General features: G+C 38.4%; 4 protein-coding genes across 5 annotated transcripts in view; 2 read left to right on the top strand and 2 right to left on the bottom strand.

Moving 5' to 3' along the window:
• The first annotated feature begins 563 nt into the window (after positions 1-563).
• Positions 564-3,957, top strand: LOC126797719 (uncharacterized). Its single transcript, XM_050524463.1, has 7 exons — positions 564-1,035; positions 1,657-1,904; positions 2,220-2,378; positions 2,531-2,687; positions 2,829-2,971; positions 3,064-3,099; positions 3,227-3,957. The coding sequence occupies exons 1-7, from the start codon at positions 960-962 to the stop codon at positions 3,866-3,868; spliced, it is 1,461 nt and encodes a 486-aa protein (XP_050380420.1). The 5' UTR covers positions 564-959; the 3' UTR covers positions 3,869-3,957.
• Positions 3,958-8,084: 4,127 nt separating this feature from the next.
• On the top strand, positions 8,085-12,004 carry LOC126797635 (uncharacterized). The gene is made up of 7 exons (XM_050524346.1): positions 8,085-8,672; positions 9,254-9,501; positions 9,801-9,959; positions 10,140-10,296; positions 10,424-10,566; positions 10,674-10,709; positions 10,814-12,004. Exons 1-7 carry the CDS (start codon positions 8,597-8,599, stop codon positions 11,552-11,554), a joined length of 1,560 nt encoding a protein of 519 aa, XP_050380303.1. The 5' UTR covers positions 8,085-8,596; the 3' UTR covers positions 11,555-12,004.
• Positions 12,005-12,247: 243 nt separating this feature from the next.
• LOC126797811 (short-chain dehydrogenase RED1-like) lies at positions 12,248-14,400 on the bottom strand. The gene is given in 6 exon segments (XM_050524575.1): positions 12,248-12,686; positions 13,053-13,203; positions 14,009-14,053; positions 14,056-14,085; positions 14,088-14,267; positions 14,270-14,400. Coding segments are annotated over 6 exon segments (807 nt in total). The 5' UTR covers positions 14,334-14,400; the 3' UTR covers positions 12,248-12,349.
• Positions 14,401-67,106: 52,706 nt separating this feature from the next.
• Positions 67,107-72,089, bottom strand: part of LOC126782961 (uncharacterized) — a 6,587-nt gene continuing 1,604 nt past the window's right edge. For both annotated transcript variants that reach the window (XM_050508323.1, XM_050508331.1), the window contains 5 exons: positions 71,975-72,089; positions 71,773-71,881; positions 69,800-69,923; positions 68,511-68,781; positions 67,107-67,842 (listed from right to left, as the gene is read on the bottom strand). The exon at positions 71,975-72,089 is cut by the window's right edge and continues 32 nt beyond it. In XM_050508323.1, the coding sequence (XP_050364280.1) occupies positions 67,735-67,842; positions 68,511-68,781; positions 69,800-69,923; positions 71,773-71,881; positions 71,975-72,089 (727 nt within the window). In that variant the 3' untranslated portion in view covers positions 67,107-67,734. The remainder of the gene's footprint in view (positions 67,843-68,510; positions 68,782-69,799; positions 69,924-71,772; positions 71,882-71,974) is intronic.

Consider the following 72,089-nt stretch of genomic DNA (forward strand, 5'->3'; position numbering starts at 1 on the left):
TCTAAATTATCACTAAAAATTTGATAACTCATCCACTTAGTATATGTTATGATTTACGTATATAAGTTTTCATAATGTAGCTATCAATCTAAATTAATTTTAATTATAAGTAATTAAAAAAATATTAAAATAAAAAATTACAATTGCATAAAAGCAATTTATTTCCTTTGCATAAAATAATTAGGATACAATAAGCATATTAAGAAAAAAATTATTTTCAATATATGCGAAGTAGATGCTAAGTGGAGTAAATATATCAATTTAATTATCTCTAAAGAGAGGCGGTTATAGGAAGAAATGAAGAAAAATGTGAATTTAATGAGTTTAGAGGTAGAATGACGAAAATAACCATAAAAATATGATCAAAATTGATAGAGGTACCAAAATGGCTTACAAATGAGAACTTCAGGTAATAAATTGTCCGTTTTCATACATCTGGTACCAAATTGTCCAAGTAGTCATACTTTAGGTACCATAGGAGGAATTAACCCATCATTATTATACATGCTGACGTGGCAGAGCATTGTTACCGTGACTTTAGAGCATATGTTCGAAGAAAAAATAGCTCAAAACCTCACTTCGTTTTCTCTCCTTTTCTTTTGCCAAACCCCAGAAACCGTTTCTAGGGTTTCTCAAAACCCAAACCAAACTCTTCCAATTTCACTCACAGATTCCCCAAAGTTCTATAATTTGCACAACGACGTCGTTTTAGCGGTAAGTTACTTGCCAAAGTTTGATCCTTTTGTTCGATTGGGATTGTTTAGCCGGTGTAGCTGTAGCTAATTGGAGCTGTTGGGGGATTGGTTTTAGGGTTAAAACTTGGGGTTTGTTTGAATTGATGTAATGGGCTTTCGGATATTTCGATTTTGAAGGTGTGTAGTGTGAGTTTTAAGGGTATTTGGTGGTCTATTGATTGGTGGATTGGGTGGGGTGAATAGGCATTGGTAAGGTAGTAAGATATGAGTAGTGTATTTAGTGAACAGAAACTTGCAGATAAGCTCTCCAAGCTCAACAGCACCCAGCAGTGTATCGAAAGTATCCTTTTTTCGATGAATTGTGAAGTTGATTGTGTATGTCATTTGCTCATATTGGCACTTGCTTGTTATTTAATCTTGTTGGTGTTTCAAAATTGGGACTTTGACTCTGTATGTAGCCTTCTTGATTTCGCTAGAATGCCGGAGCCTGTCTCTTTTAATATAGGGTTTGATTTGGAATTGCTGATATGGTAGCTGAATAAAGGAAGTTATTGAAATTTGTTGTTAATATGCTTCAGATTGGTTTATCATTTTAGAATCTTCTAGTGGGACTTGGCTATACCCGTAGATAGGTACCTGTTGGTTTCACAGTATGAACATATTAGTTAATTTCTCAAGCTGGTTGGATTGTAGAGTTAAGTCTTTAGATGAAACGCATGTAACTAGTTAGGAAAATGTGGTGATGTTCCTCGGTATAAACATTAATTCTTTTTTTATTGTAGTCGTGTTCCTGGGTGTTTTTCTGGGTGCTTGATGTAGATTCTGCTCTGCGAGTAATTTGCTTGAAGTTTCATTGTAAATTGAGTTGTGTAAATACTCTTGTCCAGTAATATATGTGTATCCATTGTGAAGCAATGATGTCTATTTCGATTGAAAACATGTTACTTTGACTTTATAAAAGCTCTGTCAAACTGGTGTATATCTCATCGGAGCAAAGCAGAATTGGTTGTTACGGCATGGGAGAAACAGTTCCACAGTGCAAAGATGGTGCAAAGAGTCCCTCTTTTGTATCTTGCTAATGACATCTTACAGAACAGCAGGCGTAAGGGAAATGAATTTGTTACTGCGTTTTGGAAGGTTCTTCCAGGAGCGCTTAAAGTTATTAATGAAGAAGGTGATGACCAAGGAAAAAATGTCGTCTCTAGATTGGTAAGCTAATCCTCATCTTATGTGAGATGGACCACACAGCCATGGGTGACTTGACTAATTGAGTATGATGTTGTACTTCCGCACAATTTAGGTCCTAGTCTGTTTATCTCTTTCTATTTCCAAAAGTTGCTAACTAGATTTTGGTCATTTGACTCTCTTGAATATATTTATTATTAATCTTCTTGCCTGCTTTTCACTGGCCCAAGAAATGATATATAGTTCTGGTGCACCAAAATCTAAGAATCTATGACAGTGGTGTACGATTTCATTTGAAGATGGCTTAACATTGTTTGCTGTCGCTTACCAATTTCTTAGGTTGGGATATGGGAGGAAAGGAGAGTATTTGGGTCTCGCACAAAAAGCCTCAAAGAGCTAATGCTTGGGGACGAAGTGCCTCCACCATTGGAGTTAAGTGGTAAAAAGCGGTTGCGTACAGTCAAAGTTTTGAAAAGAGAATCACCCTCTATCAGAACGGTGAGTACAGGGGTCACCTTTGTATTTATTTTCTCATTGATTTATTTCTTATATATTTTTTGTTTTGGACTACCACAAATAAGTGTTTTGTTCAGCTTATGCATCCCCTACATTTTGAGAGATTTTTGAATGCTATGTTGTTTGGATATCAGAAACTGTCCACTGGAGTTGCAGCGGAGAAGATTGTATCGGCATTTAACTCGGTGATCAGTGAAAATCCAAATGAAGATGCTGAGATGAGTAAATGCAAGTCTGCGGTTCACCAAGTAAGGAAGTTGGAGAAAGATGTTGACAATGCCTGTACTACTGGTAAACTTCTGTGTAGTTGCATGTTTGTTACTGGAATAATTGATTGGAAATTGTTTTAGCTGTGTTGCATTGCAGAATGGCATTAAAGTCTATCAGTGATTTCCAACATACTTGTCGCTTAACCTATTATTTTTCCCTCAGCAAAGGATCCAAGACGGAAAAGTTTAGCTAAAGAACTCAAAGAGGAAGAAAATGTTTTGAAGCAGTGTTTTGAAAAACTTAAATCAGTTGAAGCCAGTAGAGTAGCACTTGTATCTCAACTAAGAGAAGCTTTGCATGAACAGGTACTTTTCCAATCGTTTCTTTGATGCTTCAATAAGGAAGTATGTATGCTTCTTGTTGCATTCTTTTTCTGATATCCTGGAATCTTTCCCAGGAATCTGAATTGGAGAAAGTTCGAACTCATATGCAGGTATGTTAATATCTTTGAAAACAGTTCTGAAGTGCTTGCATACACGAAACCATGGGTCTTTTCATCTAAGAATTGAGCAATGGATGATCTGAGCTGCTAGTTAAATTATATTTATAACTGAGTGTAGGAGGCACAAGCACAGGCAGAAGAAGCCAGCAACATGCGGAAACGCCTAAATGATGAAGATTATATATTTAAACCATCAAGTGCTGATATGAATTCCAAAGGAGGACAAACACCTGAGATGTCAGCTGCAGCCATCGCAGCTTTGGTTGCAGACAAGCTTGCTGCATCTAGTTCCTCTCAATTTATTATGACTTCTGTCCTTTCTAGTTTTGCTGCTGAAGAGGCAAAAAATGCCGGCCTGATCAAGCCCTCCACCTCTTCCACACCAAAGGGTTCTGGCACTGATTCAATGTCTAAACCTGAAAGGTCCACTCCAGCTTCAGATCCAGTTGTTTTCATGTCAACACAGCCAACTGCTGTGCCTCCAAATCACGCATACCAGTCAGCAATGGTTCCGCAACAGCAGAATCATGTCCCAACCTCACAACCTCAGTTTCATATGCTTCAACACCCCTCGCAACAATATTTACAGCCATCAGGTGGTGTCATGGGCCAATATGGTTACGGGAATATTCCACCTTTGCCTCAAGGACCCCCGCCACATATGGTAAATCCTATGGTGCATTTGTCTCAGCAGCCCTTGCAAATGAGCCAGCAACCATCACCAATCACGCAGCAGCAACAGATAAATTATGGTCGATAGTTTATTTTTATTTGTTAATTTGACTACTTAAACATTATGGTCGATAATGACATAGAGCGGGATGATATACCAGTATGACTGAATTTCTATGGTTTTGAGTTAGTCTAGAACCCATTAGGTTAAATGCTGTGCCATGATAGTCTTGGTTATTTTCTTGCAATCATCGTTACTTAAAATCGGCAACAATATCAAGACTCAAATAATTGACTTTGTTATTGGAGTAATCTAGTGGTATAACTGACAAACGATGGATCGTAAATAGTTGAAGTAACTAGCATAGAAAAAAGAATGAGAGAAAAGAGAATAGGGAGCCGCTAACACTATTGAAGATGATAAATAAGTAATAAGTAATTTAACTAGCAGATTGAGAATGAGAGAAAAGACCCTTTGTGCTTAAAAAAAAAAGGGGCAAATTATAAAAAAAGTAACATCTCTTAACTTATATTAGAAAAAAGTCACAACTTATGAATTAATTATTAAAAAGTCATCATATTTAAGTAGAAATTATAAAAATGTTAAATTAATTAGAAAAAAGTCACTTTAAAAATATTTTATAGACTATTTTGCCATTTCTTATTATTTTTCTTCTTTTTTTTCTTTTTTTTCTAATTTCGTCTATAACTTTCTCGTCCGGCGATAGATTTTAACAAAATTGGTACCGTTAGAAAGATCTCGCTCCCCTTTTTCATTTGATATACTACCCACTCTAAATCGATCAACCTTACAAGGCGCAACAACCATCACAAAGGGTTGCCGCCATCAATGGCGGTGCTTCAAGCAATTCCGGCGAAACCGAAGCTCAAGGTTCTCTAATTCCTGCTATTCTCTTCATTTGGAGCATACTTATACCAATCTCATTTGAATTTTAACAAAATTTCACATATTTCCGCATTTCCTCTCGGCATGTCACAGCTCTTCTCACAGATGCTGTCACAGACGCTGTCACACCTACTATCACACCTACTGTCACAACCGCTATCACATTATCTATTTACACCCAGTGTCACAACCTCTGTCACACTACTTGTCACAACCACTATCACACTACCTATTACACTAACTGTCACACCTCCTATCACACCCACTGTCACAGACGTTGTCACAGACGCTCTCACAACTGCTGTCACATTATCTCGGCATGTCACAGCTCCTGTCACAAACGCTGTCACAACTACTGTCACAACCGCTATCACACTATCTATTTACACTCATTGTCACAACCTCTGTCACACTACCTGTCACAACCACTATCACACTACCTATTACACTAACTGTCACACCTCCTGTCACACCTCCTATCACACCCACTGTCACAAAACCTGTCACACTATCTATTTACACTAACGGTCACACCCACTGTCATACCTACTGTCACAATCACTGTCACACACATTGCTCTCTCCAATCGACTCCGGCTGCTCTCTCCAAGAATCTCGAGGACCTCGTCCTCCGATGTTGAGCGCTTCCAACATGTATCAAATGTGATGTCACACTCCCAACTACACTACCTATCACACTAATTATATGTCTGTCACACGGCCTATCACACTACCTATCACACAAATATTGGTTTGTGACAGGTGGTGTGACAGGTAGTGTGATAGGTGGTGTGACTCTCATTGTGAAAATCGATGTGACTGCTATGTTGAATTTTTGTCAGTTTCTTTACATATGGCTATGGAGAGACGCTATTTTCGGAGCTTCGTGGAGAACAGAAGGGATGAAGTCAGATTTTGTACGCCAAAAGGCACGGACATGTGGATCCAAAGCCGTCGACGACGGTCTCCGCCTCTCCAAACGCCTATCCTTCGGGAAGGATCGAGTCGCCGTGTCGCCGCCGAAGCCGCAGCCGCTCATGGACAAGTCCGTCGTCGTGGCCACCGGCTTCGCCTACCTCCCGACGTCGCCGATGGTCTACGCCGTCATATCCGACCCGACAATCGTCGACAACCCGGATATCCCGAGCTACCAGCCCCACGTCCACGGCCGCTGCGACCCGCCGGCGCTCATTCCTCTTCCGATGAACAAGGTTGACCTGGAGGTCGACTGCCACCAGGACACCGCCTTTATTCGGGTCACCGGGTCGTGGCGGGTCCACTGCGTCAAAAGCTCCAGGAGCTGCGGCTGCCGCATTGCGATTCCGATGTTGATGAATAAGGAGGAGACGGTAGCGGATTAAAACTAGTGGCAAGTCTGTAAATATAATTAACTCTGAGGGCAACGGTTTAAGAGATTTGAAAGATTGACTTTTTTATAATTTGTAAATTGCCGGTGACTTTTTTATGATTACATCACTCAAATGTGACTTTTTTGTGAAAACCAAAAAAAAAAAAGTTATCCGAGTAGGAAGGTTCGTTCTTCTGTGCCGATCTGTTAGTGCAATGCAAGCGATACAACTTCGGCAATTGCTTGGCTCCAGCGTCAAACTCCTCTTCACCTAAAGGCTCGTTGCGAAACCTCTATACACTTCTACCTCGCATTCCAGGTTTGATTTCCTGGTACTAATTTATAATAAACCATCTATCATGAGACCATTGTTTATCTTGAAGAGAGTAGTAGCTATAATGTTAGGGAGGGCACTAGCAAGCCCCGTAAGCCGATTGTGATTAACAAAGCTCATCTCCAGCAAAAGGAAAACATCAACTTGCTTTGATTAGTATTATGTATGCACCATGAACTCTTGTCCTATTATAAAAAAAGCTTATGACAGGATATGTAATGATCATCTTATCTTATAATGTGTTTTTTTATGGCAAATATACTATGTTTTATAAAATTTATGTGACCCGATTAGCTATTACTCTGTTGTGATAAAGCACGGACAAGAGGTCATGAGTAAAAACTCAAAACTAGCATGCAGTATATAACTATTCTTTAAAATGAAGCTCAATTATTCAGAACTCTTGCCTATTCTACGACTTAATCGAGCATAGTAAAAGGCAACCAACTCTCTAAACTTTCTCTTCACCCTTCACACAAGGGCATGGATCAAGATCTTTAGCTTGGAGACTTGAATCATCTCTGATCTCAACTTCCATTACCAGCGGAATCCCCTGCAAAAAAACCCAAAAATACAACCAATTTATTGGAATGGATATTGGAGAATTCAAAATTCTCAAAAGACAGTGTTTCGATCCTTTGCAAGATTGAAACTAAAGACATAGTGCGACGGGCCTTGGGGCTGAACACTAGAGTTGCGGCGAAGCTTCCAAATCCAATGAAACTTACCTTGTAGATCCTTGATCTTCACCGACTTAGTGGTGAGGGTTTTGGCCAAGAGGAAGGGATTTATTTAGAGCAATAGATTATCTAAAAGATCCATGAACGATACATCAATTACGCCGCCACTAGCAAGTGCCCCAGATTGGACAAAACTAGCTGTTACCACCTCAAGGCTCGGCAAGACGATCAATGGAGGGGAATGGTGTTTGTGAAGAGGGAAGAGATGTTTGTGAGAGAGCATAATAGTATAACTAGCCACTAGGTTGAATAGAGCTAGGGTTTGCAAAACCCTAACATGGGAAGCGGCTACTAGGGTTTGCATAATAGTATTCATGTGCGTGTGTTTGAATGAATAAATAAATTCTTTTTTAAAAAAGAATGAGAGTGAAAAAAAAACGAGATTTATTATATTACTAAAACATTACAAACAGAGGCCAAAAGACTTGAAACTATAAAAGACCGCTACCATACCAACGTTGGGAGGCTCTTGACTAAAGAATTAACTTAGCTGCTTTATGAGTAACTAAAATTGGACTCTCGGAACACATGACTAAACAATGAAGTAGAACTTTGATATTTTGTAAAATAAGTTTTGATTTAAAAACTAAAAAAAAAAAATTCGATAACACAAATACTCGAGTGACAACCTTAATATCTCGGGTAACCTCATCCTCTTACTTTATGCAAGATTATCTTAATTGTATCATATATTTTATTTGTTACTATGATATGTTATGACACCTACGCTAATGTAAAGACCTAAAACTAATTCGTGATGAATTTATACCCGGCCAAAATGTTACATTTTGCGACTTTAAATATAACTTGTTGAAGAACTTAGCTCAATGTGAAAACGTTGACATACTCAATGGGTCTAATCCTAATTAGTACAGAACACGGGACATATATATTTCACAACATCTTGGAACTCATGATCATGAAAAACCAAAATTGAGGGTAAGAAAGAAAATAAAAACTGGAGATCTATTTCTGGCCATCCTTGTACTAAGTTTAATTTGAGACCGGACATCCAAACTCGGTTGTGTTTTTCTCTTTAACCGTTTTGCGCCAAATGGCCCCTACTTAACTCACAGCTCAAAAACCTCTTCTCTCTCTGTCTCTCTCTTCACAACGTTACTGCCAGAAACCGTTTCTAGGGTTTCTCAAAACCCACCAAACCCTTCCCTCTCTTCCAAATTCTTTCACAGATTGCCATAAAGTTCTGTAATTTGTGCCACGACGTCGTTTTAGTGGGAAGTAGCTGTCAAAGTTTGAACCTTTTGCTCAATTGGGATTGTCAATTGGTGTTGTTGTAGCTGCCCATGTGCTGATTGGAGCTGGGAGGGGCTTGGTTTTAGGGTTAAAGGTTGAAAGATTTGTGGGGATTGCTGTAAAGGGTTTTTGGAGTTCAGGGTTTTGAAGGCGTAGTGTGATTTTAAGGGTATTTGTTGGTGTATTGATTGGTGATTTGAGTGGGGGAAGAAGGCATTGGTAAGGTAATAGGATATGAGTAGTGTATTTAGTGAACAGATACTTGCAGATAAGCTCTCCAAGCTCAACAGCACCCAGCAGTGTATTGAAAGTATCCTTTTTTCGAGATGTTATTTTTCGATGAATTGTCAAGTTATTTCACTTGTTTGTGTTTGTGACTTATTCTCATTGTTACTTCACTTGGTACTTGCTCTTGTGGTGTTTTGAAATTGGTTACTTTGACTCGGTATGAAGCCTTCTTGCTTCGGCTAGAATGCCAGGGTCCTGTATCTTTTGAGATAGATTTCAATTCTGAATTGCTGTTAAAGTAAGTTACTGGAAGTTATTGTTGGTGTCCTACAGATTGGTTTATCATTTAGAATTGTCTAGTTAGTGGGACTTGGCTTTACCCGTAGATAGGTACCTGTTGGTTTTTCATAGTATGAGCATATTAGTTTCTATCTCAACCTGGTTGAATTAGTCTCTGGTGCAAGCATCATTTTTTTTGTAGTGAAGTTGTGTTGCTGTGTGTTTTGCTGAGTGCTTGATCTAGGTTCTGAATGAGTATTTTGTTTGACGTTTCTTTGCAGATTCATTTGTGTAAATTGTCTTTTTAGGAATAAACTCGTATCCATTCTGAAGCAATAATGTCCTTTTCTATATTGAAAACCTGTTACCTTGACTTTATAAAAGCTTTGTCACACTGGTGTATATTTAATCGGAGCAAAGCAGAACTAGTTGTTACGACATGGGAGAAACAGTTTCATAGTGCACAGATGGTGCAAAAAGTCCCTCTCTTGTATCTTGCTAATGACATCCTTCAGAATAGCAAGCGTAAAGGAAATGAGTTTGTTACTGAGTTTTGGAAGGTTCTCCCAAGAGCGCTTAAAGTTATTAATGAGGAAGGTGATGACCATGGAAAGAAAGTCGTCTCTAGATTGGTAAGTTTATCCTCATCTTACAGCCACTGGTGATTTAACTAATTTTGGTATTGTAATTTTGAACAGTTGAGGGTAGGGCATATTTCATCCAAGTCTGTTTTTCTTTCTTCCAGTAACTTGCCTGTAGATTTGGTAATCTGACCCTCTGTTGAGATATTTTGTTCTTACCTGCTTTTCACTGGCCCAAGAAATGATATATAAATGTTATGCACCAAAATCTAAGAATCTTGGACAGTCTGGTGTACGATTTCATATCAAGATGGCTTAACGTTGTTTCCTGTTGCTTACCAATTTTGTAGGTTGGGATATGGGAGGAGAGGAGAGTATTTGGGTCTCGCACAAAAAGCCTCAAAGAGCTAATGCTTGGGGAGGAAGTGCCTCCACCATTGGAATTAAGTGGCAAAAAGCGCTCACGTTCAGTCAGAGTTTTGAAAAGAGATTCGCGCTCTATCAGAACGGTGAGTACATGGGTCACCATTGTATTTTTTTTCTCATTGATTTATTTCTTATATATATTTTGTTTTGGACTACCACAAATAAGTGTTTTATTTAACTTAGGTGTATTTAGTCCTTTTTTCTTTCTTTCTTTTCCCCTACTTATTCGAAAGATTTTAAATGCTGTGTTGTTTGTATATCAGAAACTGTCCATTGGAGGTTCAGCTGAAAAAATTGTATCGGCGTTTCACTTGGTGATCAGTGAAAATTCAATTGAAGATGCTGAGATGAGTAAATGCAAGTCTGCAGTTCACCAAGTAAGGAAGTTGGAGAAAGATGTTGACAATGTCTGTACTACTGGTAAACTGTTGTGAACTTACATTCTTGTTGTGACTGGGTGTGATTAATTGGAATCTTTTGACAGAAGGGAGTTTAATCTTTCTGTATTTCCAACATATTTGTCTCTTACCCATTCTTTTGCCTTCAGCAAAGGATCCAAGACGGAAAAGTTTAGCAAAAGAACTCGAGGAGGAAGAAAGTGTGTTGAAGCAGTGTTTTGAAAAACTTAAATCAGTTGAAGCAAGTAGAGTAGCACTTGTATCTCAATTAAGAGAAGCTTTGCATGAACAGGTACTTTTTCATGTCATCTATGCTTTAATCCTTCAATAAGCAAGTATAAAACTATTAATGCTTATTCGGTTGTTGCATTCTTTTGGTGACATTGGAATCTTTTTCAGGAATCCGAATTGGAAAACGTTCGAACTCATATGCAGGTATGTCAATCATCGTTGGAAACGGTATTCAATTGTTTGCATATATGGTTTCATCCAATGGATGATTTGAATTGCTAAGTGAATTATATTTTGACCAAATATAGGTGGCAGAAGCACAGGCAGAAGAAGCCAGCAACATGCGGAAACGGTTAAATGATGACAATTATATATTTAATCCATCGAGTGCTGATGCGAATTCCAAAGGAGGACAAACACCTAAGAAGTCGGCTGCAGCCATTGCAGCTTTGGTTGCAGACAAGCTTACTGCATCGAGTTCCTCTCAATTGATTATGACTTCTGTTCTTTCTACTTTTGCTGCTGAAGAGGCAAAGAATGCTGGACTGACCAAGCCCTCCACCTCTTCCAATTCTTTCCCATCCACACCAAAGAGTTCTGGCACTGATTCATTGTCTAAACCTGAAAGGTCCATTTCAGCTTCAGATCCCGTTATTTATATGTCAACACAGCTGACTGCTGTGCTGCCAAACCACGCATACCAATCAGCAATGGTTCCGCAACTGCAGAATCATGTCCCAACCTCACAACCTCAGTTTCATATGCTTCAAAATCCCTCCTCACAACAGTATATACAACCATCAGGTAATGTCATGCCTCAATACGTTTACGGGAATGTTCCACCTTTGCCTCTAGGACTGCCACCACCCCCACAGCATATGGTAAGTCATGTGTTGCCTTTGTCTCAGCAGCCCTTGCAAATGAGCCAGCAACCATCACCAATCACGCAGCAGCAGCAACATATACCCTTAATTCAGCAACCTCCTAGTTTCCGGCCACTTCAGCCGCCCGGAATAGTGTATTATAGCCATCCTCATCATTCTCAATGAATTTGAGTACTTTAGGTAGGCAGTTTTAACCAATTTGAGCTTTGTTTTTGTTTTCAGGGAAAAATCATGAAAGTTTTGTTTAATTATGTTGGCTCCTTTTTCTGGGGTCAGCATTTAGGTCTCTTTCAAGCTTGCATCTGCTCCAAGATTATCTCTATGTTAATCATTGGATAATAACCATATAATTTTCTGAAACCAAGTTCTGGAGAATTAGTTTGAAGCCTTTTGGGGATTATCCAATATGTACTCAGAGAAATTATAAAACACATGTGAGTACTGCTTATTTTGGCTAGTTGCTGTAGGTCAGAATATGTTAGATATTTACCTCTTCCCAGGCCCTGAAGGTTACTGCTCTTCTCCAGGCATTGTACCATCCCAATATTCCCTCATTGTTTCAGCAATATTTACATTTGTTTTAACCTTTAACTATGTATGGCGACCCTAAAACTGCTGCAGGAATATGATTCTCTGGATATGACAAAGCTCTGTGGCATGCCACGCTCAAATCAATAAGAATCTCCTGATGACAAATTTTGCTGAATATGTTGTGCAATGGACTCAAGTCAAACCCTCAACTATCGCAAGTGCAAAGCTTGTTTAGCAGTTTTAAGTAATTCCAGATGCAGTTGTGAAGCACGCAGTTCTTTAGTATGGAACTACATTTCAGATTCGTAAAAGAAGATATTGATCAGGATACATAAAACTTGGTTTGTTTTTTTAACTTTACACTTAGTCAATTGACAAATGATGCTTCCTTGATAATGATAATCCAAGATATAAAACCCAAGTTAGAACTCAAAGTTTCTTTGCTTTCCTCAGGACAATATCCTGAACAAGGATGGGCATGTGATACAAGATTGCAAAAATGTTAGAGAGGTGACCAAAAGAGAACCAAACTGGTGGATTCTTCTTCAGAGTGGCAGATACCGTCTTCTTAGCAAACTCCTCCGAAGGGGTTGATATGGGTCCTTGTGACTGAGTCGGTCTAGCACGGATTGAAGCCTCAGAAGGTTTGTATAATTTCCCTTCAGGCATCTTGTTGTAGCCAGCTAAACCAGAATTTCCAATGTTTGACCTAATAGCTCCTGGTACAACAGTGATTACATCGATCCCAAAGGGCTTGAGTTCCAATCTAGAGACATTAAAGAATCGATAATAATTAGAACCCGAACGAGGAAAATGAAGACAAGGAGAGATGAAACAAACTTATGTTGCCAATTTCATGCACAAGAATTGGATAAAGATTCAAATAAATCTGAGTATCTAACATCATTTGCCCCAAAACAGAGTATATTAGCCTGGCATCAGTTTATAGATTCTGAAAAAGGAAAAACTTAAATACTCATGATCTCATAAACATACATTCAAGCATGTACTTAAATAGTATTCTAAGATGAAAACTGTAGCCTAATTAAATGATTCAAAAGAGTATAATCTTTAACATAGCACAGGTATGCGAGAAATAATAGCAACAGAAAAAGTGACACAAGGCACAAACCTTAAAGAATCACCAAGTGCTTGAAGAGCAGCTTTTGATGCTGTATACCATGGTCCAGGCGACAAAGTAGTAGCACTTCCAACATTTACAATCTTCCCTTTTCTCCTTGATGCCATGTGAGGTACAACAGCTTGTATCAACCTCATGGAACCTGCATAGGAGTGCAAATGCTTACAACAGATAATGTGTGGGTGGCAGACAGAAACAATTGGTTCTTATATACACGCACTCAACTTTCTATAGGGAAAGCATCTGCGTAAGAGGCATGAGCCTTTGAGGCCAACTTGTATGTCTAGTTTCATAGTCATACATAAACGTCTGCAATGCCATTGCTAAATGATATATGATGCACTTACAAAATAACTAAGAATATATTCTCTAAGCCGATGAACCAACAAATTATAGAACCCCAGTTGAATAGTGAAGAGAGTTTAGCTAAATTATCACTGGTTACGCACATAGACCGCATAGAAACTAACTAACTAAGTAGCAACAACATAAAGTCCACAAGGATTATCACCACTGCATGATATATCCCTCAAAGAACATGAATCTATTTCACATGAACCAGAGATGCTGACTGCTACGCTCACACAAGTGAAAGTATGACATGAAGCTCGAAATCAAACTATCAAAGAGCTACTGCACATTCTCAGTGTATAGCTCAAGACTTTATCCCACATGAAATTAACTTACTCCAATGTAAGACAGTGATGAATGTTTAATACCAACTCCTACCATCAATATCCATTTCAGCTCAACCAATTTTTAGTACTGTAGTCTTCCATCATCACTAACTATTGAAGGTAAAGAGAAAACAACCCCAAAAGAACAACACAGTAAGACAGATACATGACAAAGAACAAGTTTAATTACTTTAAAGTACAAGTAAAAAGGACAGTGAATCTAAACGAATGTACTGGAGTAGTTGATGTTCTGGGGAATGTTAGAAGTACCATAAACGTTGGTATCAACCGTGTGTTGCAGAGCAGAGAGTGGGATTCGGCGAGTGGACCCACGCACTGAACTCCGCGTTGTTCACTATAACGTCGATTTGGCCGTACGTCTCCACCACCGTGGACACTACTTGGTTCACGCTCTCTTCGGAAACCACGTCCAATTCTTGAAGGAAGATTCTTGGGTCGTCCTCTAAATCGGCCATGGAGTTCAGAGACCTGGTTGTGGCAACCACCAGGCAGCCCTCGTCGGCGAAGGCGCGTGGCCGATGCCTCCTTGGGAGCAGCCGGTGATGAGAACCACTGGTTGGCCGCAGAACTCCATTTGGGTTTTCTATGTGGGATTGAGGTTGTTTGAGAAAAGGTGGATAGACCCAGAAACAAGGTTTAGACTTTTTTATATGGGATTGTATCATTGAATTAGTTCCAATGGTGGCAGTGTGACACAAATTAGTTGCAGAGAAAATTCATTTTCATATGTCAAATTAGTTCCAATGAAAAATCCCATTTTTAGTTAGACCCGTCCATGCCTCTAGTTTAGAAATTTATTGTTTCAGAATTAGAAATTGATGAAATACTCGTGTAGAAATGATACTAACAACGTAAGAGCAGTCACTTTCTCTTTGGAGGTTGATACTTTCACTAACGTTGCATGCGCCCCACTGGTGGTGAAGGATAATGTTAAGATTGGAACCCGAATTGATTTGATCAAAAATATTTGGTCTTCTTTGTGCCATTGCTCTATTTTGGTATAGAATAAATGATTAAATGAACACCGCAGGTAATTAATATGTTGTTAATGTTATGTACATGACAGATGTGGTGTTCGCCTCACTAATCAAAATCACATCACATAATCATGATTGTGAAATGTTAGGCTGTTAGCTAAACAACATCTCATCCAAATTTAATTTCAATCGTCCAAACTAAAAATCATTCTGACCGAATTGAATCTCATTTCTGTCATATGTGAAAAACAAGTGTACAGTGAACTAATAAACAGTGTGTAATATTAGCTAGTTATTTAATCACTAATTATTCGCATGACACTAATATTTAAAGAACGGATAAAGATATAATTATAAAATTATAGTGGAAGAGAAAATAATATATTGGAGAGTTGCCAGAATCTCAATATAATCTGCAACTATAGAAATAGCAAGAAAACAACGTCCACAAAAACTAATATGCTAAAGCGTCAAGCAATGCTACGAAATTAAATAACTAACAACATATAAGTAGAAACACTAATGGTGCAAGAACACGTTAGTGTGTGAAAGTCACTCTCATCACATGAAACAATAGTGGGTATAATCCCTACATGCCTACCCCTTAATTTCTATCAAATTTTGCTGGTCTATATTAGGTAAATTATAAAAAAGTACTATTTCTCAACTTATAATAGAAAAAAGTAACTATTTATGAATTAATTATAAAAAAATCATCATATTTAACTGAAAATTATAAAAAATATTTAACAAAATTATAAAAAAGTCACTTTAAAAATATTTTCAGGAATGTTTTGCCCTTTTCAACTATTTTCTTCTTTTTTTTCTTCTTTTTCTAATTTCGGCCAAAACATTCTCGTCCGGCGATAGATTTTGACGAAATTGGTACCGTTAGAAAGATCTCACTCCCTTCTTTCATTTGATATACTACCCACTCCGAATCGACCAACCATACAAGACGCAACAACCATCGCAAAGGGTTGCCGCCATCGATGACAGTGTTCCAAACAATTCCGATGAAACCGAAGCTCAAGGTTCCCTAATTCTAGCTATTCTCTTCATTTTGAGCATACTTATACCAATCTCATTTGAATTTTAACAAAATTTCGCATATTTCCACATTTCCTCTCGTCATGTCACACCTCCTGTCACAACCACTGTCACAGACACTGTCACACTACCTGTCACACCCACTGTCACAACCTCTGTCACACTACATGTCACACCTCCTGTCACACTACCTGCCACACCCACTGTCACACTACCTGTCAGTCTGTCACATCTCCTGTCACACTACCTGTCACATCTCCTGTCACACTACCTGTCACAACCGATGTCACAACCATTATAACACAAACTGTCACACCTGCTGTTGTAACCGTTGTCACAACCCCTGTCACACCCACTGTCACACATTATGTCACAACCGCTGTCACACTAACTTTCTGATGTGACAGGTAGTGTGATAGCTAATGTGACAATGTGATAGCTATTGTGATAGCAGCAGCGGTACATTCGTTCAACATCAGCATATGTGCATCTTCCGCAGTGAACCTGCGCCTCCATCCCGCATCTCCACCCCGTGCCTCCATGGTCAAACCACGACTCAATCTCGCGTCTCAACCTCGGACCTCTACCCCGCGTCTCCACCCCGTACCTCCATTGTCAAACCACAACTCACCACTGTCACAACCCCTGTCACACCCACTGTCAAAACCGCTGTCACAACCACTGTCACACTAACTTTTTGCTATGACAAGTAGTGTGATAGCTAATGTGACACACAATGTGATAGCTACTGTGATAGCAACAGCGGTATATTCATTCAACATCAGCATATGTGCATCTTCTGCAGTGAACCTGCGCCTCCACCCCGCGCCTCTATTGTCAAACCACGACTCAATCTCACCTCCACCCCGCACCTCTATTGTCAAACCACAACTCACCGTTGTCACAACCTCTGTCACACCTTCTATCACAACTGCTGTCACACTAACTTTCTGTTGTGACAGGTAGTGTGATAGCTAATGTGACACATAATGTGATAGCGACTGTGATAGTAGCAGCGGTAAATTCACTCAACATCAGCATATCAGTTCCTCAGACTTCGAGATCCTACACGACGAGTGAGGCGGCGAAGAGGAAGTGAGGCGCACACGTCGGTGGCCATGTCGTCTCCTTGCCAAATCAAACCTATCGTTAGCATCGATCGGGACGACGTGACGCGGATGTGATGTACCTATCGCTGGAGATCCCTCTTGAGTGGAGATCCGGCTCTGACGTGCTACCTTCTCTGGTGGCATATCAGTTCCTCAGACTTTGAGATCCAATTAATTACGACGGCCTTTTTCTCCTGCTCCTTCGATTTCGAGTGGTTTGGCGCTAATAGCTCCGGCGAGTTATAAAAAAGTACTATCTCTCAACTTATATTAGAAAAAAGTCACTACTTATGAATTAATTAAAAAAAATCATCACATTTAAGTGAAAATTTTAAAAAAATTAACAAAATTAGAAAAAAAAGTCACTTTAAAAATATTTTCTGGACTTTTTTGCCCTTTCTCACTATTTTTCTTCTTTTTTCCGTCCTTTTCTAATTTCGGCCATAACATTCTCGTCCGCGCGATAGATTTTGACGAAATTGGTACCGTTAGAATGATCTCGCTCCCATCTTTCATTTGATATACTACCCACTCCGAATCGACCAACCATACAAGACGCAACAACCATCGCAAATGGTTGCCGCCATCGATGACACTGGTCCAAGCAATTCCGACGAAACCGAAGCTCAAGGCTCCCTAATTCTAGCTATTCTCTTCATTTTGAGCATACTTATACCAATCTCATTTGAATTTTAACAAAATTTCGCATATTTCCACATTTTCTCTCGGCATGTCACACCTCCTGTCACAACCACTATCACAGACACTGTCACATAACCTGTCACACTACATGTCACACCTCCTGTCACACTACTTGCCACACCCACTGTCACACTACCTGTCACATCTTCTGTCACACAACCGTTGTCACAACCATTATAACACAAACTGTCACACCTGCTGTTGTAACCCCTGTCACACCCACTGTCACACATTCTGTCACAACCGCTATGACACTAACTTTCTGCTGTGAAAGGTAGTGTGATAGCTAATGTGACAATGTGATAGCTATTGTGATAGCAGCAGCGGTAAATTCGTTCACAGCATATGTGCATCTTCCGCAGTGAACCTGCGCCTCCACCCCGCATCTCCACCCCGTGCCTCCATTGTCAAACCACGACTCAATCTCGCGTGTCAACCTCGGACCTCTACCCCGTGTCTCCACCCCGCACCTCCATTGTCAAACTACAGCTCACCGCTGTCACAACCCCTGTCACACCCACTGTCACACTCACTGTCACAACCGCTGTCACAACCTCTGTCACACTAACTTTTTGCTGTGACAAGTAGTGTGATAGCTAATGTGACACACAATGTGATAGCTACTGTGATAGCAGCAGCGGTATATTCGTTCAACATCAGCATATGTGCATCTTCCGCAGTGAACCTGCGCCTCCACCCCGCGCCTCTATTGTCAAACCACGACTCAATCTCACCTCCACCCTGCGTCTCCACCCCGCACCTCCATTGTCAAACCACAACTCACCGTTGTCACAACCTCTGTCACACCTGCTATCACAACTGCTGTCACACTAACTCTCTGTTGTGACAGGTAGTGTGATAGCTAATGTGACACACAATGTGATAGCTACTGTGATAGTAGCAGCGGTAAATTCACTCAACATCAGCATATCAGTTCCTCAGACTTCGAGATCCAACACGACGAGTGAGGCGGCTAAGACGAAGTGAGGCGCACACGTCGGTGGCCATGTCGTCTCCTTGCCAAATCAAACCTATCGTTAGCATCGATCGGGACGACGTGACGCAGATGTGATGTACCTATCGTCGGAGATCCCTCTTGAGTGGAGATCCGTCTCTGACGTGCTACCTTCTCTAGTGGTGTATCAGTTCCTCAGACTTTGAGATCCAATTAATTACGACGGCCTTTTCTCCTGCTCCTTCGATTTCGAGTGGTTTGGCGCTAATAGCTCCGGCGAGTTATGGCAAGGGTGGTGATGGGGGTTTGCCTGGAGAGATTGGACAGAACAAAACGACGATGGCAAATTGTAATTTGCCACAAGAATATGGGTAACGGTTTATGAATTTTGAATTAGTGACTTTTTTATGATTTTAGAAGATTATTTGACTATTTTCTAATTAATGGTGTCCAAATAGAGTTTTTTATAAGAAGCCCTTCTATATTCTGTGTATTCTCTATGATGTCCACTAACTTAAACATGCTATATATGACTATATGAGCCTATGAAACTTACGCTACATATAAATGGAAGAAGGGATAGCTAACTAGCCAGCTAAGGCATCGGCCGATAAGGCTGGGTTAGGTGGTTTAAATTGAATGAAGAAGACCATCATTGAGCTAACAAACACATACATCATCGTCATTTTACACCTAACTGAACAAATTACAATTCAATTAAACAAAATTGTCAATGTCGTAATTGTCTCAAAATCAGCGGAAAACCTATACTGCTTCAGTTTCTGTGGGCGTAAAGCATCTGCCGCAACAAATCCATGTATGATTTCGTCTGCTTCTTTACCTAAGTGCTCTGTATGGAAAATGCCAAAAGCAGTTCAGACTTTGAGGAAATCGACATGCTGGAGACAAAATGTATAACGATAAACGGGTCAGAAGAGCACTTCGTTTGCTGGTTTAGGATTTGATGCAATTGAAACCAAAGTGCCCGACCTCATCATATTACCACTTTGGTGTTGCCACTTTAGTGTTGATGGGTTTCATCTTTCAACTGTGCACATCATACTCCTGCACTTGTTCTTTCTCTTTTTATAATGACTTGGTATGTAGAGGTAATGGAGCTTAATGCGTAGAGCCAATGGAGCTTATACATGCTTTGTGTTTTTTCTCTTCTATAAAATTCAACTTATAATAGAAATCAACTTTAAACATTGAGGAAGGAAGTGAATTTGACGAAGGTTAATAACTCAACTGTACGAACAATCACATTTTGCGGACTTTAATTTCTATATTTTTGTGTGGTTTTCTTCTTGGTCTACGTCTTTTTAACTAAAAGGCCATGCAAGTGATAATTTTTCTAGTAATTTGAGCTAATCTTTTGACAAGATATCTGCACGACACAAATCTATTTTTGTCCTCTCAATTATCTATCAAAAGGAAAATCCTCTTTTGCGAGTGGAGTGACGGGGTTGACATGAATCTATCCATTGGATACGGTCGTCTAGTACCGATCTCATTGTTTTATTATGATATTGTTCCCAAATTAAGCTTAATTAAATGGATCATGTATTTTGTTCAAGCATATATGAGTATTATTTGTGCTGATAAATGCAATAAACACGGTTAATTGGTAGAGATTAACTTAACAACGTTCTTCAACTGAACTTGTAACAAGCCGGTAATGGAAATTTGATCTAACCATGCACAAGTCCACATTATAATCAGTGGAATGAAAACAACAAGAAACACATTTGAACCAACGCGTTCAACAATTTTTACAAGTTCGATCAGACTGGCCGCCACATTAATTCTGGTAAGCCCTTTGATCGTTGTTGTCCGAAGCCAAAAAATATCCGGGATGGACCTTCTTATAACTCCGGCCATATTGTGTAGCCCTGGTATCTGGATCATCTAAAGCATTATTGCCATCTCCTCTCCTGGCCCTCTCCTCTTGCTTCTTCTTCTCCAGTTTCTCCTTCTGCCTCTTCTGCATGACATAAACACCAGCATAGCTAGCACCAATGGAAGACATAGTTTGAAATCAAGGAATGAACTAAACCTCAGAGGGATATTGAAATGTAAGAAGTTGGATTTAGATATTGGTTTTGCTATGTTTTGGTGGAATTAGAAGAGAGGAAAGGAGGGCATTTATAGGAGACTGATATGGGGTTGGTCTGTTGGTCCTCTTGAGCGTGCTCATTATAAATTAATCCATCACTTTCTTTCAGCTTTCAAAAGCCAGCTTACTATTTTTTGGTATCATCTTAAGAAAATAGGCATTTATATGATCTTATCCCAATCATGCATAATTGTGGTGGTTTAAGAACACTGATCAATGGAACCGTACGCGTGTTGCGCCATCCTCATTAACAAAGAAAACCACTAGAAGGCCGAGTGGGGAAAAACATGTTTTAGCTAGATATACAATTGAATTTGATCGGTTCCATTTGGACGCCAGTACGTACTGTTGTGCTTTTGTGTCATAGCCGTTGATGTTAGTGCTACAAATTAAAGATGCCACATATAGTAAGAACTAATGTAGACAAGTGTAGACATTAAACAGAGTTATATTTGCCGCAATTTAAAGTCATTTTTAAGTATGTTTATCGCATCACATATTTAGTATAACACGCTTTAGTACGTATTTTCAAAAAAAAAAAACACGCTTTAGTACGTATGAGATATTTAATAAATTAAGAGTTTTCCAAGAAGGTGATGAAGTAGTAATAATAGTTTTTAATTAATGGACGACTGTATCACGTGCTACAACATCTCACTAGCTTGAAGCTAGCTGCTTTCACTTACCAACCATTACGAATTTAGGATCATGAAGGTGAAGGAATTCATAGCCTTCGATCGATGCAACTCCCATTTAGCAAAATTAACCATGTAGTTTGTTGCGAATGCATGCCAAAAAGAAAAGAAAAAAAACTTGTTTGTTAATGACTTTAACCACCTTTTCTTTACCCGCTAATTAGTCCACAAGTTAAGTATGTGGTCGGAAATGAAGAGCTACTTAATTTACTACATGTACGTACCACACTACTACGTAGTAGATATCCAGGATGACTCTTTACTTATATATTCAGAATCTCAAACGTTTAGGAAAAGCTAGGACAACAGTGTTAATGTCCAACTAGACAAACCCCAGTTCGATCAGTTTCATGGTGATGAGCATGGCTGAACTGGCATCTTTGTGGAACTAATGGAATTGCCACGAGAGTGCTATAATAGTGACTCAACTTCAATTATATGCAACTGCAACATATACACCCACTACTTTTCTTGTGGTTATCAGGTTATACATATAAAATTTGCTAATGAACCAATATCCCTTAATTTTATGTTTTCTAAACCATGTTTTCAATGATAAAAATATTTAATGCCGTTTTAGTAAACTGGACTTTTCTTTTAAGGAAAGCAAACGTCAGTGATTGCTTGCTCAAGACAAGTAACACAACCGTACCCCATATCCTCCTATAAATATCGAGCTCCCGGAGTCTAAAACCACAAGCTTCACTAAACAAAGAATCCAATATCGTTACAAGTATTAGTCTAAGTTGCAGTTGTTCGTAAGTTTCTTTCTTTGTGGAGCAAATGTCTTCGATTGGGGCTAGCTATGCAAGAGTCTATGTTCTGGAGAAGAGACAGAAGGAGAAAATGGAGAGGATTAAGGAGAAGAGAGGCAAACAGAGAGCAGTAGTTATAATGTAGATGACCGAGAGATCGAAGTCACTACTGCACAATCCGGAACGAATAAGAAAGTCCATCCCGGAAACTTTCCTTCTCACTACAAAAAACATGAGTATTAAGTACATTTATATGTGGCTCAAGTGTAGGTATTGATGGTGTGGCCAACTCCCAAAATCTCACAAATTCCATGCAAATGTAGCTTGTTAATTATAATATGGTTAATAAGCCACATTTGCATGAAATTTGTGAGATTTTGGGAGTTGGCTACACCACCAACACCCACACTTGAGCCACATATAAATGTGCTTAATACTCAAATTTTTTGTACTGTCTCCGGCCAATACTGCTACCGGTCCGGTGAAGGCAGGTCATAACTCATAACTAATGTGACTTCTCGATCAATATTGTACTTGTAAAAGTTCTCAAGTTTGCGTTACTGTCGAGTTGAATGACAGTAATTTGTAAACGTTTATTATGTTAAAATGTACGTACATTGTCATTTTGTTTTTGTTGATTTACAAGTTTGTAAGTTACAAGTTAATTTGTTCATGTGCCAACGAGGTTTGGCTCAGTTGGCAAGGGCGGACTTGAGGTGTATCACCCACACAGGTTCGATCCCCGCTGCCAGCAGGCTTCGTCGGCTCGCGATCTGTAAATTCTCATGTGAAAATCCATACATGAGGGTTGTGTGACAAGTACGTGTTCGTCGTAAGTTCTTCAGGGTTGAAGTTGTGGGTATACCATGGCGATGGTGGTGTAGGGTAACCAAGCTCTCACCAAAACTTTTTGTAACCCAAAAAAAAAAAAGAGGTTAATTTGTTTGTGTTAAAATGGACATTATCATTTTGTTTGTTGAATTACAAGTTTGAAAGTTCCAAGTTAACTTATTCAGTTTCACTTTTCGTAATGACCTTTAACTTTTATTCCGTTAATCATGATAAGTTGATAACTCAATCTAGTAATCCGAATCCCTTTTCCCTTAAACAAGTTGCATGTTGAAATGAAACATCTAAGCGCGTACCTTTTAATCATCTTAAAGATCCTCAAACCTTCAATATTCAATATATAGTCATTGAAAAATACACTAGAAACTATATGTTTGGGAAAATTTTGTTTTACCTATATGGCCTTTAAAGCTTAAATTATTTGTCCGCCTGCACATGTAGTTTCCAATTGAAATCAATCTTGTCCCAGGTGATGTATCTCCAAATTTTGGACACTTAATTACGATATAATTTGCATGACATTCATGCTAGTGATTCATCATCGTACAATGAAATTCATTAGTGTTACACTGGCAATTCATAAAGTATCTGATGAAAATGAACTAGAGAGAGCATATGGGTACATGTGCATGATGAAATTAAAAGAACAGAGCCAGAAACTATTTAAGGCCTGTGCAAGTGTTAGAAAAGCCGTAAAACGAAATTAATTGATCAATATTTGTTGTTCAATCGGAGAATACTTGTGTCCTGAATATAAGTGGGGTGGTGTTATCAATAGACGCTATATCTCTATCGACACACTACATATATTTTTCTTCATAATAGATGATGTTATTAACTATTTTTCTCTAACCAAATCTAAAGAATAGAACATATGAAATGGCGTGTGATAGAGATTGTAGGTGTGTTGTAACTTATAACAAAACCCTACAAGCAATACGGACTACAGTATAATTAATTCCCCTTTGGTTTTTGTGTATAAATCTATAATATATATTTGAATTTAGACATGTTTGCTGCAAGGAACGGGACTAGTTTTAAGAAAAGGTATTTCTGCTGTTATTCTACATGGTCATAAACATTTACATGTTGAAGGAGATTCGAAAATATTATTGGACTGCATTAATGGTGTTTTCAAGATACTTTGGAGAATTCAGTCTATTGTCCGTGCTCTTGATTTTAAGGTTCCAGTCAGTCCAATTTTGTCATATTTGGAGGGAAGCCAAATGCTATAGCTCATTTGGCTATCAAATGAAAATTGGAAGCTGACAAATACTTCTCCTCCCTCTGTAACTAAAGCTATGTATTTTTATGCATCTGGTTGTAATAGAGGTTTTTGATTCTAGTCTGTTTGTTTTCTTTTGCTTTATCGAAAGAAAAAAAAAGGAACGAGACTAGTTTACCATGTACTTTGGAGTATTACGTACCGCACGCTGATTATCCAGTAGGATATATAAAGTTTGGTGAAACTTCCCGACGAGTATATAAACCGTGATTAAGAAAGTATATCATATGTGCCGACTGTGCACTTAACGACTTCACTTGTCATGGAGCGAAGGTAAAACTAGGGTTCAGCCTTAGCTATTTGGTAATGTCGGAATTGGTTTTTCTTCTCTGAGCACCACATTGAAGGTGACGAAGTTGAAGCTTCTCTTCAGTGTCGCTCTCGGCATTCGCTCTCGGCATCGCATCGATCTGGTGGTTCGATATGTGTCACCAGTCTTTTCTTCTGGTCGGCAAGTAGTTCATGGTTGTAATATTGATAAATATCATAAATTCCAGAATGTTAGGTATCTCTTAGCTTCCTGCATGCTTAATGAAGAAAAGGTCTCATGATAGGTACCTTAGTGATAGCAATCATAGCATCATATATAGCATGTGGTCTGAAATGTATTTCCTCTTTAATTATTGTATTGCATGTACATAGAGTATAGCGAATTAAGCAGCATGGATCAATTAGTTTATACATAATCTCAAAGGTTTAGAAATGCAAGGATAACAGTACTGTTCTAATGTCCAACTAGGCAACCCCGATTTCATTTGCATAGTGCTGAATAGCTTATTTGGCATCTTTGTGGCACTAATGGAAATGCCACGAACGTTAATGACCCAATTCTAATTATGTGCAACAAATGCATCATGCATGCATCCACTATTCCCACTTAAACTTCTTGTGGTTATATAATGTTTGGTCAGTGCACCACTATTCCAGTAGTCTTGTGTTTTTCTAATCCGGGTTGTCAAAGATGGGATAATGCCAGATTTATTAAGAGAAGAAAACCGAGTTTAATGATTGCTTACAGGTACAGAACCCCATATTCTCCTATAAATACTAAGCTCTGGAGCGTCTAAAACCACCAGTTCAATATATAAGCTAAAATACTCCCATATCACTACAGTTCTACGTTAAAGTTGTACGTCAGTTAGTTTCTTTCTTTTTGACCCATGTCTTCCATTGGAGCTAGCTATGCAGGAGTTTATGTTCTGCAGAAGAGACAGGAGGAGAAAATGGAGAGGATTGAGAAGGAGAAAGGGAGGAGGGGAGAGAGCAACAGTAATGCAGATGCTCATGAAATCAAAATCACTACAATATCCGGAAGGAATAAGAAAGTTCATCCCGCACCAAGTACTACTGCTACTACTGGTCGGATGGAGGCAGATCAGAACTAATGTGACTCGATTAATCTGTTTGGGGAAGGGAGTTTTTGAACTTGTACAAACTGTTATGCTACTCGCCTACTCCTAATGGAATAAAAGTTTGAGCAGTGATATAGGACTTCACAAATTCTGGCCTAAAAAGCCTTAATTTTAAGCGTTAAGTCTAGTTACATAGACACATCATATCATTTCTAAAATTATGCAACATCATTGTTAAGTAAAAAGACTATCAAATTCTTTCAAATCTAATGGTTATTATTTATTTTGAAAATATCTAATAGTTATAATTTGTTTTTTACATTTGACTTAGTTATTTCCTTACTTAAATTTGATTACTTAATGATAATTTTTTATCTCTTTAGGTACAAGAATCTCATGAATATAATTAATATCTTAATATATTCTATTTCTATATTTAGATATTTGTTTCAGGATGAATTAATTGTGTATTATTGAATGATATGGGGGCCTATATATAGGCATTACAAAACCATAATCCCGTAGGATTCAGAGTCCTAATCTATTACGGAGATGCTAATCTATCTCCTAACATGAAACCTATTAGGCTAAGACACACACAAGGGTAGAATAGTAATTCTTCCGGAACACTCCCCCTTGTGTCGCATGCCTAGGTTGCATGGCGCACAAGGTTGCCTCGGTAAAAACCTTGTCAAGCAAAACAAAAACCTCTTGGGTAAAACAAAAGCTTGATCGAAGGGAAAAAGAGCACAACGCACCAACTACTTAAGGATCTTAACATGTGATGTAGACTCCCCCTGAAGTCTACCAAACTCTAGAGTTCTGATAAACGACGCATGCCAATGCTCTTCACATGTTTCACAAAAGTAGATTTAGGCAAAGACTTGGTGAATAAATCCGCAACACTGGATTCTGAACTCACTTGATTGATCTGAACATTCAAGAACTTCTGTTGTTGAACGTTGAGAAGAACTTGGGCGAAATATGCTTGATGTTGTCTCCCTTGATGAAACCTAACTTTGTCTGCTCTATGCAAGCAGCATTATCTTCATAAATACACGTAGGTTGATCAGTTGTAGAGAATAATCCACAAGAATCACGGATATGGCGAACGAGTGATCGTAGCCAAACACATTCTTTAACTGCTTCATGGAGAGCGATGATCTCCGCGTGATTCGAAGAAGTAGCAACAAGAGTTTGCTTCGTGGATCTCCAAGATATCACCATATTCCCAATGGTAAACACATAACCGGTTTGAGAACCAGCCTTGTGCGGGTCAGAGAGGTACCATGCGTTGGCATAACTAACTAACAAGTTGTTTGGAGTCTTTGCATCGGGAGAAGGAGCTGCACGAGACCGGTTGCTGCTCTCGGTACCATGCACGGTCTCCACGCCATGGCGGCCGGCGGTGTTGCTGCGGCGTACGGCGGCAAGGCCGGGGTCGGCGACGGCGGTGGTGTGGGGAGATACCGTGGCGGTGTTCTCTCTGCAATAGGGGTAAAACAATCCCATGTCAAGGGAACTTTTCAAGTACCGAAACAAATGCTTGATTCCATTCCAATGACGTAGCGTAGGCGCGGAGCTAAATCTAGCTAATAAGTTCACTGCGAAAGATATGTCCGGTCTAGTGCATTGAGCAAGATACAATAGTGCCCCAATTGCACTAAGGTATGAAACTTCAGGACCAAGAACTTCTTCATCATCCTCTTTAGGACGGAATGGATCCTTCTTGATATCTAGACTTCGGACGACCATGGGAGTAGACAATGGACTGCATAAATCCATATTGAAACGTCGAAGCATCTTCTGCGTGTAATTTGACTGATACACTAAGATGTCGTCGGCCCTATGCACAAGCTCAAGGCCGAGACAAAATTTCGTCCTCCCTAGGTCTTTCATCTCAAATTCCGAATTCGAATAAGACACGGTCTCTTCAATCTCATCAAGAGTACCGATTATGTTCATGTCATCAACGTAGACTGCAACGATGATGAATCCAGAATTTGGCTTTCGTATGAACACGCATGGGCATAGTTCATCATTCTTATATCCCCTTCTCACCAAGTATTGATGCAACCGATTGCACCACATTCTTCCGGATTGCTTCAACCCGTACAATGAACGACGTAATCTGACTGCATGAGCACTCCGTGGTCTGGAGGCACTTGATGGAGGTAAAGGTAGTCCCTCTGGAGCTTTCATGTATATCTCTGTGTCAAGATCCCCATAGAGATAAGTTGTGACCACATCCATAAGCTGCATGTTTAGTCTTTCGGACACTACCAGACTAATAAGGTAGCGGAAGGTAATGATGTCCATAACTGGAGAATAAGTCTCTTCATAGTCAATGCTAGGTCGTTGTGAGAATCCTTGCGCCACGAGTCTTGCCTTATAACGCACGATCTCATTCATCTCATTACGCTTACGAACGAAGACCCATTTATGTCCAACTGGTGTGACATCTCTTGGAGTCAATTCAACCTTTCCGAAGACTTCTCTCTTCGCTAATGAGTCAAGTTCTGCTTGGATTGCTTCCTTCCACTTCGGCCAATCTGCTATGCGTTCGCATTCAGCTACAGAGCGAGGTTCAACGTCGTCTTCAGATATGATCTCATGTGCGACGGAATAAACGAAAACGTCATCAATGTATGTAGTGGCTCGGTTTCGGACCGACTGCTCACTTGTGTAGTTCACTGAGATTTCGTTGTTCTCTGGCATCAAACAAGGTTCCATAGCGTCCCACGGTAACACTTGAGTTGATTCATGGACATAGCTGTAATCAGAGACAAGTTCATACGATGGTGATTCATCGTTGATGACGCACTGTGCCTTAGTCGTTCGTTTCTTTCTAGGTTTTGAATCCCTAGAGTTTATCGGTCTCCCCCTTTTCTTTTGAGGAGCCGAGGCCGAAGCTGCTCCATGCCGGGCCATCTCAGCATCGTCGCCACAAGGGGCGCCGGCAACACCACGGCGTACGGTGGTGCCGCCGCCGGTCTCCGTCCCACTGTCAGGGGCGGTGCCAACGTTGCTAGGTCCAGGAGCTTGTCTTCCACGCCCGTATTTCAGGACATCCAACTGTGCCGGTACATTTGAAGTGGGTATGTTCGATCTCGTCACTTTAGCAATATCTACAAAGCCGTCAGGCATCGAATCCGCGACTTTCTGGAGGTTGATAATGCGTTGCACTTCTAACTCGCTTTGAGCAGTGCGGGGATCATAATGAGACATAGTGGGGACACACCACGTCAATTCCTGACGTTCATTTGGAATGATAACATTCCCATCTCCCCCTAACGACGGGAAGCATGTCTCATCAAAGTGACAATCTGCAAATCTTGCAGTAAAGAGATCTACGATGGTTGGTTCTATGTAGCGGACAATCGTTGGGGAATTATAGCCAACATAGATACCTAATCGTCTCTGAGGACCCATCTTAGTACGCAGCGGAGGCGTAATAGGCACATAGACGGCGCAACCAAAGATGCGTATGTGTGAAATATTGGGTTCGTAACCAGTTACCATCTAGTACGCACTAAACGCTTGGTTATCCGCGGGTCGGAAACGAATAAGTGTCGCTGCATGCAACACTGCATAACCCCACGCAGAGACCGGTAGGTTAGTACCCATAACCATTGCCCGAGCAACAAGCTGAATACGCTTGATAGTAGCCTCTGCTAGACCGTTCAGTGAATGAACATGAGGAACGGGATGTTCAACTTCGATCCTAATAGACATGCAGTAATCATCAAAAGTTTTGGAGGTGAATTCTCCAGCATTATCCAAACGAATGGATTTGATAGAATAATCGGGGTGGTGAGCCCGAAGTTTGATGATCTCAGCTAATAACTTAGCAAATGCAGCATTCCTTGTGGATAGCAAAGCGACGTGTGACCAACGCGTCGATGCATCAACCAATGACATAAAATATCGAAAAGGTCCGCATTCTGGTTGAATAGGTCCACAAATGTCACCTTGGATACGTTATAAGAATGGAATGTTCTCGGTCGAAGCCTTAGCAAAAGAAGGACTTCCTTGAAATTTAGCAAGAGAACAAGCTTTGCAAAACGAGCGATGGGCATCAGAAATTGCCATGGAGGCATTAGAAAGCACGGGAGGCATCACAAGCTCCTGTGAAGGAGGGGATGCCGCCACCGATGGCATGAACGCCGTGGAGCTGCCGAGTGAGGCATGCTCGGCACACCGTGCGGTGCACGGGTAGGCACGGCCTCACCGTTCGGAGCACGGGTGAGGTGATCGTCCAATCGCTTCCGGGACTTGAAAATTGGATGACCATATGAATTCTTAAGAATTCTAATCATCATATCACGTCCAGGGTGCCCGAGACGGGCATGCCAAAGCATGTAAGAGTGAATCACAAAAGTTGCGTTCAACCACATATGATTCAAAGATCCGAATGGAAGTAAGATACAAACCATTTCCAAGACTCTTCATCTTCTCTAAGATGCGGCGCTGGCTTGCTTTCTCAGAGGTAACGCAAAGATATTCCTCTCCATTCTCAACATAAGTATCGAGGTGAAAACCATTGGCACGTATGTCCTTAAAATTTAGCAAGGTGCGGGAACACTTCGGCGCATAAAGAGCGTCTACGACATTAAGAGTCGTACCATTAGGCAACATGAAAGAAGCAGTGCCTCTTCCTTGAATGATGGATTTCGAGCCAATCATTGTAGTCATCGAAGAAATCGAAAACACTAGATCCGTGAACAACTGCCTTTGCCGTAGGACAGTGTGGGTGGTTCCGCAATTAGCTAGACATTCGATTTCACCGCGGGACATCTACAAAATGACAATTAAGAGAGTCAGCGACACAGGAACAATTCTATACAATACGCCGTAGGATATTGTAAGAAAGGAAATTGGACCAAAGCGCGATCCCATCGAATGTATCACATGGCAATAGTACTACATTCTTTAACTAAAGAGTTGGAAATCATGGTATTGAAGCAGTGAAATACCAAACAGTAAACTAGGGTGGTAGAAACCATCCAAAAATGGTGTGGATACACACATAAAGAGTGCCGGTGAGTGCATATAACAGACGTGGAGAAAACCGAAAAAACGAACCGGAAAACCATGTCAAAAGGACTCAAAACCGGGTGAATTTTGGACGAGGAAAACGTGGCAGCATGGACTACTGAAGTATGCCGGAAAAATGACGAGAAACGATGAAAAAATCGTCGGAAAACCGGCGGCACCGATTGCCGGAAAACCGGCCGGCGACTGCTAGAACTGGCCGGTATAGAGGCCAGAACTTCATGTCCGACAGGGGACGCCGGCAGGAACCGGGTGGTGGTGCCGGAAACGCCAGGATTTGGCCGGAAAGCGGCAAATACGCCGGCAAAACGTGCCGGAAACGTTGAACAGTAACCGGGTCCGGCCAAGGGCAAAACGACGTCGTTTTTTGACATTCCGAGGTTCGTTTTCCAAATTTTAAGTTCCAAATTCACAATGTAGTGCTATTAGGGTCCCATGTAACCCAAAAGTTTCCAATTTAAAAACCACGTGAGTTGCACACGTTGATCATCATGCTAAGTATAGGGTAAATAAAATTCTCAAAGAGATCGTCTTGTAAGCAAGAGAATGAGAAATTTTATTGAATGCCAATCTTTAATACATCACGCATGAACTTCTAATTCTAAAATCAAAAAACTATTACAAAGTCAATGAAAATAACAATGGCGGTCGGCCATAACAATACTTGAATCATAAAGTTAAAGAAGCTAAAACGACTAGTCAAAGTCAGGAGTGTCCATGGTAGCGGCCGGAGGCCTAGCCTTAGAGGCAAGGGGCTCGGACTTCATGGAGATATGGTGAGTCTTGATCTCATGGTCCTCATCCACATGATTCGATTCGGGTTGTAGAAACTTCTTGTAGGCGGAGTAAGCCTTGATCATCTCTTTGCTAGTACGACAATCGCGATTAAAGTGCTTAAAGGAGCCACATTTGAAGCATGGAGACTTGCCATTACCGGAAGTGGAGGCATGAGGAGGCGCACGACCTCCTTGAATTTTGGGACGGGGACGGCCTCCCCCGGAGGGTGCGGCGCCGCCACCATCACGGGTCTAAGTATTGGACCGAGGCCGAGACCGGCCTTGTTGCCTCCCACCACGAGAGTTGTTGTTTTGGTGCTGGTATGGAGCGTTCCTTGATTGATTCTTTTTCTTAGGAGCTTTCCCATAGTTAGACTGTGGCGTAGAAATTCTTTTAGTGCCAACATGTCTATTGTTGTTGTTGAGGAGGATCTCAGAATGTCTCATTTTTAGCTAAGAGCGCCATTAAGTCGGCGAAAGACCGGATCTTTCCTTCTTCTACATGAGTGCGGTATGTATGAGCTTGAACCTCATAGTTGATTGGAAATGTGTCCAATGTCTTATTGAAAAGATCTAGGTCGGTCTTGATGACACTAACAGTGCCAAGATCGGATTACAAGCATAGCATATCCTGATTGAAATCATCCACTCTCTTATAGTCCAATAGACGGATGTTATCCCATCTAACGGTCAATTCAGGAAGAAGCTTATCATGAACGTTGTTGTACCGCAAGTGTAGTTTGTCCCATAATTCTTTAGGATCTTTTACGTTCAAGTATTGCCTCTTGAGAGTTGCATGGATGTGACGTCTCATGAAGATGAGAGTCTGAGTCTTAGCCATGGGTGGGAAATCAGCAGGAGGGTCGGCAAACATGCCTTCGATCCGTCGGCTCTCGAAAGCGAGCTCCATGTCGGAAACCCAGCGGTGGTATTCCTTTCCTTCTAGATCAAGAAGGCCAAATTCCGGTCGAGATGGCGATGACATCTACAAAACGAATATGGAATCGATTAGATTCAAGTATAATAGGACGTATATGGTCACAAGAAAAATCAATGCAAACGGCGATACTCATGATCGCACCCAAAACAGCGGTGCACTCAGGCGGCCATACGAAAATCGATTAACTTCCCCTTCAAACAATCGTGACTCCCCCAGGACCGTCACACAGAAAACATCGACCAAGAGGGGAAATCCATCCCTCTATAGTCTCATCGGCGTTATAAGAAATGCCGGAATTAAGACAAGAAGAAGGCTAATAGCGCCCGATATAATATATCTATACGTTCAAAAGCGGGAACGTTTATGAAAAATTTACCTTTGAAGGTTTGTAGTATACGGGAGTAGCTTCTCTTGAGTGAAGTCGTTGTTTGTGAATTTCGTGTTTCTTGCGTGAATATGCGGGAGGAGCAATTTTGAATGTTTTGATTCGGGGACTAGCGGGGCAAAAAGATGTTTTTTGCGGAGCGAATGCGGAAGAGATCCTGCGGGGCTGCAGGACAGTAGGGCAGGATGCAGGGGCTGCAGGGGTCGCGAGCGGGGTTGTAGGTGTCGCGAGCGAGGCTACAGAGGTCGCGAGCGGGACTACAGAGGTCGCGAGCGGGGCTGCAGGGGTCGCGAGCAGGGGCTGCGGGGTAGGGCTGCGTGTGTGTGAGCAGGGACTGCGTGCGTGCAGGGGCTGCGATGCTGCAGAGAAGGCTGCGTGCGGGGCTGGGAGCAGGGGCTGCGATTCGGCGGCGAGCAGGAGGCGCGCCGGCGAGGAGATGCCGGAGGCCGGAATCGACGGCGGCCGGCGGAGGAAGAGAAGAAAAAAAAATTTCTAGGGCTTTAAAAGTTCAGGGTTTTAGGGCAACGTGCTGATAACGTGTTTCAGGATGAATTAATTGTGTATTATTGAATGATATGGGGGCCTATATATAGGCATTACAAAACCACAATCCCGTAGGATTCAGAGTTCTAATCTATACGGAGATGCTAATCTATCTCCTAACAGGAAACCTATTAGGCTAAGACACACACAAGGGTAGAATAGTAATTCTCCCGGAACAAGATTTTATATGTAATATATAATAATTTTATTTTTATTTAAAAAATAATAATAATTTTATGAAACGGGTTGAAGCGAATGCTTCGCATTCTGCAGTCTAGCTTTCACGCGAAAAAAAAACCTCTTCAGCTCTTCTTATTCCTTCTTCCATAATCTTCTCTAATTCCCCAAATTACATATCCGTTGCTCATTAATCATGAAGAAGAATTAGAAGACCCGTTGTCAATTGATCTTCTTCATATTTCTCTACATAAATTGCTCACAATCCTCCAATTTTTTTCATCATCTTCCAATTCGAATCTCTTTTGAGTTCTCTCTTGATTTCACATCCCCATCTATCCTTCATTCTTTCAATTCAATAATTTCAATCAAGTCCGAATTTGGGTTTTTTGAATTGGTGAAATTGACCGTGAATCGATGAATTGGGAATTTGGCATCTACAAATTTGGTTCTTTCGATTGAGGTCATTCTTTCTACCCATTATCAAATTACTGATTATATTTTTATGTATGGGGTTATTAGGTTTTGCCTATATTGTTTTCAATTGAGTTATATTCCTCTAATTTAATTTGAATACAAGTTTAATTTCTAGTTGTGTATGATGAATTGATGAATGATGCTACAATTAATCTGATTTGGGTTTTTTGCTATATCATATTCAGGTTGAAGAACAATTAATAGGAACACTGAAACTTAATCTTGTAAGTCTGTTCAAGCACTTTTTTATAAATTCTTTGGCTAAATTATCTACAAATGGAATCCCTTAATGATTAATCATTACTAATTGCAGGTTATATTGCTTTCAAATGACATTTTCGACAAGGTTATATACAAGCAGTGCAATACTTACTGTCCAGGTTTGATTGTTCTCTTATTTTATTTTAATTTTTAGATTACAATAATATTTTCTAAGAAACAACCTTTTGGTAGTGAAAATAGAAAAAAAGAAGAAGAAGGAAACAACAACAAAAAAAATCTTTACAAAGACTTTGGAAAAAACAAATTCTGAAAACCAAACTGAAAATGAAGTTAATGAAGAAATACAAGATTTTGTTGAAAATGAGGTGATCGAAGAAACAACAACTGTACTTGAAAATGAAGTGAACGAAAATACAACAAATGTGCTTGAAAATGAGGCTACTGAAAATAATGAAGAAATTAACTATATGCCTAAATGTCCTAATCCTTCTGTGAATATATATAATCCTAGAGTGTGAGATAATTTAGATGCAAAAAAGAGAGATATGTTTGTTGAAAAGGTCCGGTTAGAGAAACCAATATTAATTTTCACAAGGATAATCATAATAGAGGGTTTTCCACTTATTATTATGATAACAAATTACGAAATTGGGGACATCTGAGTGAAAAACTTAAACATCATGAATATAGTGTTGAACACCTCACTAATCTAAGAGCTTAGGTGGAACTCCGATTTAGATTGAGCACCAATCAAACAATTGATAGAGAATTACAAGAGTTGATTAAGAAAGATACATAACATTGGAAACAAGTCATGGTAAGAGTCATTTCTATTGTCAAATGTCTTGCTCTGAATAATTTGGCATTTCGTGGAACAAATGAAAAACTCTATGAAGACTCGAATGGAAATTTTTTAGGCTTTCTTGAATCAATAACAGAGTTTGATCCAATATGCAACATCATTTTCGACTTATACAAGATAAAAATATTCATTACCATTATATGGGTCATAAAATTCAAAATGAATTGATATCTTTGTTGGCATCACAATTAGAAGTGTAATTAAAAAAATTAAAGAAGATAAATATTTTTTTTGTGATTCTTGATTGTCCCCCTGATGCTAGTCACTAAGAGCAAATGACTTTGGTAATTAGATGTGTTGATGTTGCTAGCTGCCCAATAAATATGAAAGAGTATTTTTTGGAGTTTTTAAATGTGGAAGATACATCTAGATTAGGTCTGTTTGGTGAATTACAAGCTGCATTGAACTCATCTGATTTAAACATTAATGATGTGAGGGGGCAAGGTTATGATAATGGTTCTAATATGAGGGGAGAACACCAAGGTGTACAAAAAAGATTACTTGACATAAATCCTAAAGCTTTTTATATGCCTTGTGGTTATCATTCTCTTAATTTAGTTCTTTGTGATATGACAAACTCTTGTCAAAAAACTAAATCAATATTTGGAGCATGTCAAATCCTTTATAATGTGTTTGCGAATTCTACAAAACGATGGAACATTTTACTTCAATATGTAGATGAATTGACATTGAAGTCTTTGTCCACTACACGATAGGAAAGTTATATTGAAAGTGTTAAACCAATAAAAAGTCAATTTCCCAAAGTAAAACAAGTTTTAAAAAAACTAGTTGAAGTTTGTAATGATTCAAAATTGACTTGGGATGCTAAAAAACTTTTGTCAGTTGAGTTTTCAAGTTTTGAATTTATTTTGAGTTTGGTCATTTGGCATGAGATATTGTACAAGATAAACTTAGTGAGCAAAAATTTGCAATCTGATGATATGCTTCTTGATGTTTCTATTAAGAATTTGAAAGGGTTGGTTTCATTTTTTGAAAAATACAGAGAAAATGGATTTACTTCTACTTTGATTGATGCTAAAGAGATTGCTAATGAAATGGAGATTGAGCCAGAATTTCAAGTAAAGCGTAAGTCCATAAGAAAAAAAAACATTTTGATGAAATTCTTAATACTGAGAAAGAGCAACAATGTGCTCAAGAAAATTTTAGAACTTATTACTTTCTTGTTTTAGTTGATATAGCTCTTTCTCAATTGAGGGTTAGATTTGAACAAATATATTTTTTTGAGTCTATATTTGGTTTTTTATTTGATGCATCCCGACTGTTTTTTTTGTTCATGATGAATTGAAAAATTGTTGTGAGAACCTTGTAAATGCTTTGAAACATGGTGTTGATTGTGATATTGATGCAAAAGAGACTACTTTCAAAATTACAGATTTTGCAGGAAATGTTACCTAGTGAGTCTTACGATACTGCTAAACCATGGAGTTCCCCAACAATTATGGAGTTTGTGAAAAAATGGACATGGTTCCAAATGTTTTGGTTGCATATTGGATTTTATTGACTATACCCGTCACTATAGCATATGCGGAAAGAACTTTTTCAAAATTGAAGTTGATAAAGTCTTACTTGTGAACAATAATGACTCAAGATAGATTGAATGTATTGGTAATATTGAGTATTGAAAAGAATATGTTGACAAACCATTGACCTTAAGTATATAATTGAATATCTTGCTTCTAAAAACGCAAAAATAAGTCATTTCAGATGAGACCAGATCTCTTTTGAAACTATAGTTTTGTCATGCATTGTAATATTTCTTTTCTTTTGTTAGAGGTATTAGTTTTACGTCCCCCTTGTACCATGTTTTATCATATGAATAAAAATATTCAGGCGTGAGCCTCCTAGCATTACATTTAACTAGGTTCGAAACCAAAAAACAAGTCTTTTTTTTATTTTTTTATAATTCTTTTTAGATATATAACTTTTTACACTGGGATAATATTAGTCAAAACAGGCCTTGTTTGTGTTCATGGAAAGAACTACACGAAAGAAACTAATGTTATATAAAAATAAAAAAGAAGAAGAGAGAAAGAAAGGGAATGGGTGAAAAGAACAAGAGGATCGGTCAGTCAGTTGTGGCATCAGAGACCCACCAGACGAATGTGTATGGATTGATTACATGACAAACACAATAGATTAGTCTCAATCGCTTCTTCAATCTTCAACCACATGGACACCTAAGGCCAACTGCCCACTTCACCTGCCCTTCACCTTCATTTCTCACTTTACTCACAGAATCCCAGAACCCCGACTTGAACTTGTTTGAGTCTTCATCAGTCTCAGACCAAAAGACGAAGACGAAGACGAAAAAGTAGTGCGATTATATTAAAGCCCACCTCGGTTATTCTTTTCTTATCAGTATTAATTGAGCCAGTTATTCAGATTAAATTCCTTAAGAGCTGCCCAATACCATTTTGTTTAGCGGCATCAGTCTTCCCTCTATACGTGGGAGGTCGTGAGTTCACAACACAATCATTATAGTATTTGAGTTCTTTATTTGATAAAAAAAATTACTTAAGGGCTTAGTTATAATGTTTCAATCCACAGACATAGGTCATCGGGTGTGTTATAGATTGAGTTTCTTTATTCAGGTCAATAATGTATCATTTTCTCTATTACAAATTACCAAGGGTGGTAATTGGAAATTAAATTTTTATTCATTTCAAATGTAGAGGTTATGCTCAGATTCCACAATCATAGAAATTGTTTTAAACGTATGGTGTCTAAGAAATTACATTTCATAAACGGCACAAATTTGTACAATGTTTTTATGTTAAATATTAGGAATATATTTTTTCTTTTTTCAAATTTTCGCATTGCAGTCTTCCACTTCTCACGACGGGGGTTGCTAATAACAAATATTGAACGCGCCTCACGCGCGGAGAAAAAAGAGAGAAGTTGAAGTGCACCTCTCCCGGCCGAGCGCCGCTGGCACACCACCGCTGCGTTTTGGTCTGGGAGGGGATAGAAGGCTAAGTAGCAGATACGAGTTTAAGGCATAAGTGTGGGTCAAGGATGGAGGTTTCGAGTTGGATGGCATCTCCCTGATCTGATCTCTTCCGATCTAGATTTAGAGCGGGTAAGAAACAGCACTCGGGTAGATCTTCATGGCTTTGCCAATTTAGGTGTTGGGTTGTTGGTGGATCCCGCTTGCTATTTTCGCCATGGGATGCTGCATGGTGGTGACGGGGTGCTCTTCGGCGGCTTGGAGATGCTGTCGTGCACCAGGAGAAGGAGGAAGGATCGGGGGCGCTGAGGGTTTTCTAGGAAAGAGGAGGTTTTGGTTGGGTCTTTTGTTTTGGGCTTTGTGTTTGGGCTTTTGAGCCCAGTATGATAGTTGCTCAGTTTTTTGTTGTTTTTTTAGCTTCTGGTTAGTCCTTGCTCTCTGGATTTGGGTTGTTGTTGTGGATTCAGATAGGTGGCTGAGTTTAGGTAGTTGGTCCGTTGGCACAAGGACCCAGTCTTTTACCAGCGTTTGGTCGTACGGTTTATTATCAGCATGTGTTGAGGATTCCGGGAGATCATGTGATGACCCGCCTAATGATTGTTCATTGTGGTCAAATCCTGTCCCAGTAATTGTTATAAATTTTGGTTAAGTTTGCCCGATCGGCTACCCAACTCAGCTTCCATTGGATCCATTGACATGTTAGTCTCTCCTCTTCGGAGTGAGAATTAATAGTTTGATGTTAAAGTTGTTGGCTTGTAGTGTAATCCTTTGTTGGATAATCTCTTATTGAGTGCTTTAATTGCCTTGTAATTGAAGTTTATCGAATGAAATTTCTTTTAATAAAAAAAAACTATCAGGAATATCTAATGCCAAATTATTAGTTCTGTCAGCGATGCATATTAAATACCTATCAATCTCTGCCAATCACCACTTAAAGTCGTGCTGAAATTGAATTTATTGCCAATGAAACCTGATCCCTTTTATAAAACCTCGCTCTTGTAATCACATAATTCTTGAATTTTAACCATTAATGTCCTCTCTTCAATGTTTTATAATACTCCACACCAGCTCAATCAATAGCTAATCGATTCAAGAGATTGAGGTCATAAACAAATTCGTGATCCCACCCGACCCAATGTTTCTATCAGTCGGTACAACTTCATCTCAATTGGCTCTAAATTCAGAGAAATTATTATATATATTCATGACATATCTCACGTAGCATATTTATTTAATGTTATTGATTCATTTTTTATTGTAATGATTTATTATATGTAAATAAATTTTTACTATTTTTACCACGCGTGTTAATTATACCATGACATAATATGATTGGCTGAGTACACCACATGTGGCAGGTACACAAAATAATTACTCCTAATTTTAATACGATTGACACGTTCTTATAATTTTTGCTTTTATTATTCAATGCACCAAAGTGCAAGTGGACCATCAATATATAAACCATTGATATTTAATATTTTTTAATAATAAAATATATAATTAATAAAATCTAACCACTTATTTAAGTTGGTACAAGTGTAACTCAGTGCTCTGAATAAGCTCCATAGCTAGTATGAGTTATATCCTTAAATGAACGCCAAAACCAAACATTAGGGTTCAACGTGAATCAAAAGTACACAATACACTATTATATAGACCGCCGGAAAACAGTGGTGCCACCCTGAAAAACAGTAGGCATTAAACTCCACATGTCACACTCTGACTAGTGACTATGGTTGCACCAACATTCCATAAACTCGACCCAATAAAACAATCGATAATTCTATTATACAAATGGACAGGACTGCTCCTATACGGGACAGTTTTTACGGAATGGAAAGGGACAACTCAATAATAGTCATTGGATAATTAATGAATTGATCTGACGGGTATAATTGCATAATCACACAAACTCAATTATCAAAGACCCATACCCAATCACTTCTCTTGCTCCACTAAACCATGTGAGTCCCTCTTCTCAGACTCTCTCTTCTTCTTCCCTCTTCTCAGACTCTCTCTTGTTCTTCCCTCTTCTCAGACTCTCAATCTACTAGTACTACCATCCTTGGGAAAATTTTCACCGATTTGGAGAGGAACCAGCTGCTCTATAATCTACTATTAATAAATTGTTATTCTGCTGTGGAATTTGGTTTGTACTACTTCCAATAGTGAATGAGAGAGAGAGAGAGAGAGAGAGAGAGTAGAAACAATGTAAACATTGGCATTACAGTTTGTTGTGTTCAACTAGAAGATTACCAAAAATTGTATGTTTAGTTTGTTTAGAGCAACTCCAATAGAGAGGTCAAATTTTGTTGTTAATTTTGAATTTTGACATGTGACATGTCAAATATGACAAGAAGTTAATTTAACAAATCTCATCTCCAAGGAAGATGTTAAATTTGAAATATTTACCATGGAGTTAAACATTCAATAAGACATGTAAATAAGTAAAAATAACAATTGAATAGATATGAGCTGCTGTTTTATATTGCTACTATGTTACATATTGTCCTCCATCTTCATAAATATAGCAGTTGCCAGAAAACAACAGCTTGAACAAAAGCTGTAACATGAAATAAACCGAGAAACAACAACTAAAACCAACACAACTAGCCTTACAACAATAATTTGAAATAGAAAGCAACACAATTAACTTTCATCATCAACAACAAAAGTGAACAAAGACTAAAACCAACATAGGGAAACAGTTGCTGCAACGCGTGAACCAGAATCGACAAACTTCATAGTTATATTCAATATGCCTAGCTACAACTACTTTGTACCTTTGATACCAACAAGCACTTATAACGTTTACTGGAGGTAGTAAAAATTTACTAAAGTTTAATACCCTCAGTAGAACCAGTATTTCTAAAGGCCATAACACACCTTAAAACGGAGAAAAATCAACTTAGATGCTAAAAAATAAAGTTTACTGGAGTTAGTAAAATTTTTACTAAAGTTTACTAGATGTAGTAAACTTCTACTGGGGGTATTAAACTTGAAAAACAGTATTTCTAAAGGCCAGAACATACCTTAAAACGGAGAAAAATCAACTTAGATGCAAAAAAAATAAAGTTTACTGGGGTTAGTAAAATTTTTACTAAAGTTTACTAGATGTAGTAAACTTCTACTAGGGGTATTAAACTTGAAAAACAGTATTTCTAAAGGCCATAACACACCTTAAAACAGAGAAAAATCAACTTAGATGCAAAAAAATAAAATTTACTGGGGTTAGTAAAATTTTTAATAAAGTTTACTAGATGTAGTAAACTTCTACTAGGGGTATTAAACTTGAAAAACAGTATTTCTAAAGGCCATAACACACCTTAAAACAGAGAAAAATCAACTTAGATGCAAAAAAATAAAATTTACTGGGGTTAGTAAAATTTTTAATAAAGTTTACTAGAGGTAGTAAACTTCTACTAGGGGTATTAAACTTGAAAAACAGTATTTCTAAAGGCCATAACACACCTTAAAACGGAGAAAAATCAACTTAGATGCAAAAAAATAAAGTTTACTGGGGTTAGTAAAATTTTTACTACAGTTTACTAGAGGTAGTAAACTTCTACTGGGGGTATTAAACTTGAAAAACAGTATTTCTAAAGGCCATAACACACCTTAAAACGGAGAAAAATCAACTTAGATGCAAAAAAATAAAATTTACTGGATGCGACTAAACACACACGATAACTGAACCTTGCCCCCGTCCGCTGTTATATCGAAAAGTCTCATTCTAGTTCTCTTCTACTAACCTCACCTCCATCTATCCTCTCCTCTCCTCCTCAGCAGCCATGGGAGCTCTCTCTCAATTCTTCTCCCATCTCCATCATCCTCGTCCGCTCCATCACTGGCCTCACACCCAACTCGGAGAAACGCGTCATCACCACCGCACAATACCTCAACTTCATCAACCAGAAGAACCCCACGGTCTCCTACTCGAGCAAGAAGAAGCAGCTGTTGAGGGCTCACGAAGAGTGCTCGGTGTGCTTGTCGGAGTTTGAAGAGGGGGAGAAGATTAGGCAGCTGAAATGCAAGCACAGGTTTCACCGGGACTGCGTTGGCAAGTGGTTGCAGCAGTACTCGGCCACGTGTCCGCTTTGCAGGACGAATGTGGTGCCAGACGACGTGGTGGCGAGCTACCACCGGCTGAGGAATCAAGTGGAGTATAATGGCAGCGATGAGGAGCTAATTTTCTTGTTATCTTCGTTGCAGGGTAATAATTTCCGTAGATTCTTCTAACTTTGTCGTATGTAATAATTCTTTTCACCTAGATATATATAAAAAAGCATATATTTCTGTTCGGTTGTTTTCTTGTTAATTTTGAAGAAATTTGCTTGTAGCACATAATGTACATATATGTGAATCACGATTGTGAAGGATAATCAAAGAGATATTGTATGACCAAAAAGAAGAGAGACCTATGTATAGATCGATGAAGTGCTTTCATTTTGGTTATGTGACATTTGACACAAATGTCTGTACCTCTTCTTGGGTTTTTTTAGCAACTTTCTGTTCAAAAGCATACGTTTATTATGAACTTTTAATGATGACTACTTACAATTTTAATGTGTAATTTCATCTATACATGTTTTTGGGTACATTGTCATTGAATCGCAGTCAAATTATTATCAGTGAATTTGACATATAATTTGGAATTTTGGGTGGCTATATTTAATTATTTATTTACTTATGAGCGCAACTTTCCAAAAACAATTATAGGACTTATCCCATTTCCCATTTGTATGTGAACTTTCAGTGCTTATTTTTTAATGGATCGACAAGGAAACCCAATGACTGTGTTCTCGTGATAATGGTTCAATTAGTGATATTTATATAGACAGATAAACTACCCCGCGATTTTGTCTAAAGTGCTAAGTAGGGTTATGAAACAGGGAGCTTATTCAAGGAAGTGCCATCATGTGCAAGGCACGTGTTCCGTTAACTAACGCCAAAGTGGAACGGAGAAAAAGCTACACTTGTTTAGCTGCTTCAAAGCTAATTGAAGGACCCGAGCTGTGATTGTGGCTCTCTCTCCTCTCCTTCCCCAGTTCCCATTCGCCATCAGCAACTCTATCAATTTCACCCAATCATACCAAATCAGCCATAAGCCAGCACCATCACCACACCGATCGCTTACACACATTTTTACCCCACAAACTTTTTCACTCGATTTCTCAAATCTTTGTTCATCATATTCTGGGTATAGCCTCTCAAAGGGATCAAATTTTGTTGTACTTATGAAGATCGGGTGGAGAAGTGTGGTGTGCTGAGGGCCACGGTGGAGAGCGGTTGTTTGGATTGAATATGAGATTACTTATATAAAGAAGAGGGTTCCAAATGATTATCGGAATTGGAGGTTCTACAGAATGATTGATGAAGTATAGCCTACGATGCACGAGTACGGATACCGGACACGGATACGGATACGGGATATATTATTTTTTAAAATGTAGTAGTTTTGGATACGTTTTATAAAATAATATTATATATATATATATATTAAATTCTAAAATTTAATCAAACATACATTTAAAACACTGTTTCAGGATGAAACATTGTGTATTATTGAATGATATGGGGCTAGGCTGCATGGAATCGGAAGCGTTTTTTTTCAAAATTTCTTGGAAGCGTGGACGTTTCGGAAGTGCGGAATAAAATAATATATAATTAAAGATATTAACCTGTATATATAATATTACAAAAACAAAAAATAACAAATTCAAAGTCATTATCCGATTCAGAGCAGAGAGAACATTAGCATTTGGACCAGGCAAAACAAGACAAGCAAGTTCTGAACCCACACACTGTCACAAAAACCAAATATGATTCATCATCACCAGAAGCTTAGGTAGACATATACTGATTCTAGTAGAATACACAAACCCCCTGTTCTTTTCTTTTTCTTTATTTTTCCTTTGTGGGCTTTCTTTTTCTGCTTTACCAATTAAAAGGGGCACCAGCACTACTATTCCTCATCCCAACTCTCATTTTCAGTGGTTCCCTTGATGCTTGACACCGAGAGCTCTCATTCAATCATTTAGGGACACTTGTGGGTTTCAAAGATTAAGAGTTAAGTTTCCAGGGAGTCTTAGATTACCCTGTTCTTGGTGAGTCTCAAGTTCTTATCTTTTATGCTATTCTGCCTGTAAAGATTGTGTCTTTTCATGGTTTCTGAGAATTTGGGAGCTGGGTTTTTGCATTAAGTTTAGTTTTATGCAATTTCTCTGGTGGGTTTGTGATTTCTCAAGCTGTTTTGCTGCTAATTTACATATTGGCCAATGGGTTTACATTACTTCAAACCCCGCAAACAACACTATATTTGCAGCAAAACAATACTCAATGCAGCAAATCTCAGTCTATAGCATGTTCATGCATTCAGCATTAAAGTTAACTAAGCAAGCAATAAAAACTCTCCTACTCAATTTAATCAAGCACACAAAGTCGATCATCATACTAAAAAGAAAAATTTGAGATCGGATTATGGGCAAAGGCACGTACCTTCACTTTGCCTTTTTCTTAGCTTTCTAGTATGCAACTGCGAATCTAGGTGAGGAGCCTTTGGTGACGGACTCAGCATCGGATTATACAGAAAAAACTTCTGAGTTCTGACTACCAACTACGAATCTACAATACATGAAATTTTTGTTCGATTGAAATTACGTTTTGTTTTCAGAAATCGAAGAACTAAAGAAGAAAAACACAAACCTAGTGGAGAGGTCGAATTGTGAGAGGCTGATTGAGACTTAAGAGATGAGCTCTTTCGATCCGTTGAGATCAGGCAAGAGTTGATTGTTGACGCAATGGAGATGACGAACGACTTCGATGGTCATAACAGGTAAGAGACGAGGAGGCTGGAGGGAGGTAAGAGAGAAATTAGGTTTTAATCAATATTATAAAATTGTCCACGCTTCCTTCCGGCCTATTTGACGCTTCCAATTTGGAAGCTCGCGCTTCCATATCGCTTCCAAACCACATTTTTCTCGGAATCGCGCTTCCGATCACTTCCGGCCGCTTCCGGCGCGCTTTCGACTGCTTCCGGCCGCTTCCGCTTCTGAAGCGCATGCAAGCTTCCGTGCTTCTTAGATATGGGGGCATATATATATATGCATTACATCACCTGAATTTCGCAGGATTCTGAGTCATAATCTATTACAGAGATACACATCTATCTCTAACGGGAAACATAATAAGGTTAAGACACACAAGGATAGAATAATAATTCTCCCGGAACACTCCCCCTTGTGTCTCATGCCTAGGTTGCATGGTGCACACATCGTTGCCTCAGTAAAAACCTTGTCAAGCAAAATAAAAATCTCTTGGGTAAAACAAAAGCTTAATCGAAGGGAAAAAGAGCACAACGCACCGTCTACATTTGATAGCATCATATGAGATAGACTCCTCCTGAAGTCTACGAAACAACTCCCCCTGATTAGTGCCATAATCATGGAGTACAAAGAACAACGTATACAACATTCATTACATGCTATACTTAGCCAAACGTAGTCTTGGGCCAATGATTAATCATTAATCTAGCTACATATCCTTAGATCATACATGCTATACTTAGCCAAATTTAGATCTTAGGAAACAAGATTGCATAACAACTCAAAACAAGAGTTTGCAATGAAAATCAGATTCTCGAATAGAATGACCTTCATTCACTTAAACGGCCATAACTTCTTCGTCAAAATAGGTATCAGCAAACCGTAAAATGTTATGGAAAGTAGACACCCGTGGTTTTCCAGTGACATAAAGTTCACAATCTAATTCGATTGGAGCAGTTCACAGTGCTCTGTCGAAGTTAACTGACTTGCAAATTTCCGGACAGAATTGTCATATTTTGCTAAAACGGCCATAACTCACTCAATATGAGAGTTATGGACAAATGGTTGATGTCCCTGAAAAGTAGACACATAGACCTTTCCAAATATACCAATTTCACAATATTTCATCGAGTGAGCTGTCTTTTAGGTCTCTTTGAAGTTGACCTACGAAACTGGATAAATTCTGATTTGTCACATTCAATGTGTCTTTCACAAAGGAATGGGGGAATGGACCAAGGAAAGACTGATTTTGGTCCGAGACAGAACCGTACGTATCCTCTACGCTACCAATGTCGACTGCTACACTAAGGCGTACATTGATGTTGCTGGAGCTGCTGGAGGCGTTGGTGTGGAGATGATTTGTGTTGGTTCACTAAGTGTAGAACTAAACCCATGTCAAGGGAGCAATGCAAGTCCAACGACAATACATAGGCGCAGAGTTAATCACGTCATAATGAAAGCAATAGTGTCCCAACAACACTTACATATATGAATCTATGGCTCATTGAATCTCTTCATCATAATTACTTAGACGTAATATAGAATCAAGAATTATCTTTCATATCAACAAATATGGGTATGACTTCTTGCAATCGATTGTACTACGTTCTCTCGAACGTCGCAATATGATTACATAAGCTCTTCGTGGTCTGGAGGCATTTAAAGTCCCTCGGGCACTCTCATATCTGCGTCAAGATCCCTTTACAGATATTCTATGACCACTATCATATGCTGCAAATCAGTTTTCATAGACACTACTACTGATCAAGTAGCAGAAGTAATTATGTCCATAACGAGAGAATATAACTCATCGTAGTCAATACTAGGATAATGAGACAATCTTTGCGCCATAAGTCCTGCATATATCGCATGACTTCATCTTTCTCATTATACTTACGAACAACGACCAACATACAAAGTCTAGTTCAGCTTGTATTGATTCTTTCCACTTCGGTCAAGTTTCTCATCGTTGATGCTTTACAACGAAATAAGAGCGTAAGTGAATATATCATCAATCATGGGAGATCAATCCATTAAACACACACCCGTGTTGTATATGATCAATTTGTGAGATTTCTATTCTTCTCTAACATCAACAAAAGGAGTCGGTAGCGTCCCACATAAACTTAGTTGATACACATGTTTGGAGAATATCTCTTGATGATGGGCGAAATACTTGTGCCTACGCACTTCGCTTCTTTCTAGTTTTAATTCCAGAGAATAATGGTCTCCCCCTCATCTAGATAGGAGCCAAGACCGAAGCTATGACCCTTACTAGTCCATCTTTGTGTTTGCCACCTTTGTTTTGTGGTGCAATACCACGGGCGTCGACAACGCCACAGCGTACGATGGTGCCATCGCCGGCTTCCTTCCCACTGTCAGGGATGGTGCCAACGGTGCTAGGACCAGGTCATATGAAATTCTCTCATATTCTGAGAGTTCCAACCTTACCGGCACATCACAGCATTTATGTGCGACCACGTCACTTTCGCAATATCTATAGTCATTGAGCATCGAATCTTTGACTTTCTAGAGGTATATAATGCGTTGCACATTTGCTCACTTTAAGTAGTGCGGGATCTTAATGAGACATAGTGCCACACCACGTCAATTCCTGGCGTTAAAACCGGAATATGAGCATTCCATATCTCCCCCTAATGACGGGAAGTATGTCTCATCAAAGTGACCGTCAGCTAGTATCGCATGATAGAGATCAACAGTTGTAGATTGGAAATAACGGACAAGTGTTGGTGATTTATAAATCATAACCAACCAGAATACTTAATTGTTTCAAGTAGACCCATTGAGATAACTACAATGGAGGCACATAAACAACTTTAACCAAATAGGCGTTTAATGAAAAGAATGTTGGGACCGTATCCAGTGACCATCTGGTACGCACTAAACGCTTGGCAAGTTGTGGGTCTGAAATGAATAAGTGTCATTGCATGCAACATCATTACATATCCTCATGTAAAAATCGGCAGGTTAGTACCCATAACCAAGTCCGAGCTCTGCTAGATCGTACAGTGAATGAACATGAGGAATAATATGTTCAAAGACGATCCCAGTAGACATACAAAATGAAATCATCAAAAATCGTGGAGGTGAACTCCCCAACGGTATCAAATCGAATAGATTTGAGAGGATAGGAAGGGTGGTGAGCCCTTAGTATGATGATCATAGCTAAAAACTTAGCAAATGTAGCGTTCCTTGTGGAAAGAAAAGTAACGTGTGACCAACGCGTCGATGCTCTTAACCTATACCATAAAAATACCAAAAAATGTCTGCATTCGGTTGAATAGGGTCCACTAATGTCACCTTAAATACTTTGTAAGAATGAAATGTTCTCCGTTAGAGCCTTAGCAAATAAGGACTTCCTTGAAATCTAGCAAGATAACAAGCTTTGCAAAATGAGCGATGGCATCAGAGATTCTTATGGAGGCATTAGAAAACATGGGAGGCATCACAAGCTCCTGTGAAGGATGGGATGCCGCCACCGATGGCCTAAATGCCATGGAGCCGCCGAGAGGGGCAGACTCGGCCTCACGTGCATGGCATAGATAGACACGGCCTCACCGTGTGGAGCACGGGTGAGGTGGTCCTCCAATCGCTTCGTGAACATGAAAAATAGATGATCATGTGAATTGCAAAGAACTCATATCATCATATCTCGTTCAAAATGACAAAAAAATGATCATGTCAAAACCGAGGAGACAACAAAACCGAACCCATGATTCAAAGAATCGTGAGTTACATAAAACTACTGCTGCAGGCAAGCAAAGTTATGTCCGCAGGCTAACAACGCTACTGTCTAAGTTTGAAAAAGCTATTGTCAATGGAATCTGACAGATTTATTCCTCTCCATTCTTAAAACAAATATCAAGATAAAAATTCATCATTGGCATGTAGGGTCTTTGAAACTTAGCAAGGCACGAAGATATAAAACACAATCTCCGCACGAGATCCGTAAAATAACTACATGCACCGTAGGACAGTGTGGGTGGTTACGCAATTAGCAAGACACTCGATTTCACGGCGGGACATGCTCAAAATAAAATTAAGAGAATTAACAACGCGGTGAACTTCTCTAGACAATACGCCGTAGGATATTGTAAGAGGGGGGATTGAAACAAATGGCAATCCCATGGAATGTATCACATGGCAATAGAACTACATTCTTCAACTTAAGAGTTAGAAAAACATGATATTGGAGAAGTTGAATACCAAACAATTAAGGTGGAAAACCATCCATTTGGTGCGGGTGGTCACCAATAATAATAAAATCGTTTGAGCTATGAAACGACTTGAAGAAAACCGGAAAATTAACCGGAAAACCATGTCAAAATAACTCAAAACCAGGTGAAATTCGGACTAGGAAAACGTGGCAGCAAGGACTGCTGAAATATGTCGGAAAAATGACGAGAAACGACGAAAAAAATCGTCGGAAAACTCGCCGAAAACTGGTGGCGGCCCGAGCTGGCCGGTATGGAGGCTGGAGCTTCAGATCCGACAAGGGACGCCAGCCGGAACCGGATGGTGGTGCCGGAAACGCCGAAAATTGACCGGAAGGCAGTGAATACGTCGTCAAAACGCCGGAAACGTTCTAGAAACGCCGTAACGGTAACCGGGTACGACCAAGAGAAAAACGACGTCATTTTTAACTTTCCAAGATCCGTTTTCCAAATTTGAAATTCTAAATTCACAATGTAGTGCTATTGGGGTCCCATGTAACCCAAAAACGACCAATTTAAAAACCACGTGAGTTGCAAACGTTAACTATTCATGCTAAGTCAAGGCAAATAAAATTCTCACGAGATCATCTTGTAAACAAGGAATACGAGAAATTTTATTGAATATGCCAATATTTAATACAACACAAACAAGCTTACAATTCCAATAGACGACTAAAGTCGAGCAAGAATCATGGCAATTCCAACGTCATACTTGAAAAATAATAAGCAGAAAACATAGTCAAAATAGATTGACTAATCAAAAGTCCGTAGCAACAAAATCATGCATATCGGATCGGGCGGAGCCGTAGCCTGAGGCTAAAAAAATGTGCTTACTTGAGAATGGAAGAATGTTACGTTTTCATCTCCAAAATTCCCTCAAGAAATAGATACAGGTGCCAAAAATGGCATGTGTTTCTCGGATGTGGAGTATGGTTCAAGGTTAACTCTGGTAATACAACGCCATAGACATTTATTGAATCACTCTAAGTGTGTCCCATATAATGTGTTATTTTTGAGATCTTTTGTCAGTAAATAGTGCTCCATCAGAGTAATGAATCAACTCAAATAAATGAGTACGTAGACATTGGGATTATCGTTTCTAGACATGAGTTTAAGAAAACTCAAACATTCAAATAATAGTCGCGATGCCGACGCATCCATGAGAAACGAGGGTTGTATTGGTTTCGAATAATCGAAATAGCCAAGTATGTAACCGGAATTAGAAGGGTTGTGATGTATATGGTCACAAACTAATCGATGCATATCAGCGATTTTCATGATCGCACCCAAAACAGCGGTGTACTCAGACAAGCACACGAAATCGATTTCTTCCCTTTAAATAATAACGTGACTCCCCCAGGATAGTCACACGAAAAACGTCGACCAAGAGGGGAATCATATCCCTCTTTGGTCTCATCGGCGTTATAAGAAGGCCGGAAAAGAGATATGAATAAGGCTAATAGCGCCCGATAATTTATATATATATGTTCAAAAGCGGGAAAGTTTATGAAAAATTTACCTTTGAAGGTTTGTAGAAGACGGGAGTAGCTTCTCTTGAGCGAAGACTTTGCTTATGAAGTTCACATTTCTTGCGTGAATATGCGGGGGAAGCAATTTTAAATGCTTTGATGCGGGGACTTACGGGGCAAAAAGATATTTTTGCGGAACGAATGCAGAGGAGACCCATCAGGGCTGCGTGCAGGGGCTACGAGGCTGGATGCAGGGGCTGCGGGCAGGAGGTTGCGGGGGCTACAGGGGTGGTTGCAGGGCCGGAAGAGGCTGTCGGGGGCTACAGGAGCGGTGGGCAGGGGCTGCACCGACGGGGAGATGCCGAATGCTAAGACGGCCGGCGGTGGAGAAGAAAAAAAAATTCTAGGGCTCTAAAAGTTCAGGGTTTTAGGGTAAAGTGCGTGATAATGTGTTTCATGATGAAACATTTTGTATTATTGAATGATATGTGGGCCTAAATATATAGGCATTACATCACCTGAATTCCGCAGGATTCGGAGTCCTAATCTATTACAGAGATGCAAATCTATCTCTAACAGGAAACATAATAAGGTTAAGACACACACAAGGGTAGAATAATAATTCTCCCAGAACAAACACCTAAATCTCATCAATTTTACAATAAACATAAGTTTGTTGGAGGAAAAACACCATTAGTGTGCCTTCGTTAAAGTAAATAAAGGAATAAGTTAATGACGTTTATGGTCAACGGATGTAACAGATCAATCACCATTATGTAGCCTTAATTGCCATTGTAATTACCATTTATTTCTATTGTAATCTTGACCCCTATATAAAAGGGGATTATCACTGAGATGAGTAGATTTATTCAATTTTTTCTACTACACGTTATCAGCACGTTTGCTTTGGATTTGAGTTTTAGCCAAAGAAAAACAACACCCATAGCTTCTGCCGAAAATAATTTTTGTAAAAGAAGACGAAGAAGGCAAAAAGCCCAGATTTCTTATCAGGACACCCTCCCCTCCATCGTCGCCTCGAATTCGACCCAAGAACATAAAGAAATTTGTTTACCTCTTTCTGGTATAATTGACAAAGTAATTTAAATTATTACATGAATCATATTTTCTATTCACTTAATTTACATGGAAATTATGATTAAATGGGACCTAATAATTTAATTTACTATTTAACTATTTACTACTCTATGTGGTGAATTAGTAAATTAGTATTCGTTATATGATTAAATGCGACCTAATCATATAATTCTAATTGTTTTGTATGTAACGTATCACTTACACTACGACGATTAATGCGAGAAATGCGATGCGTGAAAAGCAACCACACTTACAGGCAGTTATTTGGTAAATTTACAAATCTAATGACGTTTGACTCAGATCTGCAGTTGCAGACCTCGACCCGGCGACTCCTAAATCGGATCCGTCTACCCGACCCGACCCATAAAAAAATTTTTTACCTCTGGTTATTAAAAAAATTTAATTACCTCTTATGGTAAACAATTAAAGGCAATTATTGTATTACTTTTACCGCTGAGTGAATCATATTTACTATTCACTGTTGCTGATCTCAATTTTACAACTACTGTGTAAATGGTAAATGTGCAATCCACTTTACTTTTTATATATATTATTTATTACCTTTATTGAATAAGGTATATTACAATCAAATACAATTTCATTACATATGATTAAAGTGACTAATCATACAATTGCTGTTGTTTTTTGCATATGATTTATTTATAACCATGTGACGAGCAACATTGAATCATGAGATCAATAATCGCTTAAATATGCGGTTTATTTGGCAAACTGACAAGTAAGATCTAAATTAGTATTGTCGGTTTTTTTTATTGCATTTCATTCATATAAATGAAATATGTTATATGAGCAAAGTACTCTTTAAATATTATTCATGTTATATGCTATGCTTTTTATCAAAATTTAATTTCTTAGCATGTCATTAAATCGTGATGCTATGATTTAAATTTTTAAGCATTATACATTTATACATGATCATTGGCATGTATCATGAATACGATAATTGCCTAAGTTTTGTAAATTACTTAACCATGTTAAATGATATGCTCTATTTTTTTGCATATGCTATGTTTATATAATTTTTATAATTATGTTATTTAGCATATGATATGAGCATTGTCATGATAACGAAATTTCATAATAATTTTATAATTCAAAAACAAAGAGAGGACAAACATATTCTTGTGATAAAATATTTTTAATGAAGCATCGAAAAATACGACCATTTCAATTCTTGGTCTTACAATCCAATTTGTATTTCTTGGAAATCAATTAAATTGTATATATTTACTGTGATAAAGCAACTTCATAAAGATCCAAAGTGGTCATAATGTATTTTGGTATGTTTAATTTTCGTGTAAGTCTATTTAGAATTTTAGACTGTGAAACTAATAAGTCGTGTACTCTATTTATAGTTGGTTAAACCAACACAACATATATTGGACTCTAAAAAATTTGAGTACCGACATTCCCTACAAGCCAACTAAGGCTCAACCATGATCGAGTTATGCAGACATGTTTTCCTACACGTAACTTGGAAGCATATTTATAATCTTGAATGACAAAGAAATGTCTCTCAAGACAAAGAAATGTCTTTAAAAAAAAAAATAGAAACATTCTCATAACGAACTATGAATAATAATGAAGAAATAACCCTAAAGCAAAGGGCAAATATTATGAACATGTAGGTTCATACAAACCGATCCATGACAATTGATAACAATGTACCGTTTAAAAAATGCAAAGAGATATGATATGAGCAATGGAATGCCCTCTTACAAAAAGAATATAGAATAATGAGAGTACGACAATTTGAAAAAATATATTCAATATCAAACTACGAGGAAAAAGCTCCTCAATTTAAGAGCGACACAAATATATGTCAAATTCAAAATGTTTCAGACTTCGATTACAGTCTGTCACTAATTTTCCAAGATATAATAGTAATGGCTATTATATATGCCTAAAAAAATTTCGGTATTGAAGTACCTTTGGATTGGACAAGACCTTGATGCAATCGTTGACATACAACCAAGGTTATGAATTTTTCTCAATAAATTGAAAATATTCGAATATTAATCGAGATATACGCGGTTCGATTTTTAATATTTGACTTTGCGAAGTACCGCATAAAGTAAATCAACTTCACAAAATATTAGTATGACATGAATAACTGAATGCAAAGAAATGCATCATGCAATCCCCACAGTAGTAGTACTGAAGAATAATCGTACTATATCCGTGGATATAAATAATAATATTAATATTGATCGCTAAATATATAATTATTCGGAATTAAAAATGTACATGCATTATGAGATGAATATATCGTTTTACGATTCTATCTAATTACTCTAAAGAAATTGAGTTTATATTCCATTTTCATTTCATACCTATATACTTATCCAACAACGTCAAAAGAAATTGACCTTCGGGATTTTAACATATTTGGGCTTTGACACGATTTACTGGAATACCCAGGTCGTGATATGTGTTCTATATATTATATAGGAGTTACACCAGGACAGTAATATTTTAGAAAAATAGAAGTAAGAACAACAAAAACAAAGAACTGTGAAAATCCTTACAATATAATTTTATGGAGGAATTGAAGATGTAATTTCATTCCCATATTTCGTCGCTCCCATAAGACGGAACCGTGAAATGTTTGATGCACAAGTATATGCACTAACACCATATTATGCTTTTTATATCCATTGTGATTAGGTATGTAAAGCTAATCATTCAAAGCTTATCGAGCTCTTAAAGAAATTTGGATTGAGATCATCTTATGCAAATGACATGTATTGTCACTATGTTCAAGGACTGAATCCAAAAAAAAAAATTATGTGGATTAATTCAACCAACTTGCGGACACTTTAAATAATTTATAGTGTTAGTTGATGTCGACACGCTGGTCACGTGTTATCACACCATTCACTACTAAATCTAATGTTACTTATGCTAGTTACAAACCCACTTGGTCTCACGGAAAATGACTAAAGTACTAGTCTTGATATTGGTAAATGGTAATACGCACCAATATATCCGTTTAGGGTAATGTAATTTTTGCATAAACAACTTATTACTCACTAGTTTTTGGCTATCACCTTAATCATTGTAAAATGAATTACAATCGATAACATCAAAGGATCGAAATACTTGAGCTCGCCAGGATTGACACGGATCTACAATCCTTGAGCTCAACTAGATTAACTACGTGCCAAATTGCGACCCCACATCGCATAATGGTGAAGCCAACTAATGTGAATAAATGTTCTTACTGGAGACGAGCATTCAGATAGTCCGCTATATTGCAACTTTGACAAGCAATCTCTTTTTCCGCTAGATATGTATCATTTTGATGAGACAGTCTTCCCGTCGTTAGGAGGAGATAAGAACAAAGAATGTTCAAGTGGAACAACATGAATTGTCGTGGTTTGTCCCCACTGTGTCTCATCTTGATCCCCACTATTGCACAAGTGATGAGATCACAGATATTAGCTGCAAATATGCTTGCAAGGTTCAAGGTCCTAAGAAGAGGACATGACGCCACCCAAAAGGAATTGGGCATTGCGTTGCCACCATAGATGGTGGCATGTTGGCACCATAAAGTGGCATAAATGGTGTCATAGGCCGTGGCTCTCCAAGGAAGAGGGGGAGATCACCTTATATTCGATATATACTCGATTAAAGGAAGAAAGCGAGTTTGGCACAATTGGATCCATTGATCCATAATCTCAAATCCGCCTCATAACAATTTCTGGATTTTGGTTATCACTGGGGGACGCCTCAGATGTTAGAACAAATCCTTGAATATATACATATATCTACCAAATACAAACCACATGAGGATGTAGGATATTGAGTCTTCATATCGAACTATACTTCGTTGAGAAATAACAACGTAGTAATTTTGGCCCAATGGAAAGAAGCGATCCAGCATGAGCTAAAGTTCACTAACAAAGAGATAGGTATTTGGGCAGATGAAGCCGACACCACAAGTGTAAACCCTATCATATATCTTTGTTAGGATGCGTATGAGAATTAAGAATATAGACTCACCTTATGGCGCAAGGTCTCTCACAAACACACTGGAATCAACTACGATGAAATATTCTTTTGTAATGGACCATAAAGAGATATTCTCGTAATGGAAGTCATTGCACTCCACTATCTTATCAGTTTGGTAATTTCCGAAAAACTGACAAATGCAGCTTATGAATGGTGAAATAAGGTATCTCTATGGGGATCGAAATTAATAGATATACATGAAAGTCATAGAACCGACTTTATCCACTAAAAAATGGTTCTAGATCACGTAGCGTTACAAAAGGATTTGAAACGTTCACGAAGTAAAATACTTGATTATGAATAGGGATCAGATGTGTTATGTCATTGCGTATTCAATATGGATTTGCAGAGTCTTTTGATGAACTAAAAAGATGTCGCCATTATAAATCCTAAGTCGAGAATGAAAAAAGATCATTGGGAAGACACAATCTCAAAATGGATCTTGAGGACTGCAATATTGATGATTAACCATCAATCGGCTTTTAAGCACTCTAAATGTTGAAAGTGAGGCTTCCATAGCCCCCATGATCAGTCAAAGTCTTTAAAGATATATCTGTTTTCGTCTAAATGAAAGATGACGAATAAGTGTCAGGAAATGAGATTCCTTATACAAGTGCAAAGACACATTATTGCACTTAATACAATATACTTGACTCGACCTCTCATTCGTTGTATAGCTTAGCGCCCACGCAACAACAATACCTAAAGGTTTAGGTTTATAGTCCTTATAAATCAAAAGAGAAAACGACATTATTAGAATGAATTCTATTCATGTCGTTACACATTTGGCGTAAAGAAATACGTACCAAATAAGATGCATCATTAAATATGCAAAAGTTATCAAAACTCTCATGATTAATTTAAAGATCAGGGGGAGTCTAGCACATATTTGTTAATCTTAAATGTAATAGGTGCGTTGTACTCTTTTCTCCTTCGACCAAGGTTTTATTTTCTCTCATTGGGTTTTGTTACTTGGCAAGATTTTTAATGAGGAAACATCTTATGCACCATTATATCTTTAAACTTGGCACAATGGGGAGTGTTGAAGGAAAAACACTATTAATGTGCCTTCGTTAAAGCAAATAAATGAATAAGTTAATAACGTTTATGGTCAACGGATGTAATGGATCAATCACCATTATGTAGCCTTAATTTCCTTTGTAATTACTATTTATTTCTATTGTAATCTTGACCCCTATATAAAGTGGATTATCAATGAGATGAGTAGATTCATTCAATTTTCTCTACAACAAAGTTTATGAATTAAATACTTAATAAGTTCAAACAAAACAAAACAATACGGCTGAGGGAGAGAGGGAATGTATTAGATTTAAGTTTCATTTACGTGATAATGACAATTATAACCCTAAAACGTATTCAAAACGTACTCTAACCGTATCTACAGAGTTGACATATACTACATAGTTTGGGTACATATTTTCAGCTTTAAATACGTATATGCAACGTATCTGCCCATACATATATCCGATACAGATATGATACGGACATTCACTTTTCTGAACGTATCCGTGCATCGTAGAGTATAGCAATAGAAGGTTGGCTGCCCAGTTACCCAATTTTAGGAGGAAGAAAACGAGCCTGGCATGTCCCTCCGCTGGCTTCCCATATTTGTCTTGATCTCTTTAATCATTAGTTCCATGTTAATCTTTTATGGGGTTGAATAGATAATGGTTCAGTCTCTACATGGCATTGATTTTGTTATTGATGATGATGGATGAGAGTCCAGAACACCTCATAATTTCTGGGCAGCTGCAACACTCTAATGCCAACATCTTCTATGGGATACGGTCAATCTTGTGGTAACTGATATCATATGGTGGAATCCGGAGTTTCATTACCATTTACCACTTGTTTTGGAAAAGATTTTTTCGATTGAATGATTTGAAGAAGTATGAAAAGTTCTCAACATAGTTAAAGGAAGAAAACGAGACACAGTAAACTGAAATAATTAAATAAAGTTTCTGACGTTGACTGTTAGGAAAAGTAAAGCTCATCAACGGATCGGTCAAACTAATGGCGATGTAACACGTGTCAATATATGTAGTTGGTGAATAATTTTCTTTATGAAACACATAAGTCCCATAATATCTTCTTGCTTTCACGTGGCATTTATCTTAGATCCTTATAACTCAGAAGTCACCACGCATTAGCTCTTTTCCCCTGATCAGGGGTAATTTCTTCAGTGATTTTCAGTTTTTATCAAATCTTAAAAGGATGTCTAGTTTTCTAACAAAAAAAAAGGATGCCTAGTTTTTTTTTTTAAATGAGCAGATGCCCTCATAGTGTATCCGTTAATGCAACCGTAGAATACAAGGGGGGGCATTGAGCCTAAACCCCATACTGCAATAACACTCTGAAATAATATCAGGTCTCTCCACAGAACTTATGCATTCTAACAAGCACAAATTTGCAAGAAGCGCAACATTGGCAGCTCTGTTTGCTTTACAAATTCGGCGACATACCGGAAAGATAATGCTCATGAAGAGCCATAAAGTACTATGTCTATCAACTTTCCCACTATGTGACCATTGAAGCATACCAGTGACCTCAACTTTCATCCTACCACTAGAAGGCTGCGACCATTTGACCAAGCAAGAAACTCGCCGCCTACCTAGGATACACCAGACACAAAGAGTACAGACCCCGGGACCAATCCCACTTCTGTTTATTGAAAACACAAACGTAAACCCTACTAAAAAAATAACAAAACAGTAACCATATATATGCCCAAAGTGGGCAATTATTATGGACCCAGGCGTGGCCCAAACGAACAAGACCAGCCCAGATCGAGGTCTGAGCCCAAGACGCCGAAAACCGCAGGCCGCCAAGAGATTTCGGTAGAACGGAAACCATTGCTGCCTCCACCAGATTGCTGCCGATACCATCCCGCCGACCTTGATCGACCACCGCTACCACGCCTTCCTCATGGCGTCCTGAGATACTACCCTGACAGATCAAAACTTTCCCCATATCGGATCAAGGAAAGTCGATCCAAATCCAAACAAAACTCCCCGAGTAATCCCACACCACCTCGAGAACTGCAGCCATAGACAGCTTCCAGCACCACCTCACTTTCCCCGCTGCCAAGCAATCCAGTAAGAGACAAGCAGTTCCCTAAATGACACCACTGTCCTCGGCTTCCTTGACATGAGAACCCCTAAACCACGCCCGTCATCGAAGGGATCGATGCAAGAACTCATCAGCCTCAACAGAGGCAACCATGGCATGTCCGACGACGGCGAAAAGGCTCGCCACTAGACAGGGAATCAGAGACTTTTAGGTTTCGACAAGGAGAGAGAGAGAGAGAGAGAGAGAGAGAGAGAGAGAGCAAAGTCGATCCGTTGATTAGCGTAGTGTATGTAAAATGGTTTTAAGGATGTCTAGTTTATTTGGGTATAGTTAGGGTCGGACAGAGTTGGTGTTCTCTGGTTACCTAATTTGATGACTCGCGCCACAAGGAAGACATCATATTTATGGAATACTATTCACTTTTCAAGATGCCTTGGTGGTGGAACCCTGAAGAAAAGTCTGCACAACAGTAGTAGGGGCGTTAAGACAATGAAGCTCAGTAAACAGTATAAGAAACAACTCACCCGAAAGCCGACAATTAAAATAATCCTCTAGGCTTCCAAATCTAGTCTAACCAATTAGACTCACAAATCTAAAGTACACCCACCTTTTAAAACAATGACGTGTCATAACATACGGTGCTAGAAAAGTTAGAAACATAAATTTAAAAGGAATAACCAAAATCCCTAGCACTATACCCAAACAGATTCTATCCATTTTATTTGGAGGAGACTTAAGCTCCACCCCTTCCAAGCCATCCTTTTTTTTTCAAATACCCAAAACTTGTGTTCCACAACGGACCCAACTAAAGGAACTTAGTCCAACTCCACAAGAACCTGAGCTAGCCATAAAGATACCAGCAGTCCGAACTGGCGTTGCTGATCCCTAATCAACGTCACTAAATCCGCTGGCAAGGCAAATCACAACCCATACCTTCATAGTGGTCATTGCGTTGTGTTATGCTCGTCCACCAAGAAGTGGCCTTGGCACCACTGCTTCCCCACCGGCTCCACCACCTCAATTTGAAGATGAAACCCACTCAAACTAGGATCGATGAAACGCATAGGATCAAGAATTGATCCCCCACCACAGTCGTAGCCCTCCACCACAATTGATGGCAAGTGCAAATCAAGATGATCTGGTATGTAACAAACCCGCCATCACCGAATTCAACAAGAAGAAAACACAAGAAAAACCCAGTAGCCTCGAGGTATGACAACCAGAGGATGAATGCCACCATTCCAGCCGCATCCAATACGAGATTAGAAAAGCTAGAAGACCTAAGACTGCCAACGAATTGAGAGAGGAAGGAGATTTGACCTACCATGGCTAGCCATAGCAGATAGATTTTGGAAGTGTTTAGTCGAACTCGCAAACCCTAGTGGTGCTAGGGAGAGAGAGCGATAAAAATGTAATATTTAAGGGGTATCTCTAGGTTGTTTGTCTCACAATTATGTGTTTTGACAAATAATAGTTGGTGAGCAGTGATCTAGTTGATTAAGTAGCTTAATTAACAATATTGATGTCATGAGTTCAAATATCACTTAATTAGTGTGAGTTAGTTAATAATAATAAAATAATAATAGTATAGATGTCTTATGCGTCTTAGGAATGGAAGCTTATAGTTTTGAATTAGGCTTGCTTAACTACGCGTTGAACGGTCTTGTAATAAGTTACGGATGCCTAGACAAGAATGGGTTGTTTACCTGTCAACCTCTTGTCTATCAGTGTTGTGTACTTGCCAAAATTTGGCAAGTTCTATTGAATTATCTTTAAAAACAAAAAGGAAGATAGCTAGAGGTCAAAAATGTTTCATATTAGAAGCATTTTGAACCACCATAGCTGCCTCAAAGAGTCAACGAATTGGACGGTAAGCACTATCAGGCATGATGTATGGTGCATTTGTTCATGCGTAGAAATTTAGCATTGAAACAATATAAAGTAATGTCCAAAATCCAATTACATCTGACTCGGCAATTGAAATAACTGTTGCATACTGTTTGAGCCCAATTTAACTAAATATTAAACTTTAGGCAATTTACCCTAATGGCTGATACATGCGGCCCATAGTATCTATATTATTTTTATTCTACAAGAACTGCGGAATCCTATTTGCACAAAGAAACTGTTCGCCAATTCATGAGCTATCAAGTCGACAAGAAAGTGAGAAATTCCTGTTTAAAAAAAATCAAATTCTCTAAGAAAATGAAATCTATAATCCTTGAAGATTAAGGAATCACTAAAATTATAATCTGACTACTATATAAAGGGGTGAAGAGTACATAAAAACAACACAACTTTCAACATACAAATCAACACATTTGCTAAACAAGACCCCTTTGACAAACAGGGTTTAAGTCATCCTCGAAGCAATTTGCGCACATCATTTAAACTGCTAAATACCTTACATTTTTAGCAATCCAGTTTTACCTATTAAACTTTTTCTTACTCACATCCTAGTAATTAAGTATCGATAACGACTCATAATGAGACACGAAAGAAGGCTTAGGCAGATTAGGTGACCTACATGTCGGACAAAGCGAGGTTACAATTCTCATCCACGTCACATTCAAGCCTTTTTTCGTATCTCGCTACGAGTTGCGAACAATACTTAATCACTAAGGTGTGAGTAAGCCAAATTTTAATATGTAAAACTGGGTTGCCAACGTGAGTTTTTAGCGGTTTGGATGATGTGCGCAGATTGTCTCGAGGAGGACTTTGATAGGGTTTGCCTGAGGGGTCTTGTTTAGCAGATGTATTAATTTGTATGTTGAGAGTTGTGTTGTTTTTCTGTGCTCTTCACCCCTTTATATAGTAGTCAGATTAGAATTTTAGCGATTCCTTCGTCTTTAAGGATTATAGATTTTTTTTCCTTAGAGAGTTTGATTTTGAATATAACAAGGATTTCTCAATTCTTTGCCGACTTGATAACTTATGAATTGACGAACAGTTTCCTTATGCAAATAGAATTCTGCAGAGATCCGGATGAACAAAAATAATGACGATACTTTAAACTGCAAGTATCGCCATTTGGGCTAAATTGCCTAGAATTTAACTTTTAGTTAAATTGGGCTCAAACACATACATAGTTCAAGTAAAGCGAAAATAATGTGAGCTAGCCTTCCTTTTTATTTTTCAATATGCAGACGTACTGGTTTACATATATTCATTTTGAACAAGGGTAAAGTGGAGGCAAACTAATTAAAATTGGATGCAGTGCAAATTCAGCAATAGTACAAACTAAAGTGTGCAACAAGTTAATCGATTATAAAATATGCTTTCAATTTTCATGCAACAAGCTAATTCATGATCTAGTCAGTGAAATAATCTATGATATGAGTTGGATTGAAAACTAGAATGACGTACGTACTTAATAAAACCATTTCAGGTTCATTCCTATGTTTCGTAACATAAATCTATAAAGAAAATGGATCGAGGACATCGAGAGGACCTTGAGATATAGCCAGATAGGGAAGAACAACAACAAAACCATGAACGTTCAGCAGTAAGTTCAAAACTTCCTCAATTCTTTGTAAATTTTAGAAGATAACTATGTACAAATATCATAGCTAGGAAATGAAATTAGATATCATATATGTACAATAAAACAAAGATACAAAGTAAAAAGTGTCAGAAACTAGTTAATTAATCAAGCAGAAAAGAATCCATGGGAGGCTTCAAGACCAATCTGGCTCCTGGGCTCCTCCTTAACCCACTTTACAAGATTCGCCATCTTCTCCTTTCCAATCTTCTCCTTCAGGGTTTGAGCCAAAACTGAAACACAAGAAGCCAGGTCAGTGCTAGCCTCACCATCCTTTCTTGAGCTCTTCACCCTTCTCTCATACTCTTCAGCAACCAACATCGCAATATCAGCCATGATAATACTTATGATCTCTCTCTCTTTTCTCAACTATCTGAACTTGCTGTGTGAACTGGTTAATTTTCTTGTTTCAGAACTTCATCTGAGGATTCGTATTTATAGGGTTGCAAAGTCTTGACGAAGGGGGCAGTTAAAACGAAATGGATAAGGACTGACAAAGTGGGGGCTCAACTGTTTGGATGCTAGTTTATACTTTATAATATAACGTCGGTACTGGTTGGTTCGGTGGTTGGTTGAACATGGCAATGGAGCAATACTGGTTCCTGGTTTCAGACACCGACGTTTTTCTCTAATGGATTAGTCGGCTGGTTCCTGGTTTTCGTTTGATTGTTTAATAAGCAAGTGGAAGCCTCACGCAAAACTACTACCTCTAGATGGCCATATATGGAGAACAGTCTACACGTATGTACGTAGGAATTCAAAGGATGGTGGCATCTAGTCATGTACATTGTGTTCTTGAAACTTTTTAGGAGGGATGCATCATGCCAGATTTGCGTTTCGTGGCATATTTGGTTTTGGCTAAATTGGAAGAGGATCGTGACATTAAACCAAATTTCAATAACCTAGGCACTATAATCTACTAGAATAGGGCATAAATAAATACATTTTATAATTATGTGAAATCATAAATCACCTTAATTTGAGTTTCATCAAAATGAGTCATGACATATACAGAATATGTCATATCCAAGTTGCTTTATCTATGTTCACATACTTTTGTGTCATTTTTCAAATATTAATACATGGTTATGGGTGAGCTATACACATGCTCAAAGAAAAGCATCACAATTCGCAAATAGTCATGAAGTTTGAGTCATTCGTGCTTAAGTGGCTTAACTCGCCAACGGCTTCTTACCGCGTAGGGTAATGATGATAATGAGTTAACTGAAAGACAGAACTAAAAGTGAGCCAGGAAATGATATTAGTGAATCAAGTGTCAATCGGTCAAAATTCATTCAGTGAACATTGCCCATGCACAAATTATATTAGTAAAACAAAGCTATAAATCCAGTAATTGTTCTTTGCTACAAATTCAGACTGAAAACGAAATCGCAAGCTTTGAGCCATTATTTGATATGTTTCTTCACTGTACAAATTTTAACAACCATACATGACAAATGTTTCACTCTAAATTAAAGATAATTTAGTTTTATTAACTTCAAAACATACATGACGTATAGATTTCGACCCAATAGTTGTACATATCATTAACTCCTCCATTTATTTTAGAATTTTCTATCTATTTTGCAAGGGTAATTGTGTTCACCACCCTCTCCATCTCTCTTGTGTCCGTTTCTACAACTCCATCCACTGCAAAAATCCTCAACCATCGCATCACCATTTAAGTACTCGACCTCCCAAACAACATTGCCCTACCTGACACCTCCATGTGCCATGTCCCCTTCACCGACACCTCCGCCTTCCAAGAACCCCTCAAGCACTTCCTCTCCCAACACCCTTTTTCCCTTCTGATTTCATCGTCATCAACGTCTTCAACTGTTGGGCTTCTGACGTCATCGACTCCCTCAAAATCTCATAATTGTCTTCAACAATAATGAGTTCTTCTCCCCAGGGCCGGCCTTGGGCTAAAGCCACTAAAGCACCAGCTTTGGGCCCCCAATTTTAAGGGCCCCCAAAATTAATCATATACACATAGTAAAAAAAAAAGTTTGGTCGTGAAAGAAGGAGGCCACGTTCTTTTATCTTTTTCAGTTTTCTGACTTTCTCTCTTCCTCTCTTTCTCTGATTCTCTCCTCTGTAAAAAAAATATTGTCATAGCTCCGGGACTTCTCGAAGATTCTCAACACCGCCGGCCCTTCGGCCAATCTCTCTCCGGTACGTTACTGGTCTCCCCTTTCAATTCTTTTCAATTTTGTATATGCTGTTCTTTGGAGAAAGTAGGAAGAAAGATTGAGAATTTGTGGTGTTTGGTAAAGTTGAAGATGTATGTGTGTTTTTCGATACAGATTTGAGCTTAGATATTAGATTGATAGATTCCATCAGTGTTTGGATTTCTGGCTCATTTGGTTTTTTCCAAAGCAATCTTCCGGTGAATGGAAAAGAATTCGCCAATTTTTGATTCATATAGGATGAGAAATGTCTAGAACTCTAAATGATTGAATGGATTGTAAGGAAAACGAATTTGCAAGAGATTATTGTGTGCTTGGCTTGATGAAACTTAGTTTTAATTGGCTACTTTGTTTACAAAGTGTAGTTGTTAGTTATGGTAGCATTTCCATGTTATTCATATTGCATTTCTTCTTTTGTATACCATATTGTGCTTTCTGGCCATCAAAAAATTTATATTGTATGAGCTTCCTTGTTTTTAGAATGAAATTGCAAGTGACATGGGAATTGCAGCTGAATTTCGTGAAAATAGACCCATTAAGAAGAAGAAGCATTTTGACGAAAGCGACAGTGACAATGAAGAGGTGACACAAGCTGCTTTTGAATCATTTAAGGTTGGTTACTTCTATTATATTATTGATTAAGCACTTTCTTTACTTCAAAGTAGATTTGAACATTTTAAGAAATATGAAGAAGATTTTGGGCTTTTATTCAAGTGGGAGAAGTTGAAGTCCACAGATGATGAAACATTGATAAACTTTTGTATGAATCTTGAAAAGTTGTTCAAGGATGGTGATGAATCTCACATTATTGGGGCTGAACTATTTGAAGAGTTGAGCTATTTGAAAGGGTCTAGACCAAAAGAAGCACGAAGAGCAGTTGATGTGTTGAGCTACTTGAAGCAAATGGATGGTTGCTACCTAAATGCTTGGATTGCTTACAGACTTTTGTTAACCATACATGTTACTGTTGCATGTGCTGAGAGAAGCTTTTCGAAGTTAAAGTTGATCAAATCTTATCTTCGATTAACTATGTCTCAAGAAAAACTGAATGGTTTGGCTATGTTATCGATTGAAAAGGAGTTGGGGAAAAGCTTGAGTGTTCGTGCTTAATTGACACTTTTGCTTCCAAGAATGCAAGAAGGGCAATTTTTGAGTAAAAGGTACTGATATTTGTAACTTATATATTTTTGTTTCAAGCATTATAGCATTTTTATTATTATTGAAAGTTTTATTGCTATGTTTTATTGTTTCAAAAAATTTATTGTTTTAAAAAAAATTTTGACAAGGGGCCTCAATTTTTCTCGTCGCTTCGAGCCCCGTAAATCTCAGGACCGGCCCTGCTTCTCCCCCTGTGTTATGCAGAATGTTAATCGATTTGGACCATATGAGAAAGTGGGTTCTGATTTGAAGCTATCCGTGTTCCCAGGTCTTCCCGATTGAGTCGAATTGACGAAGTCCCAACTCTCCATTTTCGCCAGAAACAATAGTAAATTGGAAGACAAGAGCTTCAGGGTTTGTTGTGAACAGATTCTATGAGTTGGAATCGAGGTATGTTGATTATTTCAAGAATGATTTTGGGAGCGGGATTGATCCAGTTTCTCTATGCAATAGAGCAAAGTTATTAAGTTTGAAAAGGCCAAATGCTTCAATTGACAAGGAGAAACCACTTCAATGCTTGAATTGGATGGATAGATTATTCAAAGATACCCAACTCGGTTGGGAGGGATTTTGAGACTGACAAATGGTCTCCACCATATTCTCTGATTTGAGAGGGATTTTGATATACTTGCACAATGCACACAGTGAATTGGCCGGAGAAGGAGAAAAACACAATTACCCTTGCAAATTAGAGAGAAAACCCTACAACAAACGGATGGTTGACGACATGTACAAATATTAGGTAGGACTATAAACGTCGTGTACCATTTTGAAATTAATAAAACTAAATTACCTTTAATTTAAAATGAGACATTTGTCACGTATGATTCTTAAAATTTTCTTACACATAAAAACAATAACAATCAACAGGAGATGTCACATGGGATCGCAAAAGTACAAGATTACCAATCAGTGTGACAGTGTTCATGTCTTTTTCTACACAATTCGACATGATTCAATCCATCACTGAATTCGGTGGATTTTAAAACCCATGAAAATGCCCAAATCTACCGAGTAAAGAAAACAAATAAATCATGGAAATGATGGAATGAACCTGAAAAATCCCATGGAAAGCTCTAGAAAGCTAATGATAATTTATCTCTTGTCCAAAAACTTAAGAAAAGGATCTGTCTTAGTAATGCCAATAATAGAGATGGATACGTGCTCTATCAAAACAGATTATGCTTTACAACTTTTAGAAGTCTTTCGACCCTTTTGATTTGAGATGAATTGAAAACATATACCTAAATGTTAGATCAATTAAACTTCATCAAGTATCTAAACCGACTAAACTCTTTGAGAAACACAAACACATATTAATTGATCCATATGCAAGAGAAATTCAAGTACTGTCAAAACCAACTGCAATCACCAGCACTTCACTAATACTAATCTTGGAAAGCAACATCCAACTAAACTCGAGTACAAAGTTAAACTGAAAAGAAATGGAGATTGATAAACGTCATAAATGATGTGATCTTTAAGATATGTATCAAGGTATTTATACTGGTTTGATTGATGAGGAGAAAATTACAAATGAATAATACCGGAGGAATTGGACTCTGACCATGGTCTTTTTTTTCTCTGAAATGCCAACTTCATTGGTACACGAAGGGATAAAAGGAGTATAGGAACAGGAGTGAAGCACTCGGCCAATCCCGGAATGAATGGGAAACTGTCTGTCTTACTAGATTTCACAAGACAGCTCAAACGCTTCAGATAATTAGATTGGTAGTGAGTACAAGGAGGGCCCATAAAACTTTATAATACTGAGAACTGGAAAGTGAAAATAATAACAGGAAAAGTTCATATATTTCCTTCAAATAAAATATATGAAAATGGTTTCCAACAGCAATTTGTCGGCTTGAAAACATTATTGATATACATGTTAGTTATTTGGGATATCCTGACTTGATTTCTTACACTGCTAAAAAGGCACACTTTTCACAAGATTTTACAAAACAACTGAACTAGAAGTGCCTCTGGGATATGTTCAGTTACCATACACTCCTCTTTTAGATTAAAGCCATTCAGACACCGAAGCTATCTATGATGTTATTGTTTTTGGTAACAAGACTTTAAGAACCTATAGGAGGCCAAGAGTTTTCAGCTGCTGAACATGCTCAGGTGGGAGGGCTGGAGCAGACCAATCAGATCCTGTTATCTCACCATCAACATCCTCGACAACGTATTCCTACATGAGTAGATCGTTCGCAACAAACTTTCAATAGACAATATACAGCAGCATTAAGAAACGAGAAAATGAAAAGTTCAATATACAGTAGTATAACAAATGACGGTAAAAACTTTTGATCTTAGTGACCTAAGCTAAATGACTCTTTAGCTTAGGCAGTCTGTCAAAAGGAACTTCAGCTACTTCATCATATGAGAAACACACCAATTAAAATAGACACAACTTAAGGAAACAAGTTCCAGAATTAAAAGTCCCTCGTACGGAACAAAGGCAATACTTAAATTTTATGGATCTAATTACACCGGATTCAAAACCTCCTATGCATTTTCAGATTGCACCTGGTAATTTAGCTTTTTTTTTTTTGGCAAATGTAAATCTACAACCTTGCTAATAGTTGCAAACATCCATCATGTCTCACATAGGAAATGATATCTACTACTGTACTATAAGTCTATATCTCATCAACATGGTTGACCATGTGATGAGTTTCGTATGCTGCTAGAAGGGTCCCATAAATCTGTTTAGATACAGGTCAATGGTCCTAGACTCCTAGTGTTTGAGTTAACAGTTACTAGTTATAAGCACACACAATATAGAGCATGTCCGAGAAATAATAACACAAAAATCAGAAGAAAAAGCCTTCAATAGAAGTAGGGGACCCAACTCACTTTTGTCAACATCCTTTTTGCAAGTATATGATAATGCCGTTGCCAGATCCTTTGTCCCACCATTGTGGCTACCAGTACACTGTAGAATATCCCAATAATTGTAAAAAGCCCCAGCACAATCAGAGCCATTATAAATAAGATTGGAAGCCCTGCTTCACCAGCACCTCCCAAGCAACCACATTCTCCGGCCATACTTGCACAACTTCCCCAGCATGTGGTACAGTCAGTCCACATACACAGAGTCCCAGGTAAATGACAATCTGCGCAGACACTGCAGGGATTGTGTAAAATTGAGTCATGTTGTTTGAGGGTAATTCAAATAATAACTTCAGAACAAAAGAGATTGAAGAATTCTCAACAAACGATGAACATTTAACGAACTATTGTTCTAATAAATATTAGTGGAGCAGAACTAGTTAGGACAAACTATAAGAGCATGGGCCGTGATGGACACCACAACATCCAACTCTTCATCCACTAAACGGAACCATGAAATTTGAGTTGACGATACAAATGATGCCATCATGTCGTGGTACAGTACAGCATCCAACTTTGCAGACAAGTAATACAAGAAAGAACTAACCAAGCAGTCATGTGTCTACTGTTAGTACATATAAACATAACATTTTTTACCAGTCTTTATGCCAAAACTTCCCATTCTGTGATTTTAACTTGGATATTTTAATTTTTTGAAGGGGTTCTTTATACTTCATTGACATTTGCATGTTCTGCAGTTAACATTAACCCCCTGCCACCCTATGTTCTCTTTAACAATAATGTCTAATATACTGAGCATGTGTGGGAGTTTCTAGGTAAGACTAAGCCATCAAGTGCAAAATAAGCTATTTTCCCATCCTGCTAAAAACTTTCTGGATTGTGAGAGATCTTACGGTGTCCAACTTTTAATCCAGTATACCAAAAAGAACTATTAAACCAAAGCCACTGATATGATCACAGAAAATGTTGAAATTCTTGCAGAAAGGTAATATGATGACATCAAATATATTACAACCGGAATCACTAAATAGAACGGCAGATAAAGCATTCATAAAGCACAAATGAGATCCTATCGAAATTGTGTTGGCCTGTGAAAGATAGTAGGTGGTTCTAAAGTTTTGACTCCAAAGTGTGCAAACACACATTCAAATATATTCATAACCACCCAATTGCAACATATATGATCATTTTAGAGGTAGACAATACGACGACGATGATGATGATGGGTTGCTAAACAGCCAGTAAACCAAATCACTCGAACCAACAACGTCATATATGTAAAAAACTCATACCCAGGCTGACAGCAACAAAGACATAACTCACGACAAGGCTGAGCCAGATCGTTCCGCACTCTTCTGTCATAACAAGTAATGAAGCACCCAGATAATCCAAGCAAAGCAAAAAACAGTAAAGCACCTGTATTCATTAACATAATTGTGTCATTTACCAAAACTAAATAGGCAAACGAGCATTAACCCAGAAAACAAAAGAGCAACCAACAAACCATGAGTCGCTACTATTAGCTTGTAAGGATAATTGATAAATGCATAAAAATGAATTAATATATGCATAAAATAAAAGGCACCAGACAGCAGCAGCCAAAAAAATTTTGGGGCAGAAGAAACATGACTTATCTAATATCCCTTTCCTTTCTTCTTTTGTTTTGATTCTCAAAACCATAAGTAACAAACAGAACTCCACCAGAAACCACATATAACATATAGTGCATGTGTTCAAAGGTAGCAAAGGCAATTGAGCCAAACAACTCTGAGTTTAGAGATAACTAGCAGGGGTGTAAAAGATAAATATGTTTTAATAAATTCATAATTGTCACATGAAATCATAAACATGTATCTTATATGTTGTTATATCTGCAAATGAAGAGGTCCTCAAAATAAACTGCTAATGTGATCAACTAACTGCAAGATGTTCACTATAGTCTTCCTTTTCAATAGTCCAATAAAGTCATATGGATAATTCTATTTTCCATCCATGTAAACAATGATTCCAGGTATGAAATTTATCAAAACCATATCTAATATCCAGTTCTTACACCTCTATTTACTAATCAAAAGGGTAACAAAACGATTCAGACAGTTGGTAGTTTTCTTGAAAAAATTATAAGGGATCTTGATTCCTTTAAGGTCAAACTGGAACTACTCTAGGAATCTCAACAAGCTCCTTTTCCAGCACCATCACATCAAAACTCTTGGGTCAAAATGCAAGGAACGAGTGCTGGTGATAAGTGCTCTAGGCAGCAAGAGCACTATAGGCCATAGGGGTTATCATATTCTCACTTATAACATTGAAATACCATAATGTTAGCTGGTTAGAACCCCAAACAAAGGTAGATCAAGAAGAGGTAGAGGGATAGAGAAATAGTGGAGAAAAATCACCACTTAAAGAGAAAATTACACTCAATTTATTGTCATGGGTTATGTTGGTTGGAACTAGAAATCATTCCGAGTCAAGAAAAAGGCCTCACACCTTAAGAATTGTGAATCACTCACATGTTGCCTCTTGAATACGTGAATAAAGCAATATATGTCTGCACATATGCAGACCTATAAATTCATCATTTTTACCTCTTTTGTTCCTAGCTTACTCACTCACTCACTTCATTTATTTATATGGCCTTTCTATTTCCATACATCAGCAGGACTTTTCTCACTAGCAAGTTGTTATATCTTTCCTACAGTAATATTCTTTGTTTTTCACCCCGTAATTCAAATTAATTTTCCTACATTAAGTTATTAATTAACCAAACTTGCTTAATGTACAATGTACCTTTTTTTTAAAGAGAAGTTGCAATTCATTAAAAATACCTAAGGACCAATACAATCAAAGCGGACAAGATATCTACCTCAACAACACAATAAAGAACCTGATTTATCTAGCATAATCTTATAAACATAATCTTCCTACACTACTATTTTTCATAATCTCAAAATGTGATCTTACTCCTAGTATCAAACATAACCTAAGTATCTATCTGAACCTTAACATCGAACTCACGATCATGGAAAACTTTGCGGAGCAATCATAAGTTTTAGATACCAAACAGAGAATTCAGGCTAAGGCAGCAGGCACATATGTGCTAATGTGAGCAACCCAGGATAATAATCAGATATAATACCAGGATAAGATATAAAATACCAACACCGAAAAAAAAATTCATCCTAGCAGATTGTCTAGCACTTGTATTCCTGTTTAGTACTACTGATTATTACCACCATATAAAACCACCTAAGAGTTGGGACTTTACCACATATGTAGTAGAAACTTAGTTCACTATCAAAACCCCATGCAAGACGAAGCCAAAACTGCTGGAAACCATCTATTAGAAACACCAAGTATGCCAATGAAGCAATCACCTGCACAGATGAAGAGAATGGCATATAAAGGCATGACTCATTCAAGCTCCCAAAGGGGAGCAAGGAACTCAATGCAACTAAACAATGACCTACAAGCTGGACAGTGAGAAATATGAATATAATGTCTCTAGTCACAAAAAATCGAAATTTCAAAGTTCGCCATTTCCTATCGGCAGCTTGATGAACTCTCAAATGGTAAGGAGCTTTG

The sequence above is a fragment of the Argentina anserina genome, chromosome 1, assembly GCF_933775445.1.
Source record: "Argentina anserina chromosome 1, drPotAnse1.1, whole genome shotgun sequence".
NCBI classification, from domain to species: Eukaryota; Viridiplantae; Streptophyta; class Magnoliopsida; order Rosales; family Rosaceae; genus Argentina; species Argentina anserina.

Excerpts from the sequence above, each read along its gene's own strand:
- LOC126797719 (XM_050524463.1), top strand. The coding sequence starts at position 960 with ATGAGTAGTGTATTTAGTGAACAGAAACTTGCAGATAAGCTCTCCAAG. Across the intron at positions 1,905-2,219 it reads AAAATGTCGTCTCTAGATTG|GTTGGGATATGGGAGGAAAG; the intron begins GTAAGCTAATCC and ends CCAATTTCTTAG. Across the intron at positions 2,972-3,063 it reads GAGAAGCTTTGCATGAACAG|GAATCTGAATTGGAGAAAGT; the intron begins GTACTTTTCCAA and ends AATCTTTCCCAG.
- LOC126797635 (XM_050524346.1), top strand. The coding sequence starts at position 8,597 with ATGAGTAGTGTATTTAGTGAACAGATACTTGCAGATAAGCTCTCCAAG. Across the intron at positions 8,673-9,253 it reads CACCCAGCAGTGTATTGAAA|CTTTGTCACACTGGTGTATA; the intron begins GTATCCTTTTTT and ends ACTTTATAAAAG. Across the intron at positions 10,710-10,813 it reads ACGTTCGAACTCATATGCAG|GTGGCAGAAGCACAGGCAGA; the intron begins GTATGTCAATCA and ends GACCAAATATAG.